General features: G+C 38.5%; 1 protein-coding gene across 4 annotated transcripts; it reads left to right on the forward strand.

Annotated features, from left to right (window-relative positions):
- Positions 1–329: 329 nt before the first annotated feature.
- Positions 330–51,092, forward strand: TRAPPC8 (trafficking protein particle complex subunit 8). Of its 4 annotated transcripts, XM_066182024.1 has the most exons (31): positions 330–664; positions 5,945–6,139; positions 8,727–8,810; positions 11,614–11,703; positions 12,984–13,158; positions 13,547–13,700; positions 14,806–14,887; positions 16,345–16,592; positions 18,156–18,271; positions 18,725–18,875; positions 19,261–19,361; positions 20,744–20,849; positions 22,393–22,524; positions 24,507–24,731; positions 25,765–25,873; positions 26,621–26,815; positions 27,009–27,139; positions 28,218–28,292; positions 28,998–29,124; positions 30,168–30,325; positions 31,136–31,578; positions 33,943–34,090; positions 35,360–35,456; positions 35,911–35,979; positions 36,096–36,136; positions 37,670–37,855; positions 38,355–38,456; positions 45,085–45,132; positions 46,471–46,616; positions 48,108–48,197; positions 50,063–51,092. In XM_066182024.1, the coding sequence occupies exons 1-31, from the start codon at positions 508–510 to the stop codon at positions 50,295–50,297; spliced, it is 4,416 nt and encodes a 1,471-aa protein (XP_066038121.1). In that variant the 5' UTR covers positions 330–507; the 3' UTR covers positions 50,298–51,092. The 4 variants fall into 4 exon arrangements, with proteins under 4 accessions (XP_066038121.1, XP_066038127.1, XP_066038135.1 ...); XM_066182030.1 differs by lacking the exon at positions 45,085–45,132; XM_066182038.1 differs by lacking the exon at positions 8,727–8,810.
- The last annotated feature ends 20,997 nt before the right edge of the window (positions 51,093–72,089 follow it).

Consider the following 72,089-nt stretch of genomic DNA (forward strand, 5'->3'; position numbering starts at 1 on the left):
CCCTTTTTTTTCTTGTTTTGGGGGCATTTCGGCGCTTTTTGTTGTTGTTTTGGGGCTTTTTTTTTTTTTTTTTTTTTCTTACTAAATCCGACAGCAACGCTTTTCCTGCTCGGTGGCCAAACCCGCTTCCCGGCGCCAGGAATCCCCTGGAGCATCCCACGGGCCCGCGCCCCCACCCTGCCGGACCGAACCAACTCTCCGCTGCGAGGGGGGGTGGGGAACACACAACCCAACGCTCCCCCCCCCCGCCTCCGGCCGGCCACCGTCGCCTCCCCCTCCCCGGCCCGGCGCCGCCCCTTTGGCCAATCACATGAGCGGGCGCGGGGGCCGCCGGGAGCGGGCGCTCCCCGAGGGGCTCGGCCGAGGAGGCGCAACATGGCGGCGCTCGGCGGGCGCTGAGCGGGGCCCGGGCGGGAGCCGCGGACAGACGCCGGCCAGGGAGGGAATAATCCGGAGAATTGCGGAGAAAGGTGACGGGGCCGTCTCGGGCGGCCCCGAGCGGCGGCGATGGCGCAGTGCGTGCAGTCGGTGCAGGAGTTCATCCAGGACTCGTTCGTGCCCTTGGTGGCCGCGCTGTGCAGCGAGGAGGCGGAGCGGCTCACCCGCAGGAACAACCTCAGCTTCGCCGAGCTGGTCAGGCCCTTCTGTCGCCTCACCTCGGAAGGTGGGTGCCGGCAGCGGAGCGCGTTGTTTACACGGGGTGTGGGAGGCGGCGCCGCTCCCTTCCGCCCGCGGCCTCCCGGGGTCCCGCAGGGCTCTCCCCGATCCCCTTCCCGGGCGGGCGGCACCTGGAGCCGCGACACGCTGGGGGAGACACGCGTTTGCCGCGATTGTCGCAGGTGACAGCTGTTAAGTCAGTTTAATTACCTTCGGTCTGCGGGACTTGGGAAGTTTGGCTTCTCCTGGGAACATCCCACGGCTGAAGAGGAAGGGGTCTGTAAATTCAGCTCTTCCAGACGGATATTTGTCCTCCATTAAAACCACATTGCTGTTGCCTCTCTAGTACTCCTACCTGACTCTTGCTGTAGACTCTGTCGGATTTCACACTTGTGGTAGCCAGGCGTTGAAAGTACGGCCAGTGTTTCAGAAACATTAATCGTCATTTCAGTTGCAGAGTTTTCCTTTCTCTCGCCTGTAGCTTTATCCTATATGCCTCTCTGTTGACGTATCCGTGAGTAAGATCTGTGCAAAGAAGAAGTGGGAATCGAGCTGACATTGGTAAAATGTCCACGTGAAGCAGCAGGAAAACTGGAGATTGACCACTTAAGAGAAACAATAAGTTTTTTTAGCTGTGATGGTTTAACTTACTATCCGGAATTGGTTGTTTGGTGTTTAATTTAGGTAAGCTGTGTGTTTCAAGCTGCTGCTCATTACAGTAGCATGCAGGACAGCAGCTTGTCAGAATCGTGATGCAATGACATTTGTCAGATTTGCTTTCTGACAGACACGTAGCTCAGACTGCAGCCTCAGCATGTCGTGTGCAGGGGAAAGAGTGCAAGAAAATGAAGCTTGTGCTGTCATTCTCATTACGTTTTTGCATTTCTCTCTTAAAAAATGGCAACAGCTTAAAAGCTGCTTTGTGTTAAAAATCGGCCTTAATTTTCAGGTAATTCTTAGTAACTTATTAATTGTAACTTGTTTATAAATGTTTTTCATTTTGTTTAGCAATGCTCATGAACTATGTGAGAATGCAGCAGGGAGAAAAATAATAAATGCAGATGCTCGCATCTTTAGAGTTCTGAAGTTAATTATCTCTTTCCTTAAGTGAAAGGCTCTCAAAATGCATCTAGCGAAAAAAACAGGCAGAGTATTCAAAATGAAGCGTTCCCTTGGAGGGTTAATTAATTCGCTTGGTTGCAACTATTTTGGTCCAATTATTGTGACAGTTGAGGAACTTGCAAACCTGAATTATCCTCAGTGTTCCCTAAGTGGAACTTGGTACAGTGGGTTTTGTTGCTGCACTACTCTGTGTGTGTTCTGATCCAGCAGGCCACAAGCCTGACTCCAGTTCCTCACTCCAAAAGTGACTTCCTCTTCCTGCTCCGAGGAAAAAATGTTCCTGCATGCTGACTGTAAATTCTTGTGTTAGAAGCGGCATGTGTAAGGGTAAGGACAGAGAGGAAGAAAGGCATGGCTAAATGATCTGATTGTGGTACAGCAGGATGTCTGTACATGACATGCTGTGTGTTTTACTGCTTATGGTTATAATATTATTATTCTCATATTATGTATGATTATGATACTGTGCTGATAAGTGTTCTGGGAATCTGAGGAGCAGTCGCCATAAGCTAAAATACAAGTTCTGTTTCAACATGAGGAAAAACTTCTTTGCATTGTGGGTGGCAGAGTGCTGGAACAGGCTGCCGAGGGAGGTTGTGGAGTTTCCCTCTCAGGAGACATTCCAAACGCACCCGGACAGTTCCTGTTACCTGCTCGTGGTGATCCTCCTGCCTTGGCAGGGAGCTTGGAGTAGATCATCTCCAGTGATCCCTTCCAACCCTAACAATCTTGTGATTCTGTAATTCTGTTTTGGTGTCTTCTTTGCTAAGCACAGTTTTTCTTAAGGGGGTGTGAAATGCTGTCCCTTTTTAATTAAACCATCTCTCCTCACTTAGTGGCTATTTCATTGAATTTGTAACATAACATTGGATTGATTGGTATTTCATCCTGTTAGAGATAAGCTGTCCCTTACTTATGTAGAAACTTAAAAGTACATGCATTGCTTCTTGAATTTTGTAACTTGAAAAGCACAGTCCTGGATTTGCTACTGCACTTTTAGAGTCCTGTTACAATACATATTTTTGTCTGAAATAAGGAATTATGTGGCTTATGAACCAACTGAAGGCTCTGTGCTCATCAGCCTTCTTGCTTAGAGAAGCAGTGTAGTTATGAAATTGATTTACTGATACATGTGCAGAACAATTCTGATAAACAGGAACTTAGCTGAGCTCTCTGCTGTGCACATACCAGTCATCCTTGATGTGCTAACAAAGATGTGAAGGACCAGAACACAGCATGATTCTTCAGGCAGTGTAAGAGCACACACCCTGTTGAGGTTGCTCAATCCAAGGAGGCCATATTCCATCTAACTTCAAGTAGAACCCCACAAAGGTCTGTAATGTAGATGCAGCAGGACCGCCCTTTGCACAAATCAGTGTTTCATCTACTCATCAGCTTTGGCCTGTCAGTGACTTGCTAATGTTGGTGTAGCCAAAAATGTTGCAGTACTCAGCAAACTGCCATGGTAGAGTGTCCTGAGCACAGATTCAGGGTGCTCTGTCCTGTGATTTTTCGCCTCTTGACTTCTGTAAGTCGCCTCCTGTTAGTGAAGGAGAAAAGTTAAAAAAAGTGAAAGGACAGCTTTACTATCCCCAATAAGTCTTGACTTTAGAGGAAAGCAAAACCAAAACCCTCCCCAAACTTTGAACTTCCTTTAATAAAGGAAACTAAAAGGATACTGAGGATTTTACACCTTCATATTTATTCTCAAAGTGGCTTTCCTAACTGTTTTGTTTCTTAGTAACAGCTGATGCCTGATTTAAAAAGTGTATGCATTGTACATACCGGTAGGCATATATTGTGTATACAGGTAGATTTTGTTTAAAATAGGATCCTGTTTTTAAGAGTCTTTAAAAATACTCTATGAACTAATACTGTCTTTGTGGGAGGGAGAATTAGTGTACATGTCAATTAGCAAGTATCACTTTAAGATAGCATTTAAAAGTGGTTGGTTACTCTTAAACCAAAGTGTTTGACCTTAACAAAAAAAGAAGTTCTGATAACTTCATCTGATTCTAAGCCTTAAATATGTGCAGGATATAAGGAAGTATTTTGGGAACACTGTGCTTATTTGAGCTTAGTGTGATGCTAGGAATTCCTTGTTCATGTGTATCTTAGCATCTGATTGTTTCCAGCTTCTGATGAGAAAGATGCTTTTCTAATATTTGCTGCTGCTGCCACTTTTGGCAAAGTACTTTCTGAAATGATCTTATAAACATTTAAAGGAAATGTTTAACACTAGACGTGATGGGTTTTTTGTATTAAGTCAAGCCATTTTTGGGCTTCCAAGTGTGTCTGTTATTTCAGAGATGTCATCTGAATGGAAATGTGGTTGCTCTTCGTTGTTATGGCTGGTATGTCTTAGGACAGACAGCAGGGATTTGTGTTATAGTGTTACAGCTGTGCTGGTAAAGGCAAACTGGTTTCCTAGTTGTTTGTTCTTGCCACTTCCTTTACATTTGATAATTTCAGTAACTGCATGGTAGTAAGGTTGATAATTTACCAATATGATGAGAAAAGCCCCATCCAAAACAACTTCTTCAGCTTTCTTATAGAAATGCTGAGCTGAAATAAGTAAAGTTTAGCCAGCAAAATTGCCCTTTTTGGTGTTGATATAGCCTTTTGACACATGAGTTCGATCAGAAACGTACAGCTGAAAAAATTTTTAGGTTGTTTTTGGCAGGATGAGTTTTCTAACCTGCTTTACTGTGTTTTCCTGTGAGCTTGAGTGCTGGGTAAAGCTTGGGAGTGAACATGTGATTGAAGATGGTAGAACTACACCAGTCAAGACTTGAACAACATTAGAAATCTTTTTTAACATTTCAGATGGATTGTAAACACATCTAGTGTGATCTGACTTTGGCTGTGTACACTTATTACTTCTGAAGAGGCTTGTGGAAAAGGTGTGGAGTGCCTTCCAGGCTGGAGCAGATTGAACACTCAGTTTTAGACCTTCATGCTGTGGATCCTGTAGTTAGTTGAAAGATAAAGAAAACAGCAAAGAAAGAATTTTCCTTTGTGCTAGCTTTTATATGCTATGCAGGAATTTGTGAAAATAACGTGCAGGGGAGTCAAGGGCTGTGCTGCATGTGGTAGCACCAGGTGGCTTAGGCAGCCATCGTCAGTGTGTCCTGCCTGCACTCACAGTCTGCCTTGCTTGGTGGTGGTTGTGGTTTGAAATAGGGTGAAATTACATGAAAATCACAGCAGGCTCAGAATTGTAATGAGTGTTGAAAATGTCATGAATAGTTTTTTAAAAACAGATGGCTTTAGGCAGCAATTTTCACAAAGATTCTACAAAGGAGGCTGTAGTGTTAAAAATCATAGAATGGTTTAGGTTTAAAGGGACCTTCAAGAATATCCAGTGCTAACTTTACCCTGGCATGGTTAGGGTCACTTTTAGAACAGGTTGCTCACATCGCCATCCAGCCAGGCCTTGAACTGTTCCAATGTTGGTGCATCCATAGCTTTTTTGAGCAACCATAATGCCTCACCATCCTCACAGTAAAGAATTTCTTCAAAATATCTGATCTATATCTGCCCTCTTTCAGTTTTAAACTATTCCCCCTTGTCCTGTCACTGCATGCTCCTGGTACCTCTCCAGCTCTCTTGGAAGCCCCCTTCAGGTACTGGAAGGCTGCTCTAAGGTCTTCCCACTTCTCCAGGATGACCAACCCCAACTCTGTCAGCTTGTTTTTTAGGAATGAATACTGTTATCCATGTCAAGTTTCTTAAATGCTGTATATTTGTGTGTGTGGGGTGGTTCTTGGAAACTGGTGATTCTTTGAAATGTGATGTGTTTTGTGAAATCCATACATGGTTCCTGTGGCTTTTCTGTGAAAGTTGATGTGTTCCACAAGGAGGGCAGTGCGTCAGTGTAGGATGTGCACTTACTATGTTAGATGGATTGGATATTCTTACCAGCTAAGATCCTGTGCTGTTCTTTAATCAGTCTGCCTAGATGAGCCTCATGTTGAACATGAAGTAATTTTTTGTTACCACCTTCCCCCCCTCCATTTTTCATAGTCAAGCATTATGGACTGTGATCTAAAACTGATGATGGAGAAGTTCAAAGAAAAAGTGTGTTGGAAAAAGGCTAATTTATGACAACTACTTTAGCTGTCTGTTATGCTCCTCAACAAATCCTCTTCTTTTTCCTTTTCAGTTCACATGAGAGATCCTAATAATCAGCTTCACATCATTAAAAATTTGAAGATCGCTGTCAACAACATCATTACTCACCCACCTCAGCCCGGTGCCATTCGGAAACTTCTGCATGATGTTGTGTCTGTCAGTCAGCCTGCTGAAGGGCTGGTAGCTAATGTGATCACAGCTGGAGATTATGATCTCAACATCAGTGGTATGTCGTGATATTGTGTTTTTTATAATGTCAACTGGAATTGGCCAAGAGGTTTCCAGCCTTCATTTCAGCTTCATGGCAGAGTTCATCAGTTTTGAGACATTGCTTTTACTGAAAATTTGGATTTTTCAAATAGTTTTGCCTTTATATAATGCTGAAAGAGTGGTTAAACTTAATTGATGATATTAATTTTCCTAAACCTGTGTTAAATCATTATTTTAACATAGCAATTACCAATGCTTTGGCTGTGTGATTTTTTTGTTACAAAACTGATACAGTGACTTGTTGCACTTGGCTGAATAAATATCAGAACTTACAGCATTGGTACTAATGTACAGCTTTATCTTGAAGTTAGTTATCCTGGCTTCTTTTATTTGTTATGATCAATTCATAAAAAGTTTAAAGAAAAAAGACTGTGAGGAAAGGTGTGTGTGACTCCTTTGATTCCTTGTCTTTTTATTTTTTTTTCTTCTGTGGAACTTGTGCTTCATACTTCACTGTAAAAATGACTAGAGTATTGTAAAAATGTTTTTTTCTCAGATCTCCAAGGGATGAGACATTGTGAATAATGCTAAATGAGACCTGATCTTAGGAGCTGAGAAGATTAAACTCCTCCCAATTAAGACCCTAATCCATTAAAGCCTCTGAGCATGTGCTTAGGTCAAAGCATTTATGCACTGCCCTATTTAAACATGCATAATTTATTGTATTTAAAGTTCACCCTGCAGTGAAGTGTTCTGCTATAGCAATAGATTGATAAAACTTCATGACAATTAGTAACTGATGTTGCTGTAGTAAATTTTTTTATGTTGATGGTGGAAAAATGGCATAGTTCTTACGTCTTCGATACCTAATTTATGAGGTACATCTTCAACTTGGTGTCCTGTGTTGGTTATAACGCAAACGACCTGAGCCTGGGGACCTCTTGTTTTTGAGATATGTTGTAAATCCCACATCTTTTTCAATTTCTGTGCCCTTGTTTATAGGTCACGTTGGGGAATTGCCATTTTGTTATGAATTTTTTTTTTTTCGGATGGAAAGTTTGCTTCAATTCTGGAGATCGAAATTCCCTAAGAAAGCGGAGTGGTTTCAGTGAGGAAACTTTTCCATAAGGTTTCTAATGACCTTAGTTTAGAAGTGAGGTATTGAAAGAAGGGAAGAAAAATAGTGGCTATATTAAGCAATGCTCTGTAGTTTTAGAAGCAGATGTCTCTCCTTTCATTTTCCGTATTTGCTGCTGGAGCCTCAGATATAGAAATTACCATGTTTGACTATCTTTTGTCTCTCAGTGATTGGGTTCTCATTTCCATTCAGACTGGCTATATGCTTATTTGACAGAGGAGAGGTGTATAAGCTGTTTAAGATCATACAGAAGGACAAATTCATGTAGTAACTTTGTTCAGTGGGACCCCATTTCAGCAGTTTAGCACGTAACACTGGCAGTGCTCTTGATGGAGGAATTTGTATCTCATCACAGTGTAAGAGAACATGAGGAAGTACCAAGTAGAGTTCCTTTATGCTTAGATGAATATGAGTATTTACTAAGACATTTAGGGGGTTTTTTTTTCAATTTTCTTAGAGTATTTTATTCAAAACAAGGGATGCATTCATTCCTGACAGCAGAACATAATGTTTTGGCATGTAAATGGGAAATACTCTCATTCATTGTTTAATTTGTTCTTTTTTGGAAGTGAATTGGTTTTCTAGGAGAAGGATATTAAAAGATATTTCCTTAATTTTAATGATGAACAAGTTTAGTCTGTTTTGAAGAAAGATAAACATGGTTTAAGAAGCTGAGGTATGACTGTTTCTGGCACTAGGGTCATAATCCTGCTCTTTTTTTGAGAAAAGTTTCAGAACTGCTGTGTTGTATTGGTTTAATTGTTTGTAATCCTTCTTTGTTATATTTTTGTTTAATATTCTTGTAGTTCCATAATCCAGTGCTGAGAGACTCATTTGGTTGCTGAAAAGTGACTTCTGGTCAGCCACACCTGCTTCTCCCATGTACTGGTGCATGTAGAAAGTGAAGAAAAATTATCCCACTAAAGAATTAAATTTTTTGAGAGAAGTAAAATTATTTTTCAACTAGATCAGTTCCCTGGCTATGTTTGTTCATGGCTGCATAATGTAAATGCTGGAATGAGGCATTGGAAGCGTGTGATTGAAATGATGGAGAATTTTGGGGCAACCACTTTCAGCAGCTAATGTATCAGTTACTTTTGATTAGTACTGTAGGCTGGGAAATCTCACAAGTTAGTGCCTTAGATTTCAAGTATCTTCCAGCTAGTAAAATAGAAATAACATCTAGATACAACTTAAATCTTTGCTGCTTGTTTCCATTTTTGTTCGAGCCTAGAACTGGGGCTGAACTAGAAATTAATATTGATTTCCATTAAAGTACACTGGCAAATGTTGAGAAGCCTGAAATATTCATCATTAAGGTTAGCTGGAGTCAAATCTCTTCAGTGCCCCTCATGGGCCTGCAAGGTGTAGGTTTTTTCTACTTCACGCTACCAGAGTGTAAAAGGCAAGAGTGTGTTTGCTTCTGACCCTTTTTAGTGTAATAACATCATGTTTTTTCTATCAGATCGCTCAGTTAAAGCTAGTGTTCCTTGGTACAGTAATTGGAAAGAGACACTGATGGAACTGAACACATCCACCTTTTATTCAGGTATTTTTTTGTGGTTGGTGCTGATTTGCCAAATTGCCCTTTATTCCTTTTCCATGTGCCCCATCCACCTTTCCTTACCATCTGCTCCAACTGTTCAGGACTTCTCTGGACGTAGGTGTGTGTTCCTCCATTTTTTCCCCCTAACTGAAAATCGTTGGTGGTGGTTGTTTTAATTTTTCTTTTAATCACATTTCTACACTTGTTAATCAAAATCATTTGGTCTTTCCATACAATCAATAAGGGTGGTGGTGGTGGTGGTAGATTACTTGATGCTGTTAAAAATGCTGTACTGTTTGATCCTGTGGAACTGTATACTATCACTGTGCTGTATTTCAAATGTACTTTCTGCTTCTCCAGGGAGCTACTTTCTAGGAGATAGTAGCACCTTTTAAGTTGGAATTCAAGTGCTGACTGTACTTAGAGCACATATGTCTCTGCTATGTTGACATTCTTTCTGGAGTATGACCCTTAAAAAAAAAAAAGAAAAAGCTTTCTAATACATTTTTATGTAGTTCATGAGACTTACTGCTACCGAACCACGTTGGTTGTTGACCTCTCAAGGCTCTGCATTGTGGTCTGTAAAAGCCAGGTTTTGATACTTTTTGGTTTTATATATTAATATAGTTTATGCCTTAGGTTAATAATAGCTATCCTTTCAGTAGTATCTATTCTGATCCTGCTAAATGCCTGAAGGGTACAAAACTTCATGAGGTAGACTTCCCATTCTTAAGCTGTTATATACAAATATTACTTTTCTTTTTATTAGTAAGTTCAGAACATGTTAACAAGTTTGCCAAAACTTCAGTTCTGTTCCAGCATACTGGAAATGTTTTACTGGAAAAATGCAAAACATATAGGTCTGGATACCTAAATGACAGTGTTGGTCTGCACTGCTGTGACATGTTATGTGATGTTGCAGTTGTGAATTTTTTTTTCAAATACTGCTTTTGTTTTGAATATAGTGTGTGTGTTTATCAAAGTATCTAGGATACATGATTACATCCCTGTAAAATGCTCAAGTGAATCCTGTTCATGTTTTGTGTAGAGGGAATCCAGTTGCCTTTGAGGCTGCTTCCAAGGTTTTTAATGGGCCTAATGAAAAAAGAGGGCAGGGGACCATTCCACAAAACAAAGTAGTACTTCCCTGTTTGTAACTGTTAGATTTTAAAAAGCACATAATTTTTTTCTTTTGCTGTGATTCAGCTGTAAAACAGAAGTGAAAAATCGAAAACAGTGCTTGAAAGTACAATGTAGTTGATAATTTTGCCTTAGGTTGTTTAACAGTGTTTACTTAGGATGTTAAACAGTGTTTACCCGAGTTACTGCACGGCTTGTTATACTTGCGAAAAATGTGTATGAGTCACTTTCTTATGGCTTGTTTTTAATAATAACAGACTGTGTTTTCCTTAATTTAAATAGTTGGCATGTTTGCATGTAGGGCTCAGTAAAGCCAAGAGCTTTTTGTATCCTAGATGAGTGCTCCAAGAGCAGTTTCTAGAAAGGCCATAATCAGAAGCCAGAGGTTTGTCTCCTATTTGGCTTTTTATTTTATGTGGTATGTGCTGACTGCTAGGCTGAATTCAAGTGGAGCTGTAACTGACTTCTGTGTGTCTGAAGCCAATCTAAGATGGCTTGACAGTGTAGGATTAAACAAAATGCTTTAAATGAATGCCCTGCAAGATAATTCCAACATAAAAGTGAACCTATTTCCTAAAGTTAGCTTAAGAAAACAATGTAATGGTTTGGCTTGGCTTTTATGAGGAGGTGCATGAGAGCTTTACAAAGCATTAGAAATTTTTATTTACTTTTATTTTATTTTTATTTACTCAATATGGGGGGTTTAGAGTCATATAAAGAAAATACCTTCAGATTTGCTTAATAATTTTTTTCTCCACTAGTGACTGTTTTCTAGTTTGTAGGTGAGATGACACTGGATTCCAGTTATTCTGTGTGAAATCAGGTTATTGAAAGTGAATTGATTTTGCTGTAGGGTCTGTTTCCCACTCAAGGGAAGGGAGTTAGAGAATGAAGATGTCATTGAACAGGCTTAAAAGAAGAAATTCACTGTTGGACCCATAGCTGGAGTGGAAAGAAATGGATACTACGTTCATATATTTTTTTGATATCCCAGACATCCTTGGTTTCCCTTGATTTGTTACCCTTAGGAAAATGAAATCCCTGTTGTAAAAGGGTATTGAATGTTGCAGGTTAAAATTATTAGGCATTAATGGCACAACTCAGATCTGAGGTTTTATCTTCTTAGATCTTTGCCAGCTGAACTGTTTATTTTAGAAAGGCATGGGAAGGGGACTGCTGTCAACAGTCAACACTTGTAGAAAACAGGCAGCACAGGGTTTTGGTAATCCTTAGCTCCTCTACATACTCAAAGATGAATTTTGTTTCTTAGTCAGTTCTTGCATCCTTAGCCCTGAAATTCAGTGACTGTTAGAAAAATTTACTTCTTTCTTTGCCAAGTGTAAAAGGAGTGTTTAAAGGAGTGGTAAAGAGTAGTTGGTTTAACGAACACTGAACACATGTGAGCCCTTCGGTGGTGAGGAATGTGGGGCTTAAGGTGCTGTTCAGTTTCACGGGATTTGATTCAAGTGTTACTGTTTCTCCTACTTGTGTAACACCTAAAATACTTTCTCCTTGGACTGTTCCCCCTTCTTTACACTGCCATGCAAACCTTGTCGGAGTTTGCAGGCTTCACTTCCAGGTGTAGTCTTTCATACTTCCTTTTCATTAATGGGTAAACAAATTTCACTGAGTAGTCTAATTTGTCCTGTTTTATTGTGTATTTCAGCTACTACTCCTTGGTTTGAGTCTTACAGAGAGTGCTTCCTTCAGTCCATGCCTGCATCTGATCACGAGTTCTTAAACCACTATGTTGCATGTATCCTTTGAATGTTACAGTCTGCTCCAGGGAAGGCTGAATGTAATGTAGGAGACACTGAAAATTTTGCAGTAACTCTTTCACAGCTATGGCTTGAAGCCTGTATATTTTTCCACTATATCTGACTACACAGACTGATTTTGACTGTTTGGCCTGAAGTTTTTTGTGGTATTTGTATTGGGTTTTTTTCCCCCTTCTCCGCACACTTTTTGTGTCAAAGTGAGCTCAAAGCCAATACCTGTCAATGAAACTCCATTATCCTAAGATACTTTCTGCTGTAGCGCTTTAAGTATCTATTGACTGTCCCTTATCTACAACAGAGAAATGTGTGCTTGGGATGCATCTGCTGCTTTTCAATAGCTTTTTGTAAGTAGATGGAGTGGTGGAGGCTGGGGAGGAGATGTTTTGGAAATTTGGTGAACTTTGAGCTATGCTGGACAAAAAGAAGTCTGGAAAGACTGGAACAATGCCTGAATGCTTTCACTTTTTTACCAAAGCTTAGGCCAAATTTGCTTGTCTACAGGGAAATTGAAAATAATCACTGTTTCATGATGTAACTGGTGTTTAGCTTTACAGTAATTATGATGCTGCAGGTTTTGTGACACTATGTTCCTAATTCTGTACTGAACATTATAATTTCAGTGTAGTGGAAGGGTATGTTAATGGTCACACTTGTGTAGAATTAACTTTGCAAAATACTGATTCTGACTTCTGAATTTTAATAACATTTAAAATATAATTTTGCTTTCTGGCTTCTCTGAATTAATGTCTGTTGTTTTGGTGAGTAGGTGTTCCTTATTAATGATTGTGTAGTTGCATTGAGGTAAAAATCTGAACATTTCTGCATTTTACTCAGGTGTTGTTGCTGTGTTTGTGAATGCTGGTCATCACTGCTGTTCAGGTGACAACTTAAAGCCCCAACTCTCCTTGGAAGCTGAAAGCTGAAATACATTGGGGATGAATTTCAGCTACATGTTTGCTATGTGAATATCTGGTCTCTAAAATCTTAAATGAACTATCATGTAGCAGCTTAAACTTAGATTCACTGTCAGAATAGGAGCAAACTCGTGTTGCATCTCATTTTACAAATATTAGTAACTGATTGTTTTTATTGAGACTTAAGGCGAAATTCTAATTGCACATACTTTTGTGATAGCATGTTTTATGTGCTTAAGTATTGTACTCACCTCTTCTTTACATTTTATACACTTGCTAGTTATTTCTATGATCAGTGGTTGTCCCTGTGTTCTTTGGGTGTATGTCCTTAATAATGAATTCAGGTATGCTGGTAGTTTCTTCCAGTGAACCTGACCCTGTGGAGCAGTTTCTGAAGCTGTCCCAAGAGCAACATCGGATTCAGCACAGTAGTGAATACTCATATCCCAAGTGGTTTATACCAAACACACTCAAATATTATGTGTTACTGCACGATGTAAGCACAGGAGAAGAACAAAGGTGGGTCATCTGCCATCAGTGAGCTTACAGATGAGCTCTTTGACTGAAATGTTTGTGTTGATAAATTCTGTTGAGATTAGACATGCAACAGGATCCATTAGACAGTATGCTATGATCAAAACAGATATTCAGAAGTTTTTTTTTTAGATCTTCTTGTGTTCATGTAAAATGAATCAGTCCGAGCTTTTGAGGTAGATGCTTTCTTTGCTACCCTGCTGAACTAATTCTCAAAGATTCTCAATTTTACTCTTACATAACAGATTGTTTGAAAAATAGGAGAATTTTCCTTTTAAGCACTATGGATAATAGTCTAAAAGAGCTTGTTGCAGTACATGCTCTAAAGTGAGTTTGATATCAAGATAGGATAAATGTTGTTTTACTGTTTCAGAGCTGACTCCATTTATGAAGAGATGAAACAGAGGTATGGAACTCAGGGTTGCTATTTGCTGAAAATAAATTCTCGGGTGTCTAATAGAGGAGCAGATGAACAGATACCAGATCCTTGGAGTCAGTACCTTCAGAAGAGCACTATCCAGAACCAGGTACTATAATATTCTGAAAACACTTTTTAAGGGGCATATGAAAATCCATTTTAGTTGCATTAAGTTTCACCTTTGTGTTATATGTATGTGCTTCTACAGAATGAGCTAATGGGCAGTCAAGACACTTCTGACACAGCTGTGACTTTTTGCGAGGGCATAAGATGAGTCCTCAGTAGGAAATGTCCTCTGTGCTGCTTAAGTTGACAGTAACGAACACTGAAATACTGGACTGTCTGAAATAGACTGTCAGGAGCACAGAAATAATAGATTTGTGCCTTAAAAGCTGTAAGAGGAAGTAACCTCAGAAGTGTCCTGTTCCTAGTAACGTTCTACCTGCATTTTTGTTTGTCTTCTTCAGTCTTAAATTTTATTTTTTTTCCTGGGTCTTCTGTACTTCACTGTGTGGGTGTGTTGTTTTGTTGGAGTATGTGTGGTTTTTGTGATAACTTCTTGTGGTCTAGTCTGTTCTGTCATCTGCTAAGATTGCAAGTGATAGTGTGTTTTGAGTTTGCCATAAATAACTATATTTTTGGCTTTAGAACCAAAAATATTCTTTTTTGAGTTTGCTTTTGACTGACCATACAGTTTTATAACTCCGTATGATTAAAAGGTTTCCTGGAATCGTATTTCTTTACCAAATGTAGCTGGTACTGGAAAGTCAAAACGTTTCATGTTCTATAAGCTAAGAGGACCAGAGAGTTTTAGCCCACCATAAACTAATCAGATGTTCTTCTTTTTCCCTGTCCCAGGTCAACTGTGCAATACAGATTTTTGTGTGTGTGAGCTTGTTCAGGAGCTACTTTAGGGAATGTATTTCTGCTGCTCTAGGCACTGCTGTGTAAGAGTTGGAGTTGCTTGGGTTGACAGGGAGGCTAGTTGAGCAAGTCAGAAGGTACTTGCTTCATTTGGTGAATATAATTCTCATCATTAAAATAAGACAGTTTCTTCAAGCCTCAGAAACTGCTTAGAAAAATTAATATATATGAACAAACATGCTGCTGTAGTAATTCAGTTAACTTACTGAAGTTGACAACTACTGTTTACTGACTGTTGTATGGGGTTGAGTAGTAATAAAGTTCTGACTTTTTTTCCCCTTTTCTGGCAGGATTCCTATGAAGATTATACTGTTGTTTCAAACAAGAATACTGATCACTTGATATCAGATGGCATAGACAGTGAAATTAAAGGTATTTATGTCACTATGAAAGCCTTGATGTTATAGCATTTACTCAACTTTCTTATGTCTTGGACAATAATTAATTAGGTGATTTGTTAAGAAACTTACAGTAATGGTTTTCTAAATGCTCTAAATTTCTTCAAAGAAGAATGCTGTGATGCTGACCTACTGGGTTGGTGGCATCTCCTTAATGAGATGACTAATGATGTATTTGGCACATATTTTGTAACTTTAAGCATATTGTCTGTAAACTCTGGTAACTATTAAAAATAACATAGGATTAAATGCTCAGTTTTGGTTTGTGTGCTTTGCTGTAACTTGGAAGCTGAGGGTTTGGAGGTTTTTTGTCCTTGGTTTTGGTATTAAATCTGTAAATGTCAAGGAAGTGCTTGGATTGTAAGCTGTTTGGAAGCACCTGCCTTAGCGCTCAGCTTGTGGATGGGAGAGAGTAGTAAATGAAATTGGGTGCAAATTAAAGCACCCTTAAAAATAATTAAGATAGGATTCAGATGAGAGGCATCATCAAATAGGGTAGAAGTGGGGTACCATACATTGCCTGGCCTGCCTCAGCCCAGATCTTTCATACCTCACCTGAAAGGCAGGTGGAGACTTGCCATATGTGGGAGAGCCTACAGTTGCCGTATTTCTAGGGTCTTGCAGCCCAGATGTGGTTTGGGAGCAGCCAATTGAACTTTGAACTCATTAAATGTGAAGCTGAGTTTGTAGAGTAAAATCCATTAAGGATTTGCTTTCACAGCTCAGCATTGCTCAGTGCCAGATAGGGCAAGCTGATTTTCTTATAAATAAGAGAACTGCTTAGGTCTTAGAGTGAAGCAGTGTCAAAGTCTTATTTTCAGAGAGCTAAATGCAATAGTGGTCAGCAGCCCTTCTCACTGAACAAAAATTATTTTGGAGGAAATTGTTTTACATCATGATTGCTTGGAAGGATATGGAAAATTAGGTTTGTTTTGTGAGGTGTTTTTGTTTGGTTGGTTGTTTGTTTGTTTTTAGGGTTTTATTTTTTTTTTTTAATTTGAAACATAAACAGGAAAAATAAGAATGGACACAATGATCCATTGTTGTAATTGCTGCATTTCCAACTTCCATTAATGTTTTATTTCGATTTTAATGTTTCCATAGTTTTCCTTCAATGTTGTTGATACTAGTCAGCATATTGGAAGATTTTTTGCACTGTAGTTGAGAACCAAAACTGTACATATTTAGCCACATTGTAATTCTTGAGATTCCCTGAGCTTTCTGAGAATTCCAGGAATGATGCAATACTCAGTGCTCTGCTGCTGCCTGCTCAGCATTAATCTGTAGTGCAGAATAGTTGGTGAATTGCTTTGCTTTCCAGAGTTCTAAGCGAGGAAAGCTTTGAAGTAGGTTAATAAAAATGACCTTTAAAACCCAAAATGTTTAGGGAATGTTATACTTACTGGGGTTTTTGTTTCAATCTTTCAACAGATGGCTTGTCAAATAATTTTAAGACTCACCCCCTTCAACTGGATCATCCCAGTGGCAGTTTGGATAGCACTGATTACATGAAGGCTTCTACATCACTGCAAGACTCGAAGAAGTCAAATTCTGGGACACCTCATGGGGCTTGTTTAACTCTCACAGATCATGATCGAATTAGGCAGTTCATACAGGAATTCACATTTAGGGGCCTTTTACCACACATAGAGAAAACGATTCGGCAGCTCAATGATCAGGTCAGTTTACCCTTAAAACCACTTTGTGCTCTAATAAGGAAAAATGGTTGGGGTATAAATCCAGTTATCCAGAAATCTGTTTTGATAGTATGACTTCCTTCTGCATCTAATGATTCAGCGGTCTTGCTGAAAACTGTAAGTAAGTTTAAAAGAAATAACTGAAGTTCTCATTATTGCTCAATTTGTCTTTTAAAAAAGCAAGAACTAATTTGTATGAACAGCTCCAATGCAAGGTGGCTTCTTGGTGGAAGCCTGTCTGAACTGTTTCTAGGGAAACTTGTTCTTGACTCTAAAATCTTACTGTTCTGTGTTCTTGGATGGTTCCAGCATGGGGAACAAAATGGACTTTGTGTTTCAACATCAGAATACACAGCTGAATTTAAGAAATGTATTTAATCTATAATCATCTGTAAAAAAAAGCTGCATCCTTCAGTTTTTACTTGACAGGGAAGAAATGCAGGGACACCCCAAATCTTGTAATTATGTTGATCTCAGCAGTTTTTGCAGGGAACGTGCTGCTCTCAAACTAGGATTTTTTGGAGGCATGATTAATATCATGTCCATATTAAGTTAAGGGCATGCATTACAGTTATTTGCATCACAGTAAAGTCCTTTCTTTTACAAGTGTTTCACTCTTATATGCTCTTAAATAGCTGCAGAGATGGATTGACTTACATTTGTGCAATCAAATTACTGTATTTAACATTAAGTCTTGAACCCAAATATCTCTCTGTTTTCTGAGCTCTGATTTTATTTTGATTGGATTGTCTATTCAAGTTATAGTTTAAGTATGAAGGCTTTTCGTACTAAGGATCATGTTCTGTAAGGAACTCTTACTCCCTGAATTGAGTTGTAGTTGCCGACCATGTTTATGCTTAGCAAGTTTAGTGAAGAAGCATTAAAAAGAAGTGGTTTTATAAAGTGTAGCAAACAGGAATGCAGTGATAACATTCCTAGTCCTGGTAAGAAAAGAGAGATGCTGCACTTTTTAAAGAGCGATACAGTTTGCCTTATGGGATGGGAGTGGTAATTCCCTGCAGAAGTTTCCTTCTAAGTGGAAATTATCTAAAAGAATGAAGTTGTGTAATCTTGATTGCCTTGTTGACACTTGAAACCTTTGACACTTGAAATTGATGTTTGTGGTGTCATAATGCTTTATGTGGATGACAGAAGATTTTTTTCTTGTGGTATGTACTTAGTCTAGGTTTTAGGTTGGACTATAACCCAAAATTAGACATTCCAATTATTTAGAATTTAGTTTTCAAACAGATGTATAAAATGTTCAAGTTCTTAAGATGGATGTTTCACCAGTTTACAGAATGAATAGTGAACCCCAACTGAGATAAAATAAACATATGAATATATGAAAATAAATATATGACCTTCTGTCTCAGTGTCAGAGATTAATTCTAAGAACGTGTGTTAGTTATTTTACTCCTTTTATTTATTTCTGTTTTATGGAAGAAAAATCAATTTACGAAGCCGTAACGAAGCTTGGCTTTTTATATTAGTTTAACTTGCATCTCTTGCAATGTAGTGCTCTAATTTAATGTCTTTCTCCAGTTAATATCTAGGAAGGGTTTGAGCCGATCACTGTTTTCTGCTACTAAGAAATGGTTTAGTGGCAGCAAGGTTCCAGAGAAAAGTATAAATGAACTCAAGAATACTTCTGGTTTGCTGTAAGTAACCTCAGTACTTATTTTTAGGTCTAAACTGCAAATGTACCTTTTCTAGGGGCAGGAGGGAAAGTACGTGCTTGTTTGATGGTGTTCTGCAAAGTGAAGTAAGCCAGCAATGTTGTGAATGACTTCAGTTAGAAAAATCATGAAAAGTACTGTGCCTGAATATGTACAATAAAGCAGTAGCAGAACTTAAGAGGAGGATAAAATAGGCTGTTTGCAGAGTCATCTTCCTGCTCTATTTACAGTGAGGTTTTCTAAGAGAAATGTGGAGAAATAACAACTTAGAGTCAAGTGAACAGTCAAAGTCTTATTTGGAAGCAAAGGAAAGCAAATTCACTTTTCTTAGCTGTTTCTGGGCAAGGCTGCAGCAATGTAGGTTTTATTACGACTTTGTGAATAGATATTAAGATGAGAGAGGATGACTTTGAATTTAAATACTTGTATTTATAGGTATCCACCAGAAGCGCCGGAACTTCAAATTCGGAAAATGGCAGACTTGTGCTTTTTGGTGCAACACTATGAACTTGCATATAGCTGTTACCATACAGCAAAGAAAGACTTCTTAAATGATCAGGCAATGCTTTATGCAGCTGGAGCACTGGTTGGTACTTCACATAATATGAACATTCTCTGAACTTTTTCTAATAATCTCTAATATTTGTCTGAAGGTAACAATGCAGCCTTCAGGAAATTCTTTTGGACTTGTAAAACTGTACTGAGTCAATGCTTCTGCACAATGTTGCGGGTACTGTCAACTGCAAACACTTCTGTGTGTAATTCTCTTGCTAATTAATTATAAGCAGAGCCGTAAACAGGCTGTTGTATTAAACCTTTTATCAGTTACAGTGTATTGGATACTTTCATATCCCCATAACTGATTAGATGATGATCTTGAATCTAGTAGCTATTGAAACATGTTCCTCAATCTTTTGAGGTTTATGATTTCTTGAAAAAACTACAGTGACAGTACTGAATTTCTCTTGTAGGAAATGGCAGCTGTATCAGCTTTTCTTCAGCCTGGAGCTCCTAGGCCATATCCTGCTCATTACATGGAGACAGCAATTCAGACCTATCGAGATATCTGCAAGTACGTTGTTTACTTTTGTACTGATCCAGTGAAAGTTGGAAAATCTGTTGGCTTGACTTTCTTGCCCTGCACAGTAATAGTACCAGATGATCACAGAGTGATGGTAACTTTTTAAGGAGTAAGATAAACTAACCTATCTAGGAGAGCATGAAAGGAGATCTGGGCTGTTCTTAACAGAGTGCTTATTGAACTTGTGTATTGAATTCACATGGTAGATTTTTAGGTAGTGGAGTGGCTGGAAGGAAGGTTTTTTGTGAGAAGACAGCAGGACCTGCCTGTGTCAGAATCAGTTTTCTCTCAGCTCCAAAATGGACCTGCTGCTGCCCAAACTGGCCTTGCTGCTGTTAGCTCTGTGAGAACACGTTTAAGAAAGGGTAAAAATAGCTGTGCAGCAGCTGTGAAAAAGGAGTGAGAAAATGAGAGAAAAGCCCTGTTGATACCACGGTCAGGAGAAGGTAGGGCTTCCCTGCAGCCTGTCCCAATGCCAAGCAGGTGGATGTACCCTGAAGGTGGCTGTAGCCTGTACAGAGTCTATGCCACAGCAGGCTGCTGTCAGGAGCTGTGACCTCTGGGGAAACCACACTGAAACAGTCAGTTCCTGAAGGACTGTACACTGCAGAAAGGATACATGCTGGAGCAATTCTTGAAGAACTGCATCTGTGGGAGGGACCCCACGCTGGAACAGGGGAGGAGGATGTGGAAGAAGAAGCAGCAGAGGAGAAATGTGAAGTGACCACAACTCCTTTTCCCTGTTCCCCTGCTCTGCTGTGTGGAGGAGGAAATAGAAGGGTTGGGAGTGAACTTGAGGCTGGGAAGAAGGATTTGTTAGGAGAAGGTGTTTTATTTCTGTTTATCACTGTGCTATTCAGTTATTAATTGCCAATAAATTAATCTTCCCCCAAAAAAGTCTGTTTTGCTTATGACTAACTGGTGAGTGATCTCCCTGTCCCTTTCTCAGCACATGAGGTTTTTAGTCTGATCTTCCTCTGTGTTGCTGAGCAGGGGGTGTGACAGAGCAGCTTGGTGAACACCTGCTACCCAGGTACAACTTGCCAGTACAACCAGCTTCTAGCTGTTAGACTTCTTGTTTATCAGATCGTTTTAGTTGGTATTTTTATGAATACAGTACTGTTCTCAAAAATGCTCTCCAGCTTTGACTTTCATAAAGTTCCTGTTATAGTAGAATTGGACACTTAATGTGTCAGTCTGTATGTGGTTTTGTGGGGAGTGAACTTTCATATATTTTGCTTTAAGAAGAATAAGCAACAGAACTTCAGTCTGATGCTGCGTGTAGAAAATTAGTAGGATTTGAGATAAAAAGTTTTCTGAGGTTTCTTTCTGGGGTTTATTTATTTATTAATACATATATGTTTTTACTTTAGGAACATGGTTCTGGCTGAACGGTGTGTACTGCTTAGTGCTGAAATCTTAAAAAGTCAAAGCAAATATTCAGAGGCAGCTGCTCTTCTGATTCGTTTAACCAGTGAGGTAAAACTTAGTAGCTTTTTCCATTTCTGCGCTCTCACTATTTGTTTTCTTACCCAAACACTTCTAGGTTACCTTCTGATTCTTGTCCTACAATATTTTCTAACCAAAGGTAGCAAATGAGCAGGTATAGAGCATGAAGTGAAGAAAACTGTTTACACTGTAAGTGAAGGAACTAGTACAGTTATTCTTTTTCTAGTCAAATGACTTGCTTGACTTCCTTAACTATGCTAAATATGTTATCTTTGGCTTTGTAACTAATTTTCTTTGACATCTGCTTAGCTCTTGGATGGTGTAGCTTACAAACTCATGTGTTAAAAGCATTAGCATGGCTTGCCAGAGCCATAATGGATGCTATCCCATATATAATCAGAAGTTCTCTATAGTTTAAGCAACTAAGGCATTACTGTAGCTCAGCTGGTATGAATCATTAGAACCTTACTGTGTAAGTGAAACCCTACACTTCTGTGATATTAATTGGCAGAAATTAAGCATGGAATCAACTTCTAACCCAGGAATTGTTTTGCTTGAAAAGTGAAGAAAAATGTAATTCCAGTAATAGTCTAGCATCTCCTTTAAAGCTTGGAGGGAAGTCTAAACTGGTAGTTCTGACTTCATGGCCAGCAGCTCCAAATGTGATGCTTCTGAAACTTTCTTGGGACAGGTTCAGCATGGAATAAATCTGTTTAATTCTGTAATTTTCTTTCTCAAGTGTCTTTGTAGCTTCATTCTTGCCCTTTCAACTTAAGCCTACTACCAATGTTTACAAGAGCAGCCTAAGATATTTAAGCAAGGAATTTAAATGCTATTAGCCCTGTGTGGTCATTTACAACTTAAAGTTACACATAGTATGCCTGTGGGGCATTTTGGTAGTTGCAAGGAAAGTCTTCACAGGATGCTATGTTGGTGTCTTAGAGTGTATTTGTAGTCAAGATATATACTTGAACATCACTGATAGCATGGAGTTCAGCTTTGGTGAAATCAAGTGGATTCTGTTCTGATTGGTTGAAGTAATATAGCTGTGTCTTGGCAGGAGAAGAGAAGGGTAAAATAGTAAGAAATTTTACATTAAGAAATCAATAGGTTCAGAAGGTTCATGTGATAAAAATTCACCAAGTTTCATTGCTCCCTGTATTTTTCAGTCATCCTGGTAGAGGTCTTATTTTTTGGTTCTAGCCTTAATATCTGCAGGGGGGGGGAGGGGAAAAGGTAGGAGAGTGCTTCAGAGGTAATGGTAGGTGTTTGAAACTGTAGCCTGAGTAACTGAAAATGGAGAAAATATTTCTTTTGTTACTCATACTGAAACAGGTTCATATATTCTTCACTAGAAGCACTAAGAACATGATGGTATTGAACACTATTGAAAAATACTTTTAGTCATATTTTTATGTGCCCAGATATGTATATAATGTTTGCATATAAAAGAATCTTCAACTTCACAGAGCTTTTACAACTTACTGTCCCTCTTAGCATTAAGACAAGGCCACTGTTACCTTTATGGTTTTATACAACTTAGGCTAATTCTTCTTTTTTTCCTTTTAAACAGGATTCAGATCTTCGCAGTGCACTCCTGTTGGAGCAGGCAGCCCATTGTTTTATAAACATGAAAAGTCCCATGGTTAGAAAGTTTGCATTTCATATGATACTGGCTGGACACAGATTTAGTAAAGCAGGCCAGGTAAGTATTATCTTTCCACATGGAAAATATGCCCAGTATTAGATACTTTGAAAAATATTTTAAGTGTGTCCTTAGTTTGTAAAAAGATGCTCAGCTTCTGACACTTTTGTGTTAGTCTGTAGTATTCTGTTCTGTAATCTTCTGAAAATGACTTTTGGATTGATCACCCAGCCTTTTGCTTCTGTTGTTGAACTAATGCTGAAGGTCACTGACTTGAAACTTAAGTGATGTGTGTTTTCATTTCTGAGTCTCACTTTGTACATAGTAATGTTCAAGGTCTTTTTTAGCAAAGGAATATTTTTAGTCTTGAGATAAGAGTGAATTGTGGGAGACAATTATTTATTAAACTCAGTTTCTTAGAATAATAGCAAAATTTAGATTGGTTTTTCCTGGTGCCTTTAATACACATTCTTTATTGGAGGTGAAGGTGCATGAACAGTTACTACACGGCAAACCAAAGCATCTCTGTGGCTGTTAGACTTCAGTGGCAGTTAAACCAATACAGATCAGATGGTTTTTACTCCCATTCATGTTCCTTCACAGTTCTAACTGTGGTAGATAAAGTTTTTTGGATAGAACTTTCATGCTTTTTTTCTGCATTAGCTGTGGGATGCATTTTGTAAAGATAGCTTGTGCTTGATTCCTGCTGAGGTTGTTACTGCAAGACAATAATGCGGAAGAACCAAGGTGTCAAAATTCTGTTTGGAACGAAGCCCTGTGGTCTTGGCTGGGGATTTTTTCCCACCCTACCCAATCTCAGCCTCACTGTCCTGGTAAGGACTAAAATAAGTATTTTTGCATAGTTGGCTTCTATGATGTGAGGAATAGAAGGAGTACTTCTCCCCCTCCTTGGTTTTCTTCATGCAATAGTTTTCTTGTCTGTTGTTATGACAGAATAGTACCAACAGGAAGCTGTTGATCAGTTTTTCATGTATTCATTCTTTTATATCTTGTTCTTTTGTCTGGGAAAGTGAATGCGTTTTGTAAAGTTTCGACTTTGTTTAACAGTTCTCTTCATTATTTGTGTCTAATATTTGTAGGGATTCTGGTTTCCAAGAAATACTTTTTCAGTGTTACAGGAAACGTAGCTGATTTTTTTTCATATCCTTAGAGGTATCAAAATATAAAATGCGACTGAAATGAGCCAGGCTGTTTAGCTGCAGACCATAGTACCATATTTTAAAGTGTCACTAGTATGTGCTGTCATTAAGCACTTGCTGCTTGTACTCTGCTGTCATCACCATACCACTGTGAACATATATTAGATTTTTTTCCCCATTAGTGCTGTAAGTGAGGGATTGCTGTTGCCATTTTTTAGAAGCTGAGACTTAGCTGTACAGTGAATGTCTGTACAGGTGTTCAGTACTTAGACATGGGATTGAATGCCTGGGTCCTGATGTAATGTACAGGAAAGGAACATGGAGCTGACTCTTATCTCCAAGTGGCTGATACGATGATTGGTAATTTTTTTTTGTATGTACTGTAAGGGCTGTGTTTCATTGGTTTTCTTGGCATGGATTTTTGTCCCAGGTATTTATACTGAACAACAGTAGCTGAAAGCAGCACACTGAAAGTTCAGTTTGGGTGGAATGAAATTTGTTAAATCCAGTTTATGTCCTGAGGCTTGGCAGTAGAGCTCTGTAGACTTTAGCAGTCAGTCCTAAATGAACTTCCAACGCTCTTCGAGAAGTAGTCTTTTCTTGTTATTTGCTTTTTTAACTTACTGCCTGTTACTATAGTCTTTGAAAATGTGAACTTAATCTGGAAACCAGGCTCTGTACTATAGGAACAAACACTTCTGTGCTTAGATTAGTATTGACCAGATTCTATGAGGCACAGTTCTGAAACATTACACTCCTCATAGAGGCGTGGATGTAGTAAAAACCACTTTTCTGTTCTGACTTACTATTCAGTCTTTATAATGTTATGATTACGGTCAGTGGATAATGGCATTATTTTAGAAATTACCTTTTTTCTTGCAGAAGAAACATGCCTTACGTTGCTACTGTCAAGCCATGCAGGTTTACAAAGGGAAAGGCTGGTCTCTTGCAGAAGACCACATTAACTTCACCATCGGTCGTCAGTCCTTTACGCTTCGACAGCTGGACAACGCTGTATCTGCCTTCAGGCATATTTTGATCAATGACAGTAAACAACCTCCAGCTCAGCAAGGAGCTTTTTTAAGAGAATATCTTTATGTCTATAAGGTAAATGACTTCCTTGTCTCTGTTGCTTGAGTAATAAGTGATTATATTACCACCAATTTTCTATTAAATCATTAAATGATTTTTTTATTTTACCAGCTTTGTTCTGTTTTGTGGTTGGTTTTTTTTGTTGTTGTTGTTTGTTTTTTTAATCTAGTTGATGCGTTCAATTTTGTACTTCAGACTTCAGAAAGCCCACATATGCTGCATCTCATGTGTGTAGTACTTTCACTGATGGGTATAAGTATGGGTTATTATTACAATAATGTATGTGCTTTATTACAATAAAGTCTTCTTTTTGAGGGTCATGGCTGAATTGCAGTTGTGATAAGTCATAGTTTTTTAGAAGAAATGAATCTGTTCTGTTTTGATCAATTTATAATGATTTTTGGGGGCATTTGATAATAAATGTTTAATAAATTAGACTAGGTAGCTTGGTCATCCTCCATATACTGAATTTCATCCTTGAGTAAGGATAAAATTTGTTGGATCAAGTGACTCACTGAGTTGTGTTTAAGTTCATGGGTGATTCTGGATTGCAGTATACCATATAATATACATGATGAGGTGTTTAGTGCTGATATTGCCACCCAATATGCAGCCATGTAGATACTGTCTTTTAAAGTTTATGGACAGAATTTCTGTGGTGTTTAAGTTATGGCAGACCTTACTCAAAGGCTGGTGTTTGAGTCCACAGCTCAGCTTGATGAGTCTTGTTTAATGGTGGTGGGATAGTGAATGTAATTAATCTAATTCTGAGTTTGAGAGTCAAACTTTGCATCAAATAAAGCTTGTAACAGCAATGCAGCCACGGTAGTGATTAGATTTCAGGATTAAAATTATTCTCCTTTTCCCATAAAGATTTCACAAACTTTTAACTCCTGTTAAAGAAAAAAAAAAGTCAGTTAATTGAAATTATTTATTCCATCTTAAAAGTACTCCCTGTTCAAACATTGGGTGTTTTTAACTTGGCTTCCTTATCATTCAGCCGTTGGTAATGTACACAATGCTCTGTTTTCTTGGTCCTTTGCTGCAGAATGCAACCCAGCTGTCACCTGATGGTCCCTTGCCACAGCTTCCTTTACCATATATTAACAGCTCAGCAACTCGTGTGTTCTTTGGCCATGATCGACGACCAGCAGAAGGTTAGAAAATTTTAAGTAAACAGTTTCATGTCCCTTTCTTTAAGGAACCAAATTACATACAGGAGTTGGTGCCATTTAAAAGAAGTCTGTCATACTGTAAAACTAAAGTGACTGAGTGACTTAAAAATATTTCAGAAGAAAAGCTTGAGCTTAATATCTACTTCCTGGATGTTTTCGGACTTCCTGTGTAAATATGAAATCTGTGTATGTGGTTGTGCTGACTATCACTGTTCACAGCTGGATAGCTTCAATGCAAGTCTGTAATGAACTACATGAAAGAGATTATTATTGCTGTAGCAAATTCTGGATGGTAGTGGCAGTGCTACAAATCAGCTTTGTAGTTAACTTCCTCTAGGATTAAGTATTTGAAACACTTTGATTCCTGAATATAAAGAAAGCTGAGTGAAAATTCTTATATAGACCAGGGCTGTGCTGTGGGGTTGTAGTCTGTTATAAAGTAAAAATGAGCTGTAGCCTGAGTATACCAGCAAAAGGCTGGATACATTGGAATGCCATGGTATCCAAATTGAACTAAATTCAAATTATTCTCAGTGTTGTCTTCCATGTGTTTATTTCAAAATGTCCTGCAATTCACTTTTTAAAACCAATTGTAGCATAAGAATGATAGTGAGTGACCTAGAACTTAAAATACTTTTAAGGATAGTTAGTACACTGGCAATGCAACCCTCTGATGTATCTGTTGTACGTTGCTGTCCTCGCTGTCTAAGACTGACTTTCTCTGTCCAGGTGAAAAGCAGGCAGCTACGCACGTGAGCCTGGATCAGGAGTATGACTCAGAATCATCACAACAGTGGAAGGAGCTCGAGGAGCAGGTTGTGTCTGTGATAAATAAAGGAACAATCCCTTCAAACTTCCAACCAACGCAGTTCTGTTTAAATCGCTACTCAGATAACTCCAAATTTCCGCTTGCTGTGGTAGAAGGTAAAGTCAAGATTTTTACACTTCAGAAATAAACTGAGTTATATAAATTTGTATTAGTATTTCATGGCTTATTATAGATTTGAACTGACATTCTTGTGCAGGTTGTTTGTATGTGAATACTCTGAGATAGGTGAGCCTTCAGGTTGTGATGGGTAAAGCCTGTTGTCATTATTTTCTTGCACTTTTTTAATAGAACCAATAACTGTAGAAGTGTCCTTCCGAAACCCTCTGAAAGTTCCACTTCTTTTGACTGACCTTTCATTGCTGTGGAAGTTTCAACCTAAAGACTTCAATGCAAAGCATGATGGAGAAGCAAAAGGGCAGGTAAGGGAAGCTTCATCCTTTTCCAACCCAAACAGCTGCAGGTATGGAGTATATGTTGAGTATTCAAAATTCTGTAGTATGAAAACATTTAAGTATAAACATTAAGCACAAAGGTTTAAGTGTAAGCTAAGAAAAAAAGGCAAGAGAAAAGTAGCTACTGATATAATTTTTATATTAGCTAGATTTTCTTAGATCTGTAGGGCATGAAGCAGCCAAGTCAACAAACAAATTGTAATGTGTATTGTAAAACTGAATGCGAAACAAAATACTTCCAAGATTTCATTGTATGCGTATTGCATCTGTTTTGAGTCACACTAGCTGTGACCTGCAAATATGAGTGTCAGTAGGTAGATTATCAAATACCCTTTTCTTATTTGAGCTACTGTACGTAGTGAAATGTGTGTTCTGAAAAACTGCTTGTATAACATAGGAATATCTTGGTGTCTTGATTAGAAGAGAAATGAAAATTTATTGCATTACAAATTAATGTTTCAAATAGTTAAGATGAGCTATTGTGCTATTGTTTAACTTAATACTTCAACTAATGCTGTCAAAAGCTCTGATGGACTGCTGTCACATCCAGGTTTTAAAGGTTTTAATATATTCTAATACTGAATAGTACAGTAAATTCCTAAATAATTTGTTTTCCTGGCCAAAATATTGTGAGCACATGATCTCTAAAGGTGCTGTAAGTATTTACCAGAGTTATAAACATGGTTCTACACAGTTTGAGCCTCAAGGCTTACCATACACTTTCCCTACTGTTCTGATCTGAACTGCTACTTAATTGGTGTGATAAATATTTCTGTGAATATCACTGAAGCAGACTCGGAATGGTTCAAATTTATAGTGCTAAATCTTAAGATTCTCTTAAATAAATGCTTACTGAGCTCTTGAGCTCCTTTTTTAATTCATCAATGCTGAGAAGCTGAGCATGCAGAGGTTCTTTTTCCTAATTGTTTGGAAATTTGTGTGATTTTTTCCCTAGAACACTTTAGGAAGGGGATTGGAAATATTATTTATGACACTTTTTCTGCCTAGGAGTAATAGTACCTAAACAACTGTTTCTTCTTTTCAGGGTACATGTGATGAAGATATGGTAGGAACTGAAGCAATAGCAGAATTTTTAATTAATAGTGAGGAGACAAAAGTGGTAAGTACTGTACTTCATTTTGAAAATAGTCTTTTCAGCTTTTCAGTTGAACTTTAGTGTGCATTTCAGACTTGCTGTGATCTGAACTTAATGCTAAATTGACAGAACACATGGCTGAATCTGAAAGTCCAGTACCTCATATATCTTATCACTTCGCATAAATGTGACAGGACCAGAGACAGTGGGCACAAAGAGGCTCCTCCTGAGCAACAGGAAACATTTATACCTTCATTTATAACACTCACTTGTTTTGTAAACGTGATGGTGTTTGAGCACTTGGCACAGGCTGCCCAGAGAGATTGTGGAGTATCCAGCTTTGGAGATGTCAAGAGCCCTTTGGATGTGGTCCTGGGCAACTGCCTCTAGATGGCTGTGCTTGAGCCGGCAGGTTGGGCACAATGACCTCCAGAAGTCCATTCCAGCCTCAATCATTCTGTGATTCTGGCCCTGTTAATCACAGTGAAAGTTAACTTTAAGGAATTTTTTTCTAATGTAATGAGCGTTTCTCAGCTGTGAATTGGTTTGGTGAAGTCTGTGTGTATGAAATTTTGTATCTAGTAAATGATCTGTATTTACTGTTGCAGTTATATTTGACACAGCTATAAAGTAAATATAGCTGTGAGTATGCTTAGCAATTGGACATTTAACTGTAATAATACTTCTTTCTAGTAGCAACAACAACAAAAATTTAACATATCTCCACAGGCAAGACTAAAGCTCTTTCCCCATCAAACAGGGGAGCTACATATTCTGGGAGTCGTTTATAATCTTGGCAGTGTTCAAGGTGCTGTGACATTAGATGGGATAGATCCTTCTGTTGGATTACAGGCAGGTAAGTGTATTATTACCTTAAATTATGTGTTTCTGGAAGGAGGAGAGATGGCTTCTGCAGAGTAGCACTAAATTCTAGTGTTTAGTGTTCGACTACCATGATACAAGGCCTTCCATCAGTTAGGGGTGTAGAACTAAGAGAAACAACTGAAATAGGAAAAGAACAAATTGGCTCCTGTAGGAATCCCACAAGGAAGGATGCCAGATCCATACTTTATTGCTCCTTTTAAATCAAATAAATTGAATTTTTGAGACCAGTAAAAAGTCAAAATGTACATATTCCATCTATGCCATGTTGAATCTATAACAACTGCTATTGACTCTCTTGCTGTTAATTTTTTCTTCTGCATCTTTTTGAGTTAACTTTCAGCTTTTGTCCAAATGTTGCACTGAAGTCCTTTTTATAGATTCCTAAATTTAAATTTGGCTGATACAAGTTTTTTAGCATCTTCAATTCTCTTTTCCTTACATTAGTATATAAATGCAATGGCATGCAATTAATTGCATGCCACTTGATCTGTTTTGTTGAATCATTAATCTGAAATTGTCTTTCGCATGGAGAACTTAGATGAAATGGAGATTAAAATGTATTAAAGTGTCTGAAAGAAACAGAAACTTGTTTATCTGGAGGCTGAAAACCTTTTGAATAAAAACCATTTAGGGAGTGGTGGCTGTCTTTAAAGGAAATAATCCTCTAAGTGACTTTTCCAGCCTGGTAGAAATTGGGAAAGGAAATCAAAGCATCAGCTTCATGCACTATGTCTGCCACTCCGTTCCAGTTGTAGTCAAACTGTTGAAGGGCAGAGTAAGTCCACAACAATGGATAACTGGCTATTGGAACTTGAGCTAGCCATGTGTTATGTGACTGTAAGCTTTGAATAATTCTTTGCTGGTGATGCTGCTTAATCAATGAACACCGCATGTGCCCAGTAACAAAAATTAAAATGACTTTTGAGATTGGATTGGGAGCTTTGGATCATTTCTTAGATAAAAAGTCAGGAATTCAAAAACCCAACTAAACAAAAGTTTTAAAAATTTTTTCAGGAAAGTTTGTTTCCAATGGGTTGTCTGTACGAGGACGACAAGATTTAGAAATCCAAGGACCTCGACTTAATAACACAAAAGAGGAAAAAACATCGATTAAATATGGCCCTGATAGACGTTTAGATCCCATTATTACAGAGGAAATGCCTTTGTTAGAGGTATGTAGCTTTGTAGAGGTATGTAGCAAACTATTGGCAGTTTCGACAAAATGGCTGAATGCAGTTTATAAATGTAATTCTAACAATGACAGCTTGGAATTTGTTAGTGCCTTAATCTTTCCAGGTAATTTCTGATCTGTCAGTGACAAACTTGTGTGGATTTTTTTCAACTGAAACTTGAAACCTCAAAATTAGTATCCTCCTGCAATTGCTATATTCCCTTCCGAATTTTAGTTGGCAACAGCTTTGGTAGCCAGATTTTAAGGTGAATGGGGAACAGGCAAAGAAACATTTTTCTGTTTGCTTGCCATTCATCTAGAAAAGTTTTTCCAAGAGGTTAATTCAAACACAGTGCTTTTCCTTTCTAGGTTATTAAAATGTTCTGGGTAACTGGTTAATGGCAGGGCCCTATGGAGTAGAATGGGTCAGCTAGGAGAGACTACAGTGATCATCCAGTCCAGCTGCCTGACCAAGTTACAGTATGTTAGTGGTTTTGTCCAAATGCCTCTTGGACAGTGACAGGCTTGGGGCATCGTTTGCCTCTCTAGAAAGCCTATTCCAGTGTTTGACCACCCTCTCCATACAGAAATGCATCTTAATGTCCAGTCTAAACCTCCCCTGGTGCAGCTTTGAGCCATTCCCACCTGTCTGATCACTGGACTTCGGGGTGAAGAGATCTGCACCTCCCTCTTCACTTCCCCTCAGGAAGCTCTAGGCAGCAGAATAGTTTGTGTTAATGGTTGTTTTCATAGCATTCCCAACTTGGCTCAGTGTTCCGGTTTTTATTTTCTGCTTTCCTCTCCCATACAGGTGTTCTTTATAAATTTCCCTACAGGGCTTCTCTGTGGAGAAATCAGAAAAGCATATGTAGAATTTGTGAACGTAAGCAAGTGTCCTCTTACTGCACTGAAGGTTGTGTCCAAGCATCCAGAATTTTTCACTTTTGGTGGAAATACTGCTGCTCTAACACCACTGAGTCCTTCAGCCTCTGAGAACTGTAGTGCTTATAAGACTGTTGTGACAGATCCTACCTCTGTGCGAACAGCACTGCTGTCTTCAGCCTCTTCTGCAGACTTTGGGGTTGGCACGGGAGGTTCACCTGAAGTGATACAGGTTCCACTTCCTGATGCTGTTCTTCTTCCTGGGGCTTCAGTGCAGCTGCCAATGTGGTTACGAGGACCAGATGAAGAAGGTGTTCATGAAATAAATTTCTTGTTTTACTACGAAAGTATTAAAAAGCACTCAAAAATGTGGTAAGTTTTTCTAATTTACCTTTTCTGTCATACTTATTAGACACATTAGATTCTGTGATTTTGTGATTGTAATGGTAAAAGTAAATATTACTGAATTTCTCTCAATTGCTGTGATGATGTGCGAGTGGCCTGTTATCTGCTATTCTAAGCGGTATTTTTTCTACTATATGATCTAATTTCCATAGGAATTTGTATAGCCTACACTGCTTTTATTGAAGTAGTAAATACTAAATTATTAAAATAATTTAATAGAAGGAGGGTTAATTGAATTCTGTTAAACTTTGTTTGTATTTAGTTCCTCTGTATCCACATCTTTCTCAGGCATAGAGTGAAAAATCATAACCTAATATGTTTCTACATTTTGTGAAACAGAATCTAGTCTACCTTGAATGAAAGATTTTGTTCTTAGTTAAAATTCGGTTAGTAATTGTATTGTGATGAAATATGTTCTCTTTGGAGGGGTTAAATACCAAGTTTGACTTGGATGCTGTTGTATACTTCCTTTTTGGACCATCTCGAGGGAGTCCACAGTCATGTTTGATACCACAAGCTATAACAACCCCAAGAAATTATTCACCACTTCCTGTGGGCAGGCAGGTTTTCAGAAAAGTCATCGTGTAATGATGACTTGGGAAGACATGTCATCAGGCCCTGCTTCTTCCTCCTCCCTAGTTTTCTTGCTGAGCATACCATTCCATACCATTCCATATGGTATGGAATATCCTGTTGGTCAGTTGGGAGTCAGCTGTCCCAGTGTGTCCCCTCCCACCCTGTTGTGCAACCCCAGCCTGCTTGCTGGTGGGGTAGGGTGAGGAGCATAAAAGGCCTAGATCCTGTGCAGGCCCTTCTCAGCAATAACAAAAACATTCCTGTGTCAGCACTATTTCTAGCACAAATCTAAAACATGACCACTTACCAGCTACTGTGAAGAAAATTAACAATCTCAGCCTAAACCGGCACACTTGGTATCTGTACCAGGGTTACTTCAGATAAGCTTTAGTAAGATGGACTGAATGTCTTCTTGTGGCTGAAGCTTGTTTTCTAGGCTAGTCCAGAGAGAGAAACCAAGTTCATGTGCTATGAGACTGGTTTGCAGTGTTAACTAAAGCGGAATAAGTTGAAGATGGTTGAGAGAGTGGATCAGTAGTATATTCTCAAAACTGAAGTCGTGCAAATGCACCCTTGGTTTAAATTTTTCTGTAGCTTCTGAAATGCTAAATTTAGCATTTCATTTGGCTCTAAGCTAGTCTGTAGGAATAGGGAATTTGTCCCTCTACAACTCATAGTATTCAGAAACAGCAGTGTTGAGAGATGGAAGAGGGTTGTTTGAGTAATGTACTTGTTCCTTACTGTACTGAAGTTTTGAGGGGAGCTTAAGGGAACTGCCCTGGTGTAACAGTGCTCTTTGTAGACTCAGCATAACTTTTAAGTGTTAAAAAAATGATGTAATTTGTCCACTTGAAAGCTATACATGTATCTGTGTATCTGAATATTAACTGCAAAACTTAAAAGTTTCTTCTGTAATTGTGACAGGGTGAAGTAGTGTTTAGGAAGGCACTGATTTTTCCCTCCTAAGACCAAGTGTCACATGAGATTTCAACATATTTAATAGGCAATGTGTATCAAACTTTTACATGCCTCTAAAATGTTGCCAAGTGGAAGTGTTGGTAACTAAAAGCTTTTATGTAGGAAATGCTCATGTGTTTTGATGGTGTCTAAGAATTGTATTCATCTTTAGAGGAGCAGGAAGATAACTTTGACAAAGGGACTGCTGTCCTGGAGGTTGAGCATGCCTGGAAAAAGGCTGGCTAGCAGTGGTTTGGTTCTCTTTTTTTTTAAATTCTCTTTTCAGGAGAATTTATTGAATGCAGTGGTATTCTAAATGCTTTTTAGTAAATATTTATGGCAAGAGATGTGACTCAGTAATGGTCTTTCTCTGGCTTATTAACTCAGAAACTGTTTTTCAGAGCATTTGGGGGCATTAGATAGCTTAATGATATCTGTGTGCCAATACATGTCTGTTTGCTTTCACTCTGCCAGTTGTCTTACATCTGAAATGTTTCTGGAGTATTTTTCCTCATAGTAACACCTGAACCTTTTTCTCCAGTATTTCACACTGGCTGAGACTGTGTGTTTAAAGAGCACCTACCCATGCAGCAAGATGGTTAAAAATGAAGTGGGTTTGTTAGGGTATCTTCAGTGAAAAATGTATCTTTGGTGGTTGAAATGAACAAATTGTCCAATGGCCTTAATATTGACAAACATAAAAGCTAAATTTCTTGATGTCATGTTCTGGGTAGTCCTGATTGTTCAAAATATTGGCTTTTTTTCCTTTTCTCTCCTCCCCTTTCCTCCCTTTCCTAGCCATAGAGTATTAAGGCACACTGCAGTTATTTGTACCAGCCGGTCTCTGCACATTCGGGCTACTGTCTGCAGAAGTAATGCACTTGGGGATGAAGAAGGCAGAGGGGACAACATGTTGCTCTTTGTGGATGTAGAAAATATCAACACTGTAAGTTCTTATTTGTATTAATAGTAATACTGTCTTGAAGCTCAGCAGATATGAACCAAGACTCAAGTTTTTCTACAGTAACTCCAGTAACTTTGCAAACAAACAAACAAAAAAAAAACAAACCTTGAATATTTGATCATTCAGTTACTGTTGGAAAGAGTTTTAATGTGAAATTGTATCTTAACTCTCTGGAAGTCTCCTATACTAATCATATTGCAAGACTATAGTTCATAGTGTTTTTAGGAAGATTTATTCCAAATTGATGAATGTCTTGATCGCACCTTCCAAGGCTGTCTCATTCAGAACTGTCTGTGTCCCCTGCAACCTTTCAGTGAAAACACTGGTAGAATTAGTGGTAATGTCAAAGTCAAAATTTAAGCTCCAATTTGAAGGAAGTTTCTGTGTTTACATTTGTCACCAAACTATAAAGACATTTTTGCTAATATAATCCAAATACAAATGTGTCCATTGTGATCTGTTGACTTACTAAAGTGGGTGAAAACAATCAGTTTTTCCAACCATGCTAATTTAAATTTACTCATTTTTTTTGGTAAAGCTGCTCCCATTTTTTCAGTCACAAAGCAAGGTAACTGAGTTGTCTGTTTGTAGAATTCATAGACGCTTAGTTGGTAATGGAACCACTGAGCTGATTTGTCGTTTCCTTTTAAAGGTGTGTACGCTCTGGTTTTTTTCTTCATTTACTGAATATTGTCCACTCCCTCAAGGAGGGAGGAATGTTTTTATAAAAGACTTACCAAGTTAACAATGTGAGGCTTATTTTTCCACCATCATCTCACTCTGTACAAGAAAGGAAGCCAACTCCAAAAGCTACGTTTTATTATGTATATATGTAAACCCAAAATAGATCTTGAGTTTCTAGGATTTATGATATAGCAATGCTCCTAAAATAATCCTAGAAACTAAGTAGCCTTGTGGACAGTGTTCTGCATTGGAGTTAAAAGCCTAGCTTTTGTTAAAGTTGTTCTTAATCTAAAATACTAGCTTGTGGTCTTTTTCTGGGGGATCCTTTTTTCCTCTTTGTGTGGCCTTGTTTACTGGAATTGTAAGTTGCTGTGATCTGGGACTGATGCTTTACTTTACAGTGGATCTTAAATCTCTCCTTGTCTCTTAAGTACTGTGTGTCATGAGTGGTGTGAATAATGAGTTAAATTAAGATTCTAACAGTGCCACCTTGCAGTGAACACTTACAATGTAGCATGTCATAGTTGTGATTGGTTTTCTTTGACATAACTTTTGTCTGTTCCTTAGAGTGAGACGGGTGTTAAGGAATTTCATATAGTGCAAGTTTCAAGCAATAGCAAGCACTGGAAGCTTCAAAAATCTGTTAACATCTCTGGAGACAAAGGTGTGTATCTTTTTATCACCAAAATGATGGCAAGTCTAGCTTCTGGGTGATAAAAACAATTAAAAGAATCTTACAAGGAGCTGAATTTGACTTTCAGAATAATTAGTTTCCAAAAACTTAGTCCATTTGAAACATACTAAAGCCCTTCTTTTGTTATATTTCAAAAAATGTGTATTTACAGATAACTTATTCAGACTTACTTAATTTTAGAAACAAGCTTAGTTTACAGATAAATTATTTCTGTGTTGTAGAGAAATCCATGTCTGGGGTGGCTGATAACTCCCCTCACAAGAAATATGGTTGTATGGTGTGCCATTGCTATGCCTGATTAGCTGTTTGTTGAGTGTTATCAGTGTGATTCCTGTCTGTGAATGTTCAAGACTTGTGACTTTTGTCTAAGGGACTCTGATTATGTTGAGAGTGAAAAAAAAATCTCACCACCTTTTTCTTTCAGATACTAAACTGGCTAGCAGAGAGAGAGCAAAGTTGTGTTTTAAAGCAGCGAGATGCAAAAACTCGGAAGGTAGGTTCTTTCCTGAATGTGGTAACTTTTTGAAAGAAAATATTCTTTGGGTACTGTATGCTGAAGTTGTGACTTTTCCTGATGCTAAAACAGTGCTTTCTCTTTTTATCCCTTAGAAAATTACACATTTGCAGATATTGTCTTTGGAAATGAACAGGTAGGTGGATGGGTACAACTGCATATTTTGTCTTGTGTAAGCTGTCCCTGTCATGTGTAAGGACAAAAGAGGTGGTAGGGTAAACTAGGCTAGTGTATAGTCAGGAATATTAGGATCCCTGCTCTACAGTTGAACTACTTTGCAATCACGTTACAGAGCTGGCTTTTTTTTGCTAATGCTTTTCCTTCCTTTTCAGCTCTTCAGGGTAGATATTTTAAATATATCCTAGCCCTCTAGTTTTCTAGTAGAGGCCTGCAGTTAGCAGATTCTTGTCCTTAATTATACTTATAATTATACTATGACAGGCTAAAAAGTCTAATTACAGCTTATTTGAAAAACTTGAAAACCTAATGGATGTCCCAGAATTTAAAAACTACTACGGGAGGTTGCAGTGTGTTCAAAGAGTCTGTTGGATTTTTCCAGAAGTTCAGGAGTCTAGACTACCATGCTATTCTAATCTTTTTTAAACATACAGATATTGAACAATCCTTTCAGTAAATGATCTTGGTACTACAAATGCTTTTCCAAAACCTGAGGAAAACAGGCCACTTGCAATATGTCAGAAATCTGCATAGTGGATTTAGTCAGTTGAATGTCAGATTGCTTATTGCTGAGCATACATTTTTCCTGTATGTATTCAGCTTTTAAAGCCAAAGAAAACCTATTCACTGCCATTTCATTTCATAGGCGTATAAATTGAAATTAGGACTAAAAATCTGAGGTAGATGATCCCTCTGCCTTTTTAGAGTTGGAATCTGAGCTACAGGAAGTTTAGCTTTCCTCAAGTGCATTTTATTACAGTGGGAAGATGAGGAAGGTGCAGTTACTCCAGAAGTGGATTTTCTCCCTGGGTATCAGCAGTCTGCTAGTGCAATGGTTAGCAGCTTTGCAATTGCATATTCTGGAAAAGCTAACATTTTTGGAAGGGGGGGGTTGCTAAGCTAAAGGTGCTTGCTTATCCTGTTGTCTCCAACAGGATGCAGTATCAATACTGTTGCTCTTAAAAACCAGTTTCCTTATCAGGGCTTTGGTACACATGACAGCGCAGTGCCTCTGTTTGTGCCATCTATCTCTGGGGATGTGCTGTGCAATCTGTTATCTGCTATTGCTAGCAAAGTGTAAGTTCTTAACTTAGATAAATAATTCTAGTTGAGCTGAGGAAAGTATTAGTAAGCAAAAATGATTTTGCATGACTTAGTTGTATGCTTCAGCTCTCTCTAATAGACTTGATGTATCACAGAAGGCTGCTTTGTGATAATAATCAAAGCTCCCGTTTCCAAGTTTGGTATTTGTAGTTCTAAACTAGCAAGTTATAGCTTTGTTTTCTCTGTATTAACTTCAGCAGCCCTTTAGATAGAGCTGATATCTAACAGGTCAAGCATGGAAGCCAAGGTGTCTGGCGTCCTGTAGTTTTGCAAAGGAAAGCCAACCAGGATAATGGAACTGAACTGCTACAATGATGAGCTATGTTAGAGCAACTTGAGTCCTCTCACATCCTGTTCTGAACACTTTCTTCCTTTCTTTCTCTTGTAGATAATAAGTTCAGCCAGTCCTTGTGCAGACTTCTTTTTCCAAAGCTTATCCTCTGAATTTAAAAGAACGCATGTGCAATCTCATACTCATGCATCTCAAAGGACAGTGAAACAATCATTTGATGAAGCAGTCAGATTGATACAAAGATGCAGTGAAGTTGATTTGAACATTGTGGTACTGTGGAAGGTATGTATGATTGTGGCCTTTGTGGTAATTTGGGCCTGGAACATTGCAGTTAGAAAATAATGTGGCATTCTGAACTTTCAGGCATATGCATATGAAATTCATAGGTGATTTTTTTTCTGAAAACAATCAAAAGAACTATAATGATGCAAGAAGCAAAGATAGTCTTAGTATCTGTTACTGTAATAAGTGTCCTTAAATGGTTTTACATTACTCTGGATGTGCCCAGTCCTTGTAAGTTCTCTTTTAAAAGAGAAAATTATGAAATCTTAAGCTAAGATATTTGTTAATGCTTGATATTACAGAACTGTAGGAGTGACCCACTCTGCCTTGACAAAAAGAGTCTCATTTGAGGCAGTGGAAATTGGTATAAATATGTCATGCTGCCCTCTAAGTTTTGATCAGTGCAGTATGTTCCACCTAAGTTAGCAGTCAGTAATTCTGTGTTGTGAATCTTACCATAGTTTCTGGTCTGCAGATGTTTTTGTATTATGTTCTGTAGGCATATGTTGTGGAAGACAGCAAGCAGCTTATTTTGGAGGGCCAGCATCATGTTGCCCTTAACACAATTGGGAAGGAGGCCTTTTCATTTCCTCAGAAGCAGGTAATCTACTGTGAAATTTTCCTTTAGAATTGCTTCTTTCTCTAAGTGGACTTAATGAATTCTCTAGTATATAAGTGAAAGTTTTTGTACAATCTTATCATTAGATACGTGTTATTACTAAATAATTCGGGCTAACTCCAGGTTTGCTTAGTCTTCTGAACTAGCCAGGTCCAGTTGAAACATAAGAAAAGTAATATGCAGATAAGCATGTTGATGTGCTGTTGTTGAAGTAAACTGCTCTTTGGTGTTTCAGGTAGAACTAGAAACTTGTTCATGGTATGAAAGGTAATGATTATTAGATATTATGAAGTTAATAGTATAATAGTGAAGTTTATAGTTGTTTTTTTGCTTGATGAAAGAAAACAGCATCTGTACGAAACTGGTGGCTGTCTTCTGGTACATGAATTGGTAACAATTATGGAAGTTACAGATAAGGTTCTGTAAAAATCTGTATTAAATTTCATTTATGTGGATGAACAATACTAATGTGCAGAATAAGAGAGAATAAGTCTTGTGCTTGTTTAGTCTTCTCTTGAGCAGCACATTGCTGTTCCTTCTTGTTTTGGTGCTATTCTTAATGTTTTTACCAATATTGCAGACATAATATTTAGCTTTTAGTGAGCTCTTGAAGTTGCAGCAAAGAGTACTATGTGTTAATTTTGTCAAGAAAACAATACAGGACAAATGTTTTCCTATAAATACCATGCCATAATGCATGTAGTGAATTACTCTGAAAGCTGTGCATTTGGCTTTGGTTCATAAGCCTTTAAGTATTTTTACATTGCTAAGATTTTTTTTTTCCATTTAGTTCTTTGTGCTGTGAAATAAATGGGAATTAGCTATGCTGAGCATTACTAGAGGCTGTGTTAATCTAATGACCACTGCCCCCTCAGGTATTACTTTCCCTGTCTTAATGTACATGTAGAACAGTAGATCACACTGTACACATCTAAGGTTAGGAGACAAAATAGTGTGAACTTCTGATCTCATGAAGTTCTGGTTTTCAGAAATGAATAGGAAGAGAAAATAGAAATGAATCACATCTGCATCCTAAAATAAATGACTGAATAGCGTATGGGTAGAAATTTGCATTTCTTGTTGACTGAAATTCTATTTGTATCACAATCAATTTCAAGCTAAAAAAATTAATCCTGCCACCAGTGACAAGGAGGATCTATATGTACTCTCAATTTTTTTTTTTTTTTTTGAGGAATATATGCTACTATATTACCATTCGCTGTCTAAAATCTGTTTCTCATCAGGTTTTATTGCAACTATCTTCATATAGCTTCTACATTGGTTATTGTATTCACTTCTTTGAGCATGAGGAACACACTTCCTTTGAGGCATTCTGTACCTTGGTTGGAAGCAAAAACATATCTGCATTGTCATGCAGCTAAAACCTGCTTTAAGAGTAATTGGTTGTTGGGCTTTTTTAAATAAACATGTAAATTCTGTGTCCTCATGATAACCAAAGTCCAGAGTTAGCATGAATTTTAAGAACCTGTGATCTCAGGACTGCTAAGAATTGATAAGTTGCATATCCTGACATGTACTACTTTTTTAAAAATTGGCTCATGATACCGTGAGGAGTGCAGATAAACTGCTCTGAGGTAGGAGGTGAGGTATAGCAAATTAATTGATTTGAGACTTTGCAGCAGTTTACTTCATTCAGCCCACATTTCAGAATTAAAAGAATCCCCGAAATAGAATTAAATTAGGCTAGATAGAGAAAACAATGTACTTAATCTCTTAAAAATTGCGTATTGTCTTTGAATTATCTTGCTTTTGCGTTGAAGTATCACAAGCAGTGGAAGGCTGGGGAGGAGCAGTGGTATAAAATCCCAAACCCAGACTTTACTTCTGATTTAATATTTTCAGTATATAGTTTTGTCTTTTTGGTATTTATTCCCCTTAGTCATGAACATGGTTGGTAGACTGCCAACAAAAGTATGCTAGACTGTCCTGAGTTGCCTTGTGCTGACAGTATTGAAGTTGGTTGTTTTCTGAGGACTCAACAGCAGAGGGAGACGGAGGTGCATGCTTTTTACCAACAGTGTGGGTTACTGATTCATAGATGATAGAGGGCTGCTCTGACCTGGGGGGGAAAAAAAATTTGCGGATTCTGAACAGGGTGTCACCTAGGATGCAAGAATCCACTCTGCATTTATTGCTGAGTTTTATTTGTTGCTCCTTTACAGTGACTTTCTTCTTGACTTTTTTTGCTTCGTGCTGTTGTATCCAGCAAAGGAGTTTTTGTGTGTCTGGCAGACACAGACAGCTATCCCCAGTCCAAGAACAGTCTCACAATGGCCGTTGAGGAAACATGAACAAAATTTCTCTCTGCATCCCCTGCCCCTTATTTCTTTTAGTCCTCTGAGAAATGGCTCAAATCTTAACCAAATTAATCAAGTGTCGAACAAAATCAGATTGCTTACTTTATATTTTAGTTAAATCCTCTGTACTGGTTGTTTTTTGCTACATTGTCAGTTGTGGTGTATTTCACATTAACTCTTTGCCAGCTTCTAAATATGTGGTTTGGATTCACAGAAGCTTCTACTACTGTTCAGGGAAGCAAGGCTTCAGTAAAGCACTGTAGTGAAGAACAGGAGATTGATATTCTTCAGAACTGTTACGTTTAAGTTGTTCCAGCAGTTGCTGGTAGATTGGTGGTTGGGTGAACTGACATAAATTCATCTTTTTATATGTGTAAGATGTTAGGCTGCTGACTGAGCCACAGGGATGGGTGGTTACTTCTGTTTGGTTCCTTGTGGGACATTTAATGCACAACAGGGATGTGGAACAGACAACAGGGTACAATTATTGCAGTAGCCTAACTTGCTGTAGTATTTGATAAAGTCAAGATACAACCTCTGTTTACAGTGGGGCTTGGGGAAAGGCTAAAACATTTTTCTGGGTGAAATTTCTATATTCACCAACATATTAAAAATGTAAGTAACAGTAAAATTCTATACAAGTTTGTTGTTGCTCAAATTCACGTGGTCTCTTCTCTTCCCATGTTTGTTCAAAATAGAATTAGAAATACTAATCCTTTTTCATTCCAACCACTACAATAACTATGACTTTAAGGCTGGTTTTCTGTCACTGAATACAGATGTTTTTTGTTGTTGTTTACACTAGGGATTTTCTTGTTTAACAAAAAAGCACTGCTTTTGAGCCTAGGCTACTGGACACAGTAGACCTAGCAGAAGATGTGACAATCTACTTACTTACACTTTTATGTTCTAGAAGTATGGAGCCCTAACATGTAATCTGCTGGAGGAACACTTACAGAATATTGACTTTGTCAAAGCATTTATTTGTTTCGTATGGAAATCTCTCTGGATTATATGGAAAACATTTATCTTCTATCCTTCCTTTCATTTGTGTTTTTGAAAAAATGTCCTTTGGCTAAGGGAAGGGGAAAAAATGCTAAATATAGTTTGTTGCCTTGATATGTTAATAGTCACAGGCAACAGTATGTGAAGAAAAAAAATCATATAAGGTGTAAGTAAAGTGAAATGTTTTGAATAGATCCATATCAGGCCAAGTAATAAAAGCCTCACTTATAAATTCAGCTGAGTATTTGTAAGTCATGGCTGGTTTTTTTGACAATGGTACTGCTATAGGTTCTATTTCTCTTCTGAAACATGCTTTTTGGAATCAGGTAGTTTTAACTGAAGGTCAATTTAAGATTGCACCAGAAATACAGCTATTCTGCCTCCTCTTCTTGATCTCTCTACCTTAAATTAGTGAAAGGACATTAACTTCAAATGCATTAAACATCCAGTCACAGTCAGGGCTGTTGATTAATATTCTGTCTTAATGCTCTCTTCCCTGTTTTTCTAATCTGGTGAATTCAATCCAAAAGATTACAGAAGAAAAGCGCATTGTAATATGGTGGGATGGAAATAATAGTGGAAGTAATAGGGCATTTGACACAGTTCTGGTTTGCAAAGACCCCATACCGATGGGAGGTGAGAAGCAGCCTAGAGGTTTGTCATTTGAATGTTGGCATGTTGGGAATAGCATCCATCCTTCCCAGGTGTGCTTCAGGACTGCACATGATGTTCTGGGCTGCACATTTAGCCCTGTGAATTAGACCAGTGTTAGCCCAAAAATCCATAAAATGTATATAGGATGGATGCAGGCGTTTTGGCAGTATTTCACTGCAGAGAGGATAATTTTTGGTAAGACTGCTTCTTAAAATACATGCAGCTTAGTGAGTCAGCAACAGTTTGATTGGAAGCAGGAATTCTTGAAATGTAGGAGAGGGTAGGGTTGAAATAACTATTTTTCCTATTACTGGAAGTGATATCTTTTGCTAGTCCAGGACTTCTTACAGAATATGTGGGAGGAGATGATTGAATAAAACAGATTGTTGGAATGGGTTTAAGACTTTCCTTAAAACACCTCAGTAGAGAAGAGGCAAAGTTCTTAAGGGTAAATCAATATCAAGAACTGAAATACACATTTTTCACTCTGTTGTATCAATTAATGGAGCAGATACAGTAGCAGTTTGGGAGGACTGGCTTATATTATTGTCATGAATGAAATATTCCAAATAGCTGCAACATTTAATCTCCTGCTTTACCCATTGTGGACTGCAGAGCTGATGGTACCTGTTTTCAAATGTATTATTCTTGGTGTCAGTGAAATACTGTTCCTGGAGTAGTCATCTCTGTAGTTGAGAGCTAGAATGAATATAGATGAGTCACATGTTGAAAGAAGCAACTTAAACCTGAGGTTTTAAAATGGAAATTCTCAGATCTAAAATGGGAAAGGGAGAAAAATACATCACTTAGATGTCTCACTATTACTGTACTGCTTTCATATATTCTGTTTTTACTTATGCTTAGCTCCATTCAAGAGTTTTCTGTTAAGGTTTTCTTCTGTGCTGTACATACTGGTCCTTCATTTTTGACTGAGCATGTCAATAATCCTTTTGGCTTTGTGTGACTTGTGGTTTATGGGGTGAATATGCTGATTTTCCATACAACTTGGAAATCAAATTGCAATGCTTACCTTTTTCTGGTGTGCTTAAGAGCACATTGACCCGGTCTCTAAGAATATTGTTTATGAAACTGAAAAAAATTTAATGTTGTGTAATATTAGGTATAAAAATCTTGTAAAGTGACTGTATGTGACGATACCATCGCTTCTGTCCATTTGATGAAAAGGAAGAACTTTTCAATTTGAAAATGCATTCTAAGATATTAAGGAATGTATCATGGGTAGATCTGTCTGTTACATCTATTAAAAGATGCTTTGAATTGTTAAAAATGTTGCTTTTTCAACTTTTAGCTAAGTATACGTGCAGGAGAAATCTGAAAATGGTATGAATGACTAAAGCACCATTTCAGAAGCATATATAGAGATGATTTCTAGATGATATTTCAAAGCAAAATACCAGACTCTAAAGGTTGGGACTTTCTTGTAACACAAATAAGTGAAGATGTTGAGATTATTTTACTTGAATCAGAAATCTTGTGTCTAGATTTGAGTGTATTTTTTTGAAGCTGGCCTTTGTAAATGGCTTTAGGCAACAAGAAGCTGTCTAAAAATAGGAAACAACTTTCCAAGCACCAGCCATGCAGTTTGTAGCTCTTGAAACCTGAGGGTTCCACACTGTCATTCTGATCCTAATACCTGTTGTGTATTTTTAGGCAAAACCAAAAAAGCTTTAAAATGCAGCTATAAAATGTAAAAAAATTACGAAAACACACACCCCTCTTCCAATCTGTTACGAAGTCTCTTCCAGTCAAGCCTCGCTACCTCTACCAGTTTGTATAGATGAGACACTCAAATTACACCATAACTGATTTTTTAAAGGGACAATCTTAACCATTGATGTGGCTTTCTTGTATGCAGTTTATGCTGGTTACTGGAGCTTGTGACACTCTGTAGGCTTTGCAAAGAACCACACTGAGTCAGCAAGCAGGTTTTAGGTGTCAGAATATTTTTTTTCCCTTTTAAAAGGCAATACTTAACTGTGGATGATAATCTAGGAGTTCAGCAACAAAGTATTGCCTCTTCAGTTCTTGATTTTTCTTTTCCTTTGTTTCTAAATATCAGACTGATACTGCTTGGTGTATATTCTTGGAGGGAGGGTACAGGTGCCAAGTAGGTATGGGCTTTTGGTTTGGTTTTTTTAAGCCGTGATCCAATTTCATAAGATCCAGAGTAGGACAGGAGTTTAATGCATCCTTAAACTTAGTATTTATTAGTTGTCTCTGCATAGCTTTCTGATCTTCTTGGTTATCATTTGGAAGTGCTTAATTCTTTCTTGAGCCATTCATTAGATAAGAGAATCATGGGCTAAATGTCATATCTTAGCCCTTGTTTTAGGTACACAATCACAAAAAGCCTAGCGCTTGAGCAGCTAAACTTGGAGAGAGAGACATCTTTTCTGACTCTGACACCCAGAAGCTGGCTGGAATTAAGGTTTAGCTCTTCTGGAAAATGATTAATTTTGCTGTTTTCTAGTCCTTCAACAGAGGTGTAATATTACAACTAAAGAGTTGAAGTATTAACAGCACTATGCACTTTCACCAGTAAATGTTTCTGCTGCATTTCATGATGTACTTGTCTACTTGTAGCGGTAAATATTCGTATTTGTCTTTTGTAGGGTTTAAAAAAAATACTCGGGAATTCTGATTGGGAGGACTTGGAACAGGTAATTGACTCTAGGGCAAACTACAGTATGTAGGATATTGCTGTGTGGTTGAAAGCAGCCTTGAAAATTGGTTGGACTGTTTGAGGGGAGAGAATAATTTAAACAAAAACCTATAACCTCTGCTGTGTTTCATGCTGTTAGTTTGCATTGTTAGAGTAGGATGGAAACCACAAACTCATTCAACACTTAAAATATATTTTATTGTTATTATGGAATATCCTTTTTTCTTCTCAAATTACTTTTTGAGAAAACTACTCTTCCTTCTGAAGGAAGGACTTGAAAGCCTTTTGAAACATTTGGTGTCTTCCTGGTATTATCAGCACAGTGACTAAGGTGTTAATATGAGTTTCTGAACACCCAGTGTTTGAATTTTAAATCAGGTTTCATTGCCTGTAGTGTTTCTTTTCAACTTAGAAGGTACAGTCTATCACCGTTTAATGAAAAGTATTAACTTGATTATACTGTACCAACTTACTGGTGGCTTCAAAATCTTGTTTCATGTGTTTTTAGTAGGCACTCGCATTTACTGCTATAAACTCTTTTTTTCCTTTAAAGATGGATTTTCTGCAGAATAGGTTCATAAGGAAATTCTAAAGGGCAGCCCCTTCCTGGATAAATCCTGCTCACAAACCAGATTAGATGATGTTGGACAGAAATGCTGCACCAAGTGCAGTCTGGTTGCAGCTTTCTGTGTCACTCAATTTCTTCTGCTTCAGAGACTCATTCCACCCAAAGGGTTAGGGGGAATCCCAAGTAGTGTGTTAGAGCTTGTCTTGGGCTTTCAGCTGGGGACAAAAGGTAACTTTCATATGTGCAAGGGCATTTGTTGTGCATTTCAAAGATACTCTGTTATTAAATCCTTCTGTCAGTGTTCACATGTTCCTCTAAATTCGTTTGCTTTACTTTGGATCTGTTCTGGGAGACTCGTGCATTGTCTTTCCTGTTTTGAACTTCCTAGGGCAGGTGATGAATATTTTGTTGTTAGGTACAACTGCTGAACAGGGAACAGTGTAAATGCTGTCCCTTTACCCTGGAAGCCAAATCCAAGGACTAGCAAACCACTGCCAACAATAGCATGCTTTTGTGAAACTTGTACCAATAGGTTTTTTTTGTAAGCAACTGTAAAGTCTTTCTCAAAAGAATGTAATAGGTAAATCATACCAGTTCCTCATCCAGCATGCTTAGATACAAACTGCATTGGAAAAAATGTGTGCTTCATGATGCTGCAAGTTTGTTTCCCTTATGAGCTATAGTTCAAAATGGAAAGTTGTAACTTCTGTAACAAGATATCTTGTACCATATGTTACTATTTTCAGTGTTATTCTGAATTTTTTTCAGGAACTACCAGAAACGGTTCTATTAAAGTTTTTTCGACCAGAAAACACACCAGTACCTGCAAGACCAACACCAGAGCAACTTTCTAATCTTATTAAGACAAGTCTTCATTATCCAGAGTCTTTCAATCATTCTTTTCATCAAAAAAGGTTAGTGGAACATTACCTTTAGAAACTTCAGAAACATTGTTAACTGGGCATAAATCGTTTTGAGAGGTGCTGTGTGGGTTTTGGTATAAAAGCCTGGTATGCAGGTGTGAAATCTTGTTCAATTTTTAAACTCACTGCTTCAGAATTTTATAGGTAAAATGAAAGTTTCATGTAATAAAAAAGAGCTGTAATACCATAGCTCACAGTTTTAATGTTAACAAGTAATGTTATCAAACTTATTGAAAAAAAAATAGTCTACTCCCTTTTTGTTTATTTTTGTTGTCAGAGTAATAGTGTGATTTATTTGAGAAGCCAGACAGAAAGATGTACTTTTAGCTCAAAGGAGCTGTTATGGCTACAGCATCTCACTTGCCAAGATTACCTGCACATGGTTCTGACTTATATCAAAAGGAAAGGTGGTAACTGTTCAGATCAGTGGGGCTTGTCTCCTGCAAGAATATCAGTATTAACCTCTGTCACAAAGCCTGCTGCTTTTTGGAGTGAATTGGTTGGAGCCTGTAAAATCCATGAGTCTTTCTAAGTGATAATGATATGAACAAACCTCCTGGCTTAAGTTCTGAACATTGAATGGGTTGTATTTGAAACATGAAGGTACCTATTCATGTTTGAGTTGTTTTATCTGAAAGCTCTACTGTGTTACAGTTTTTTATAACAGTTAATGTAAGTTGTGAAAAGAAAGGGATTTATTTCTAAAATCTAACATTTAAATGTTTTAAGGCGCTGTATTTTAGTGACACTGATAAAGCATGCATTATCCCTGTAAGACATTCACCTCTTATGGTTATAGTCTAACAGTTCTTCTCTTACAATTCAATTTTAGGATATTTAGACTGTTAAGCAATGGCAGGGAATTCCAATGACACAAATCACTTGCTGAATACATAGAGCTGTTTCAGCTGCAGTAGTTCATGTTCCTGCCTGTCACTATCTTGGGGTCAATATCTTGCTGCAGCATTGTTTATAGAAACAATAATAGTAATTGTGAACAGGCAGAATATCAATTAACTGTTAGTTTTATTGAGGATAAAGGCTTGCATTAAATCCAGATGTGCATGTGCTGTCTGTTCTGTTTGAGCACTGTTAAGGCCCAATGCCAACAATTCCTGTACAGGAGGCAGTGCAGAAGAAAAGTATCCAGTCAAGATGTGCCAACCAGAAATTCAGAAAATAGCATACTGGACCGTGTTACCCCATTCTGAAATGTCTCTGGTCACACAGGCAGATTTCCTGTAAACTGAGGTTTACAGGAAATGAGCCAATGCTGTTTGCCTTAATTGACAACTTTTATTTTAAGTTGCTCTAGTGGTTATATTGCTGCCTACACTGTCTTGACTTTGGCATAATTGACAACTACATATAAATTCTGTGTTACTGGAATTCATTTTAACTATTTAAGAGTATAATTAAGACAATCCAGAATAAGTTTTTTTTTTTTTTTTTCCTTTAATGTGGAACTGTTTCTCTTTGCAGCCTCTGTCTGGTACCTGTGACTCTCCTACTTTCCAATTGTTCCCAGGCTGTTGTAGATGTGATGATTGATTTGAGGCATAAACCAACAAGGTAGTGTGCAAATGTTAATAAAACATTATTTTTTAAGAACCCATCTTAGCCTGGGGAGTCTTGTAATATTTTAACTATATTGAATATCTGGAACAGGATTTTTTTTCAACAGTGGCTTCTTCAAAAGAATGAAAGTTCATAAAGGGTTCATACAGTTAACTGTCTTCAGTCTCTGCTATGACAGGGCTTTTAATTGTGACACTTGAATAGTTAAAACTATGCACATCTTTTCTAGAAAAAGGAAAGTGCTTTTCCATTAGTGAAATAAGAGTTTCACCAACCTTTATTAAACATAAGTTGTTAGGGTTTCATTTTTAAAATACTGAGTAATTAGTAGACAACAACTTCCTCCTGCAATTTGGCTTAGTGTAAAACTTTATAGAACCTTGGATATTTTTAAAACTTCCTCTGGGTTTAGCAGCTGATTCTTGTGACTGCTTTTTTGCTTAGAACTGTAGTAGTATGTGGGAAAATACTCACTTTGAGGAAGTGTTCATTAATTGCTTCTAAAAGTTTTACTGAAGATTTTTTGTGGGTTAGAGAATTCAGTACTGTGGTATCTATACTATTGTAATTCTGCCACTTCTGTTCAAACAAGGCACCTTCAACTCATGGGTGATGCAGGTGACAGCTCCCCTTCCTCCCTTCTGCCCTCTTAGATTCAGTAGTACCTAGTTTGTTTACACCAGGGAGGAGAGAGAGATTGTGAAGATGTTGGGGGGGTGCTTCTTGCTGACAGTCCGTGGAGCCAAGTAAGATATTAAAAGCCCAGAGCCTAATACACAGGTTTAGAAATGGAAGGCTGAAGATTTAAGTGTGGTTTTACTTTTCAGGTACAATTAGGAAGCCTTTCGTGGATCTGTTGTCTTTTCACAAGATGGTCGTGTTGTGTTACATTGTGAGACGTGTCTTTAGAAGGGTGGTGTACTCATGTACCTTGAAACTGCTTAAAAAGAAAGCCCCCAAATACTCTCTTCTAATGTATTAGTGCAATGTCTCTAAAGCAGTGTATATCCATGTTGACTATTCCTGTGTGATGTGCAGTTTGCTTTAACTCTAGCTCATGGGACAAGCCTAAGAATGCCTTAAATAGGACTTCTTTAAACTGTCACAGTTTGGATCGTGTTACTACATTTAGTGTTAGTGTTATGTGCCAGTTGTGTAGAGAGCTGAGAATACACTGAGTTCTTAATTGTACATCAATGTGTAATTAATGTCCTGTGTATTGTGTACAGTACATTAGGAACCAAAGACCCAGAGTTAAATTGAGCTGATGGATGGACATAAGCATCCCTAAATTTGCCTAAGGGTACTCTGAGTCTGCATGTATTTCTGGGAACACGTGTGTGGGTATGGATGTAGGAGGAAAGAAGACAGACACGTGATCTTTTTTTTTTTAAGTTTTATTATAGTATCTTGATAAAATGTTAAGTGGAGTTCTGTGTGTAGCTATGATGGCAACTGTTAATCCTTGCAAAGTTTAGCTTTGTCTTGCTAGATAAACCTAAATCTCTTAAAGATAAGGAGGGTTCTCAGAACAAAGACAGCAAGTATGCATTTGGGGAAGGCAGTGATTTAAGAGTAGTGATTGTAGGCAAGCAGTCAAAAAGACTCGGCAGCTTCAAAGACATCAAAGACAAATGGCAGTAGGCACTCATCCAAGAACAGCCTGAATAGTAACATAAGTTCCCTACTCCTGACTTCTGAAAAGTTTTTAGAAAGTATAAATCTTTGCAAGGGCCTGGTGAGGGGGACACAGTGCATTCTGCAATCTTGGGAAAACTTGAAGTTGGAAGGAGTCCTGTAAATCGGGAATATATGCTTCAAGTGCAGAGAATTAACATTTTAATCTTTTTCTTTTTCAGCTCTGAAGCACTAGAAATACATGGATCTTTTACATGGCTTGGGCAAACACAATACAAGCTTCAACTTAAAGGCCAGGAGGTCTATAGCTTGCAGCTCAAAGCTTGCTTTGTTCATACAGGTGTCTATAACCTTGGAACCCCTAGAGTATTTGCCAAACTCGTGGACCAAGTCACTTTGTTTGAAACAAGTCAGCAGAACTCCATGCCTGCACTGATTATTATCAATAATATCTGACCACTTCCTGAAAAAAAAAGCACTAAAAGACAAAATAAATGGGATTCTTTTCTTACATCGCTGGTTGACATTTTGCTGCAGTTTTTTTGAAATAGCACCTCAAACATCTAACTTGTTACTAAAGATCGTGTAGAAAAGAAAATAACAAAATATTCAGATCACTTGTCAGTTTGTTTCTTGATGCAAGGCACATTGGACTGAAAATACGTTTATCCTTTTATAATGTATTTCTTCTCTGGTAATTAAGATACTCATAAAATACTCTAACTGCAGATCTGAACATACTTGTATGTCCAATCCCCTGTCAAACATGCAGCTTGACTGCTGTTACAACTTCAGCATGGTGTGTTTAATATTTGTGGCTGTATTAGGATATGGTTCAGGAAGAAAACCTCATTGGCTTTTTCCTGGCTGAAGCCATTAGTCATGGTAAATCCCAACCTTACTGTGAAGTTCAATGAGGTCTCTCAAATCCATTTCTGATTCTTGGTTCTTTAGTTTAAAATTTTGGTTTCATATTTATGGAAAATGGTGGCTTTTCAAGGTTTGCATAAAAGTCCACCTAGGGTGTTTAAAAAATAATTTGAACCAGTTTGAGTATTTTCTCATTCATCTCAAAACAGAATGCACTATTTCACAACCATGAGATTGTCATTTAAATTGTCACTTACTTTATTATGTAAGTATAACAACTGATCTGTTAAAAAAAAAATCTACTCAAGATTTTCAAGAAATGTATTATATTTATAACAAATGTACTGTAAATAGAATAAAGCATACACCATATTCACTGTATGGACTGGTGGCCTTTTTGCTTCCCTTTGCATACAGCTGTAGCAATCCACAGGTGCTGCTGCTATCACAGGACAATGCTGGTGTATGAGACAGTGCATCAACCTTCTGATACATTTTACTCTTTTTAGGTGAACTTTGCAATTTTACTCATGTTTGGTACTACTGTATGACTGTCTCCAGGACTTCAGACTTCCTGAAAGTCTTGAAACCCATTCGCAGCACCTAACCTTTCATAGTCGAACTTAATAGGACTGTGGATCATGTTGCTAAATCAATAGAATACTGAAACACTCTCTAACAATGAATATGTTACTTCAGGCTTCAAATCCTTTTCTGCTGGTGTACAGCTTGAAAGAATATTCTAAAAGATTCTCGGCGCTGTAGCCTTAAGCTGTGTCATCATTGCTTTTTCTGTCTCACACCCATTTAGGGAAAGAAAAGTCATTATTGATGCCATTCAGCTGTGCACTGTAGGCCACAATGTTCTAAGTCACAGTTGGTGTATATTTTAAGACAGCTTGTCCAAAGTGGGTTATCAAGAGCATCATGTTTAGAAACTGTGAATGAAAAGAAGAGAGACGCTGTAGAGGGAACTGGACTTACCTGATAGATTTTACAAATGGAAATTCACAGTGAAATCTGGCCATTGAGCAGTGGCTGGCAGGTAAGAAGCAGGTGAGGATTTGAGAATCTCACAACGCCAGAGCAGTGAGATGAGATGATGCAGGACAAAGCAGCTCCTGGAGCTTCTCAGCACTCCAGACCCAAATGTGCAAGCTCTGACCTGCACATCTGAGCAGTCTGTGATTCATCAGGCTGAGACCCAGCAAGAGCTGTGGGTGTTTAGGGGGGAGGAGGGTCCTTGGCAACCTCCTTTTCTGGATTTCAAATTTAACTGTGGGGCTTTTCCTTTCTTGGAATTGCAATAGCAATGGTTTGCTGGAGCCATGCTCTTTTTCTCCCCTGGTGTGTCATTAGAAATTCTAAGTGTGTCTTTAGGAGCTCTAAAAATCAGAATTTTACTGTATTATTGCTTAGGAGAGTAACTAATATGGAAGTAGAGCTAAGCATGCCTCCTTAGTGGATTCTAGTGGGGGAAACTGTCTGACTCTGTATTCCCAGCAATGATGGAAAACAATTCTATTGAAATGAAAATTCATCTTGTCTTGCCATTGAGTGAATATATCTGCAAAGGCAGCTTGTGCTTCTGTCACAGCAATGTTGTGGCTCACAGTAGATCATATCACATCTTACTTCTGAGATGGCTAGAAAAAGCTCTCAAAGACAATGAGATCCAAGGGATCTTTTTTGTACTAAGAATCTGCTGAATTTTCCTTTCTTGCTACCATTGTAACATAAAACCATGAAACTTGCCAAGCTGGAGGTTTCGGTGAGAACTAAAATGCCCTGTTTCAATCTGGGGAATTTGGGAACAGTTTTATCTTGTATTACTTAAAATACAGAAATAATTCCATATACCAATAGACATAAAGTTAGGCTTTTCATTTGAACTGAGTAACAAACACACCTGTTCCTGAGATGAGGTGAATTCTGCCATCCCTTCCATACTTCATGGCATGCATTGCTCTATCATTTGCATGGGGAATTCAGGTAGTTGTAGGCTGCTTTGCTAAAAATTGCTGAAGTGCTGCATTGACAGATTACTGTTTTGTGGGGTGCAAATCTGGAGTTGATAGGGTTTTACAGTCAGTCAGAGTCTGTCAATCCTTTAGGAGATGACTACAATATCATAGCAAGGTCTTGTGCTTTTACTTGTCTCAAGCAGCAATCCCCATCTGCTTCCTCAAAAATAGTAGAAATTGTTCTAAATGGAGTATTCCTCTTATATTTTTAATATTGTGTACTTGTCTTGGCTGAAACTAGGTCAGTATTTTATTCTAAAATTTTTTTGGAAGGAATGGTTATGCTGATAAAGCTGTGGAGTTTTCTGAATTTGTTGCCTTGTCTTGTAAACTATTCTATACCTCAAAACAGGAAAAGCTATCATAACTTTAAATTAATATTTGAACTGCTTATGACAGAAACTCACTTTGTCTCTATTGAAAATACATTATTAAAATCCCATCTAAATATTGAGTAATGGAATAATGACTTAACTAGCAATAAATATCTACAAGTTTGTAGCAAAAGCGCTATTAGTGGCTTACCTTGTAAGCAAAATGGCCATTTACTTACTCTCGTGGTTGGTGTAATTTTAATTTATTATTGCCGTCTTACTAGAAGAGAGTCTGGCAAATTACATAAAAAGTGCATTTGTACCATGGTTTAAGACAGGTAATATTCTCCTGATAACTCAGCATGTCTGAAAACCTGTGCTCTCTGCAGGAGTTTGTTACAGTTCCAGGTTTGGAATTTTGAAGATAAATGTCTTCACCACACAGCCTGACTTGATACCAATTAGTACAAAATCCACTGAAATCCCCTTCATTCAAATACAGTTTTGTAAAGTTTAAAATCTGCCAGGTTTCTGGTATCATTCGCTTGTTCCTGGAAAGACTGTACAGTGAAACAAGTAGGATTGGACACATAGGGTCAGTGGAAAATTTAGAATGAAAAATGAGGGGGGGAAAAGTAAAATTATATTTTTTTATTTCAAAATAATAAAATATGAATTTTCTAAGTAGAAAAAGGGCACTGAACCAGTTTCTCCATTGCATTTTTATAACAAATTTTTCCTAAATAAAAGGGAATTTCTCTTAGATTTCTCAGAGACTTCCAAAAATTCCACTCAAAATAACTTTTTCATCCTATATTTTACAGTGATAAATGAGAGAGGGATTGTGTAAAAAAATCAGAAACACTGACTGTGATGCCCAAAAATGTTGGTAGTTTTTGGGAAAAGCACTATAGACAGGCACTGAGAAGGTTGTGGAAAAATTGCAATAACTGTAAGGTGTACCCACTACAATGGCTTTAAAGACATGGACCATTGCAGGGAGGGAAAATGCATTTATTAATATCTCTATCAAGAACTTCATACTTGGCTGAAGACAAGTTCAGCAGCTCATAACATCCTTTTCGTATCATTCAAAGATTCAGGTAAAAATAGCAGGAGGGGGGAAATAGTGTAAGGAGACGTCAGTTCTGTATTTAGAAACTTCTCAATAGAAAATTTGAAGATCTGTTTCCCTCCTACTGAGTACTTACACAGAAAGCCAAATACTATTCCTTATTATCCCTCATGTCATAGGTCATTAGTAATTATTACTGGCTCTCAGGATCCAAGACTTGAAGCTAACAAAGGAAATGAGCATCAATTCATTTCCAGTTTTGACAGTAACTAGTTTTTTTTCAGATACAAATGCTCTAGTGCCCTGTGCCTTGAAACATCAATTTCCCCTGCAAAAAAAACCCCTTTAGTTTTGTTTACTGAATAACTCTGGACTCCTTCTGGAGTTGTATTTCTACCTTCTGCACAGGGAAAGTACCTAAGTTATTAAGTACAATTTCATGATGTTTTTGAAAAAGTTCTTAGTATTAGGAAATTCTGCTGTTTCTTGAAGCATAGCGTCTGCTGCACTTTAATTTCATTTTGTGATAGGATTTTGCCAAATCCAGTAGCGGAATAGAGAGGTTCAAAGTAACTGTTCTTTGGCAGTCCCTCTAATTGTGTGCTGCTCCAGAAGAAATGCGTAAGGTTCCAAGATGAAAATAGAAGAATTTCATGTTTGGATTCACTGACATAGTGATTTTCAGCAGAAATAATACTTGATACCCATGGCCAGTGTGGGTCCCAGTGCATTGGTTGTATTTGGAGCTGTTACCACATTTCTTTCCATGTGTAACATAAAGACACACATGTATAGCATGTTTGTTATGATAAAAATACAATATAATTAAGTTGTGAGAAAAAATTCTGTCAAAGTGCTAGAGTGACTGGAAAATGCCTATGCCTTGGAAAAGGAGGATAGTGTATAAATAGAATAATGAGAATGAAATAAAAATAAAGGGTTGGTTTTCATTATTTAAACACAAGGTCACAATATCTACACCATGTAAAGAATCTTGGCAGTACACCAAAGCTTTCTTACTGATCTAAAGTTAAATTTTCCCTTGTCTGACTAAACCACAGAATCAACATTTTCATTGTTCTTCAGCTCCAAAGTGTAAGTACAGTTGCCTTACTGAAAAGCCATCACCCTGCCTGTGAGACTGCCTGGAGAATGCAACCGTGCGGTGCAATGACAGCCACAGTCAGCTTAATGGGGGCAGAACTTTTAATATCAAAGGTTGTCTTTTAATTCAGAATCTACTGTGACACTGAGCTGTCTACATCAAAAGTGTCCCCCAGCCCAGGTGGCTCACAAGTCAGGTCGCTCAATTGCAATGAATACAGTAGAGACTCCTGAATGTTTTTCACTTACTTCACTCTTGCTCCAGGGAGATAAGGGATTGTTTCTGAATATACTAAAATATAAAGATGTCTGTAGTAATGGAAATCCACTGAGGGAACTTCAGTCTTTCTTCATATGCCCATTGCCTTTTCTTCAGTCCCTTAAAATCTTAATGTTTGCTGTCTTTTTAAAATTACCCTTGAACAATTTCATGGAGAAAAAGACTCTTACAGAGTAAAATCTAGGCTGGAACAGAAGATAATAATTTTTTCAGCACTTCTGTTTTTAAAACTGTGAATACAGATTAAATTCTGTGTGTTTCCTGATCCTATTTAACTCAAGATTTATTTACTACACATTTCTAGTTTACAGGAGTAAATTATTAATTTGTAAAATGTCACTTGGTTAATGAGTTCTGCTAATTGCTTAGTGGTAGCTGAAGAAGTGGAAAAATGAACGCAGTTTAAAAAGTGTTGCTTATAGACTATGGCAGTGTATAAATCAATTCAGCTGATGTTTGCAAGTATTATTCCTCTGGGCTTTCCTCTTTGTAAGTTAAAATAGATGTGTTGTTCTCCTCCTGATTATTGTGGCATAGTTCCTTACCCTGTTTCCTCCAAGATGATGAAGAAAAATTCTGCTTAAAAAGTAAGAAACAAGAAAACACGACTCTAACTGTAGATTTTTACTTACTGAGGTAAATAACTTAGTGATGATCTTTAAACAGCTGCCCCATGATCCCCAGGTACTTCAAAGTCCTAGGATGAAGCAGGTATTTCTCTATATTGAGTCTGTAGAGGAAGTAAGAACCCCTTCTTACCAATAACAGAAATACTTCTTGAAATTAACAGAAAAAAAAAAAAAAAAAAAAAGAGTTTCCTCCTATCCTCGTGAAGAAAGCATCAGTGATAGACCCAGCTTTCCTCACTCCTCAGTGCAGGTGCCGTTGTTGGGGGCATGCCAGAGGGTGGGACAAAAGTGTGCTCAGGACATGGGCTCCACTTCTTATAGCTGCTGACACCAGGGTTGTATTAGGTGCATTTAGTTTTAGTGGCAGTTAACCCAAAGCTCCTGAACCCAGGCATTGCTTTGAAAAATCAGATTTTTTGTAATATGCACTGATAGCTCTCATGATGTTGGGGAAATACTTGAAAACATCATTCGCTTGTTCCAAGAGTTCTGCGGCCATGAGACAAGTTTAACAAATGGACCAACAAACAAACCCTCCAAAAACACAACCAAGAAACCTTCTATAAATATCCCTCCCAACTGTAATGCCATGGGCAACTGGAGGGAGCTTCCAGAGGCAGGAAAGGGCAGTAACAGTTCAAAGCACTTCTGGCTCGGCTTGGGAGGAGCAGTGGGAGGCCCACAAGAGAAGATAGTCCCAGAAAGTTTTCCTGCTGTGCCAGAAGTGATTGAACATGTCAGTCAGGTTAAGAGGACAAGACTCAGGAATCACAGCTAATGCTGTTTTTCATTTTAGCATCTGTCCTCAAGGATCCACAGCTTTTATTCTCCAGATCACAGAGGGGGGATGTCACTGCCTTAGAGGTTCATGTTCTCTTTCTGGCTGCTTTTCAAATCCACTCTCTTCATCTGTAGGTCACATGAGAGCTAAGAATTCTGGATGAAGTGTATCGTCAGATGTACTAAAAACACCATTAAATTTATTTGTTCTGTTATAGATGGAAATTAGAACAGAGTAGTTAACTTATTGAAATCCCACTTGGAAGTCTATACATTTATAGAGTAATATCTAGAACTTTTTCAATAATGGATCTGTAAAAGATTACAAGGAGATAGGGGATAATTTATTGCTGCTTGTCACCACATTTTTTTCCTACCAGATAAGACTTTTTTTTTACTCTGCAAGGCAGAGTTCAGCAAATATGTGTGGGTGTTGAACATACTCCTGAGAAAACTTCCTTTTGTTCAGTCTTTTACATAACTGGCTATGGGGTAGAATTTCTCAGAAGGCTTGGTAGGTATTTTCAGCATTTTACAATATAATTTCTGAGTGTGTCAAACTTGACATTGATGAAGGTTGCCATGAAAACGCATTCATTTCCTTAGCATGGGGAAATGCCAATTAAAAATAGGATGTTTAAATCCCATTCAGTGGAGGTCTTTGCACAGTGGTATGCCTCTGTTACACAAGGCTAACAAGAATGTGTGCATTGGGATGGCAATGGAAGGGCAGATATGTAGTGGGAACATTCAGTGTGCTAACATCCTCTTCCTCACTTTGACTGGTGTAATTATTGGTGGAAATGAGAAGCAGTTGTGGAGGAGCAGCTTTGTGGCTTTTTTTCCCCCGATTGGAGTCTTTACAATGAAAACTCGTGCATTCAAGTGAGTTGGCTTAAAACTATCATCCTTTCTGTGAGTTAATGCTCTGTCTGAACTGTCAGTGCTCTGTACCTCAAGTGAGAGTGAGGAGAGCATGACAGGAAGGTTCCAGCCATGTGAAATCCCTGCAGTGCTGAGCAGCTCTAGAGAAAGTATATGGAAACAAGAGCTCAAACACCTGCTCTTTGGCTGATCAGATGAACAATCCCAGAGTGAGCTGTGACACCAGCACACCATCATTAGCACCCTTGGGGCAGGTGAGACAGCAATCCAGAAACTCCTTCTTGCAAAAATAGTTTAGGAGGAACTTAGCAACTAAAAGCAAATTGCTAAATTCCAACACTTTGGTGGTAAATGAAATGAGGACTGTGTTACCCATATCCTTAATCAAGGCAGTTAACCAAATAGAATTGCCTGCTGTGAGTATAGTTGGTCCTGCTCATTATGAATGCCCTGCATCAGGTATCTTATTAAAAAACCTGTATGCTGCTGTAGACAAGTTTGTTAAACAGGTAATTATTCCTGTCAGGGGTGTTTAGCCATGTGTGGCAGCTTATCATTGTACAGTCAGGTCTGGTGTTCCTTACACAGTACCTGTATGATAGATGATACATTGATCAATGCAGCATTTCCAAAGACACAGAAATGAGAAATGACAGCACTGACAGCACTGGCTCCTGACTGAGGAGAAAAAAGTCAATGTCTTCATTTCAAAATTGTGCTTTTACACATTAATAATACCAAACCAACTGTTTGACACACTACTGTTGTTTGAAATTGGAAACCATTGATTAATAGAGTCTCTGCGTCTATGAAATTAATTGAAGTTTGCTATATTTCTTTAGGAGCAAGGACAAAACCTCCAAGTCCATATTCTCATTTTAAATCTAAAACACAGCTACTAAGAAAAAATGAACTCTATCCCAGCTGCAAGTAGGACAGTCACTAGGCAACTAAAAAGGGTCAGAGGGGGGAAAAAATCCAAATAAATACTTAATCCAAATTAAATTTGTTCTGTACTTCAGCTAAGACAAACAATAGGGTAAATGAGAACTCTGAGCAGGTGTTGCACCTATGGTCAAGAGAAGGAAGAGGGTATCTGAAAAGTTGTATAAGTTCACCATTTGCAATTGCCTGTTCTCAGTTCATTAGCAGAACGGAGGAAGGAAAGATATAGCCATCATTCCTTATCTTGGATGGGAAAAGGAGATAAGCATAAAATCCGTAGCCTCCTTTTCCCTCAGATTCCTGTAGAAATATCAGGAAACACCAGTAGGGGCAGATATGCTCTGGTGGCTATTTCTGGCAAAACCCAAGGAGTATGCTGATAGAGCTTTTCATTTTTCACATGAGACTTGTGTCCTATAATAGAGAGCTTTTCTTAAGGTGGTTTTTTTTTTTTTTTTTTTTTTTTTTTTTTTTTTTTTTTTTTTTTTTTTTAGATTAAATCTGTATTATCCTTTATACAGCTTTAAAGAACATTAGGCTGGAGGTCAGAAGGCTTCAATGGATCATCACAGACCTCTCTAAAATTGCTGCTCATGACAACTGTCTTCTGCAAAAGCAAATGAAACTGGCAAAACAAACCTAAAAATTACAGAAGGACAGGTATTTGTATTGTGGCCCAGACAGAAATCTGAGGCAGGAAGTTTTTGGGCAGAGCTTCAAAATCCAAAGGAGCAGTGTAAAAACCAGGGGACGTAGTGACTTTCAGGATTCCTGGTATTCTCTCTTTGCATTCCATCAAAGTATTGCTTCATTTTAATCATCAGTGCAAATCAATTCAAATTCCCTGACTGCTAATTTTTCAGGTCAAAAATGACAACAAGGTTATACTGCTTCCTTAGAAACCCACTTATAAAGAAAGTGTTACTTTTTGGGAGGGAAGAGAATGTTTCAGTACATATTGTTACTTCACCTCCTATTCTATGAATTCAGAGACTGGTGATATTTTGGAGGCTTGTTGTTAAAGTCAGAGCAGTTTCCAGGTGGGCATTAGCTTTGAAAACAAGATTGACGTTTTCTGGGAGATGTGCTTATACTGGGAATTGTATACTATGCCATCATTTTGCTTGTACCATCAACAGTCTATGTGACTTCTTGATTTGCGGAACTGGAATAAATCAAAATAAAGGCATATCTCAGGGATATTTAAAGGAGGGAAAATAAAAAATAGCAAGAAGGCTTTGATTTGCATTCCCCTCTGTTTCATTATCATATTTTGATGGGAATAAAATGTGAACTTTAAGAATTTTTTTTTTTTTTTTGGTACAGGAATCAGTATAACAATGGTTTTAACTAGAGGCACTTTTTAATTGGGGGTGTTTTTTTTTTGTTTTTAACTTTTTGGAAAATGATAAAATATGACTATTTAGGAGCTAGAATTTCAACTCAGTGCCTCAGTGTCATGGCTTAGAGAACCCTCAGAAATGCTGCTGTGTGGTTGGTGGTGTTGCTGACATGCCACCCTCCACCCTCTGCCTCACCACCACGTGCTGCTCTTTTGGGGGCAGTTTCTATTTTCAGAGCCGGTTTAGGTTCAGCTTGTGCTGAAAGTGTGACAAACCCGTCTGTGTTTCTCACCAGATGTGGGTGTGGATGTGTGTGTGCTACTTTTACAGCTTTCTTGTATTTGACCCGGTGGCCTCCTGTGGCACCTGGGAAGGGTAGAAGAGGTTGGCTCCAGCAGCCCCTGGGTGCTTGTGGAGACCCGGGTCCCTGCAGAGACCCTGGAGCAGCCCTGGTCCTCTTTGCACCAGCCCTGATGTGATGAGAGCCCCAGAGCCCAGTGTGGCAATAGGGACAGCCTAAGTCTGATTCAAGTTTGCTCTAGAGCAGCTTTGGTTAATCAGATAGGCTGCCCCTTCACCTCTCTGCGTGCAGAAGTACATGTTGAGGCTTTTAAATGGTGAGAACGTACCAGATTTTATGGTGGAGGTAAAGGGTTTGGTTTGGGGTTTGTTTTAGGTTTTTTTTTTTTTTTTTTCACACCGGTGCTGTGGAGTCCGGGGTGGAGAATTTTTCCCGGCGAGACAGGAACAGCTACAGGTCTGTGCTGTGTGCGTCACGGAGTGTGTCACACCTAGGGGACCCGGGGGCCGGGTTGGCTGTCGGAGCGGCCGCCGGCTCCTGGCCGGGATGCTCCGGTGCCGTGCTGGGCCGAGCCGGGCTCGCAGGGCTCAGGTGCTTGCGGGCGGCTGCAGGGCGCAGGGACCGGCTCCCCGTGAGGCTCCATCCCCTCCTCGCTCCGTCCGTGAACGGCTCGCAGACCCACGCATGGCTGACAGCTGCACAGCCGGGGCAGCGCGTCCTTACACCGGCGCTTTGGACGGATGGGATGTTCAAATACGGCCGGCTTTATGCCGGGCTTTGGCTGTCAGAGAGCTTGGGTGTGCGGAGGAGTGGAGCCCCGTCCTTGTCCTCTGTCACCTGCCTGGTGGCAGCTCTGACAGGCGCTCCCCCTGTAGGGATGTCCCGGGACATTGGCTGAAGCACCACGAGAGGCGTTGTATCTGTGATGCAGTTATTGAACAGATATTCACCCCACCGATCTTCCCCATTCACGAATTGTTTGTTCCATGTGGCCTCATTGTCATGGTTGGAATGCCAGTTCTGGGAGCCAGGGAATCACAGGAAAGCTCTAGATTCACAGTAGGCAACTATCCATCGAGCTAAGAGCTTGAAAGCGTTACTTAGTCTCTCAAAACATTAGGCAAAGAGTAGAAACTTGGAATTTACTCTCATAAAATCCCATGATCTATAAAAAATTTAAATGATTCTCTGGAGCCACACTGCATGAATTCAATGCTCCTGAGGTTAATAGAAGGGCCAATATAATTTATTATTCTTGCAGTGTTTTTGCATAGAGATATTTTTAATGTATCATTGCCTGTGACAGCTTAGAAAATTATTTCTCTGGGTCTTCGAATATTTGTTTGAGAAGCTGAGATGTGATTAGTGAAGGTATAGGAGTGGATTTGTTCCTCATTTTTTAGCACCTCATAAACCGGTTGTACTTTGACCCGAAACAAAAAATGTTTCTTAGGTATTAAACACATCTCACCTGTAAGTTTTCTACTGGCTTTCTGTGAATGGTAAATATAAATTCAGTTCTACAGGTTCATATAAAGAGAAATTTAAACACCAGGAAGTGTTGTTTTATTCCTATGTGGTAATAGAAAACTGGATTTGACATTTTTCTGCAGTTCATCTTCAGTTTTTCACTAATAGTCTGTCATATGGTGGAAGGATAACGCCACTTTTTAGAACAACCTTTTCCTACACAGGGAGGCAAGATCTGTTGTGTGAGAGCAGGAAATGTGAGCAGCTGTGTCTGAACACTTGGACAGGTTTTCTCAGAACTCTGAACCAGATGACAGAGAATCAACTGAAAGTGTGTAACCACCATCAGAGGATTTCAAAGACTTTCACTGCCACATGTAGGGTGTGCCTGGCCTCAGCCCTAATTTGTTTTAGGTTCAGGATGCTGCAAGGATGTTCTATAAACAGTATTTTCCCTTTAGGGAGTTGCAAATTATTCATTCTGGGAGACAAACCACCCTGCAAGGCAGAATATGAATGGAAACAAGAAAATTAGCTGAAGTGGTTAAAGAAGTCAGTTGAGGAGCCAAAACTCAAAGTTCAGCTATTCCCTTCTTTACCTCACAATCCTCCTCTTCCTCCAAAACTGAGGAATAGAATTCCATCATCCAGGGAATGAATATCACAGAATCACAGAATATTCTGAGATGGAAGGGACCCACAGGGATCACCAAAGTGCAACTCCTGGGCCTACGCAGGACAGCCCCAAGAACTACACCATGTGCCTGAGAGCATCACATGGAAATTCTTGGAAGATATAATCTAGGTGACATTAATTTTGCTGCAAATGTATTACACAGTTTCACGTAGGTCTATGCCAGGTTCTTTTAGCACTCTGTAATGTTTCTGCACCTGCATGTTTATGGCACCACACCTAGAATCACTGAAGTTTCAAACGCCTCTCAGAACTCCAGAAACTCTCACTTATGAGAAAAACCTTGAAGCAGCTTTCCAAGCATCCATCAAGATTTCAGGGCTTACAGAAATATCATATGAGACATAAGAAATGTTCCTTTAAGTCACAGGGAATTAGACTTCATACAGAAAGGATTCCTCAGGCAGTGAATGACTAACCTTGATGCCATAAAGATGATCTGGGGGCTCAATTACAGCTGTCCTGGCAGAAGGTCATGGAAGGAGAGTTCTTTATAATTTTTTCTTGTGACATGATGCAAGTTCTATAATGTCAAGATACTACAGACAATAAAAATGCTTACAAAGGGATATGAGGAGAAAGGCTAAAAAGATGTGTAATCTACAAACCTGGGTTTAAAGTACAACAAGGTGCCAATTGAAAAAAAAAAAAAAGCAAAATATATTTGCTGTGCAAGAAGGTAGAGTAAGGGACAGCTAAGATTAACAGGCGAGGACAGTAACAAATGCAGAAATGATGCAGTTGGGTGAAAGTATTGTACCTGTCCTTTTGAGAAGCTGGACAAAGTAATCCTTGAATACTTAAGGAAAGGGTTTGAGGGAGAAAACTGAATGTTTTAAGTATTTGGTGTAGAGCAAAGTCATTTGAAGGGCTCATGGGCTTCGTGTGAGAGCAGTTGTTACTCAGTTACAGATGGGGAATTCCACAATATATTGGTATTATCTGTGGCTGTAGCCTCCCCAAAACTATGTAGCAGGATGAGAAAAGGCACAGTGAATATAAAAGGTATAGAAAAGAATTCCTACAAGAAGAAGGAAATTGCTTATAACTGCACTCCATGATTTTATGTCTACCATTACTTTTTGTGGGCAAAAAGCTGAAAAATGAACCCTCTAAAGAGAACCATCCTTTATGATCTGCTGCTTTGAGGTTGTGGACCACTGAACTGGGCCAGTGAGTTAACTGCCCATTGAGACAGGGATTTAAAACAAACCAAACCAAGCCCAAAACCCAAACCCTTGCTGTTCAGAGAAAAAGGGCTTGTTTGGTGGGGCCATAAGCATCTGTTCTCTCTGTTTCCCGAGCCTTGTGGAGCATTTGTCTGTCAAAAGAGTAACTGCTGGGAGGGATGGCAATGTGATCAGGGCATGAGGTACTAACATTTATAACCCACTGTGTTTCTAATGATCTCTGTTACACAGAGAAAAAAGGGGAATAACACTGGGGAAAAAAGCTTCAGATGGAAAAATGGAAAATCTACAAAACTACCCATTTCCAAAGCCACCAGTGACTGCAGAAGGATTCCAGTTTTTATAAACAGAATAAGAAAGTAAGCAGAACTTTTTCCAAATTTGTGCCTGGTTAAGAAGCCACAGATATGTGCCTATGGGTTGTGGAGGTCATAGCAACAGCTTTGAGGCTGTAGACTGAAGGATGAAGTCTGCAGTGCAGAAAAACAATGGTTTGGGAGCTGAAGAAAATACTACCTAAAATGAAAGTATGAAAAATAATGGAAAAGGAATTTAGCTCAGAGAAGGAAGAAATGGGAGGGAAATATAACAGAATTTTATCTATTATTCAAGGCTGCTGCAAAGAGGAAGGGGATAATTTATTTTGAGTAGCCATCCTGGATAGATCAGTAATAGTTAGGACAAACTTTCTAACAGTAACATATTTCTGAGACTTGTAGAACAACAACACTCCCATAAGGGGACCATACAATCTTTCTCGTGTGACACTCTTAAAAATGCTCCACAGAAGTATCTATCAGGAAGAGCAAACTAGAACTGGCCATGTTTTGTCACCCTGTGGATGAGATCCACATTGAACAACCAGAAATTAGGATTGTTTCTACAAAAACCAGGCCAAATCTTAAGGTTTTGTGTGTGGAATGAGGCAGGTGGTGGCTTCCAACTAAAATAAGTGTTCACTGCATTGCACATGGGTTTTAGTTGAGTGTGCAGAAAGACCTTAGTTGCCTGAGCTCATGTTGACCTCCTATCATATTTTTCTGTTTATCTGTTTTCTGTAAAGTGGAAGATCTTTATCTTTGTTTATGTCCAGTGGCAACACTTCAAGGAGTGCTCTTAGCCCTCAAGGAGGTCTCAAAGCTTTTCTGGCTCCTTTGAAAGACTTTCTTACACAGGAGTGAGGGAAGAGCAGAATGGATGCTTAAAAATTGTTATCAGGTGAAGATATCCTCCCTGGGGCATGTATGTATATGATTTTTATATGTGGGTATATCTGAATAAATAAAAAAACCCCCCATGGTAAAGCTGTATTCTCTATTGTGAAAGAATAGCTTTATTTTAGAATGCTTAAAAATAAATGAAGAAAGGAAGTGGGAAAATAGAGTGAGTTTCTTTAGTCCTTGGGAACCTACCCTGCTCACCATGACATTTCAAAAATAAGAGTTTGAACTCTTGCTAACATCTGCCAACTCACTTGGCAGTCACAGTTGTGTCGGATCAGAGGCCACAGGTTTGTGTATGCTCAGTTTGTGTAAATGTTCCTTAACCTGGTCCTGCTCCATGGAGGGCAAGTTTTCCTGTATTCCAATTCTTCCTGCAGCACACAGCCTCAGAGGAGGAATCAGTTGCAGGCTGAGGGCTTGCTGCATGCAAGATGAAAGCTAATTTGGGTGGATGAGCTTTGGCTCCTTACGTCAGCTCTTTGAAAGAAAACATGGGATGTGTTGGATCACCTCTCCCCTGGACACTGATAAATAGAGACAGCCCATCTGCCCTGGCAACTGGGCAGAGGGGCACATGATCTGCCTCTAATCAGACACAGAAGAACAGCAAGTGAGACCTGAGAATCTGCAGTATTCAACATGTTTTGGAAGGACTGAGCTGTGGAGAGCAAACTTTGTTTTTTTCCTCTCTTTTTTATGCCAACTACCAAGTTATTGATCTGGGGATACGTTCAGAGACACGAAGTCTTAGGTGCAGCACAGCACTTGAGCATGTCTTCCCCTGCAGAGAATCCAAGGGGCTGTGAATGTGTGAGATGGTAAGAAGGGAGAGACTGTAAGAGACCGGGGGAGCAGGCACTGGAATGGATTTCATGCTAAGAGCTTTTGTCTTTTTGCTGGAGGTGCTGCTTCTCCAGCTGAGAGGTATTTCTGGCTCGCATAAGAATTGCTGTCAGAGCTGACCAAAGGAGATTCCTTTTAAATTAAACAAGAAACACTTCTTTTAAACAGAAAAAAAAAGATCTTTTTTCCATCAAAAGATAACATTCTGACTAACTGTTATGCAAACATGGGTTTCTGTGTCAGAATGAACTTAAGCTTAAAAAGGAGTGTTATGCAACTGGACTTGTAAATCTTCTGGGCTGCATGCAGAGACTATTATGGCATTCGGGAATGTTTGGCCAGCTTTTAAGATATATCTTCCCAAACTGAAAAGTGTTGCTATTTACAGAGGAATGTTGGAATGAATTGGGGAGGGGTCATCCATACACATCATGATATGGTAGATGTGCCATCTTTTGGAAATGAGTAACAACTGAAACAGTTTGTGTTTCAGAGGACTGCACATAGCTGAATGATGCTGGCATTTTCTATGTTGTCTAATGTTGAAAAGTGAGGTTTTTGCCTTTTGCCCATCAGATTTAAATACAGGAATGCTGTAAATAAGTATTAGGGCTGTCAGGAGCAGTTCTTGTCGGTAGCAATCAGGATTCATGCATGGTACATATACTTTCTGGCATCTTTCAAACCCCAATAGCAAATTCTCGCTGATAGCCAAGATATTTCATGACTGAAATACGCTGTTTTTCTTCAAAAATCCAGCCTTCTGTCAGACACAAAACCTTTATACAACTGGGATTTTCTAAGCAGCTGTAGGTTGTGATCCTGACTGTCATTGGAAGAAAAACCACTTTGTGCTGTTTACCCTTGGCCAAATGGGAGGCAGAAGCTCTGGACTTGATGATGTCAGTGTCTCATGGCAGTGAGACCAAGATTTTTTACCTACATATTCAGCCTGGAAGATGGTTCTGAGATTTGAAGATTGCTTCTGAGCAAGAGGATTCCCTAGTAAAACAGATGCTTGATGTTGATCCAGTGAGTCTTCTCATTTCTTGGTCCAAGGAAAGGATAGTGTTGTGGAGGGGAATAGGCATTATGCTGCCCAGTCTTCTGAATCAAGTGGGAGGGCTGATGGCTTTTTCCTTGTCATTCTTTTCCATTTGAGCTGCTCAGGATTGAAGAAATCTACTTACTATCATCTGCCAGCCCTGGGGGAAGCTACAGACCAGGCAATTCTAAGTTACAATGTGTTTTCTCTTGCTTCCAAAGAGGAGTGATACAGCTTCTTGGTTGGAATTATAGTTGAGCTGGAAGATCATGCCCAGTCCCTAAGGAGAAATCAATTTTAGTTCTCTTTCCTAAAAACGATTTCAGAGTTATGGTCTCATATCCTTCAGGAATGAAGAATCCATTTCACTTGAAGAGCTCCCTCTGCACATTGCTGGGTATTCTCTCCTTCTGGTTACTGGTTGCTTATTCCCCTTTACTGTGTGGTTTCTTTCCCCCAAGGAGTCATTCTAAACACTCACAAGAATTTGGAGCCATAAAAATTCCTGGAAAATACTCCAGCTTTTGTCCTTTGTTATGTGGCAAAATCCATCAGCTATGTAAACTTTCTGAACAGAATTGTGGTATTAAAATAATTTTGGAATTATTGGCATGAGTCAAAAAATCATATCTAGTCTCACCATGTAGTTCTGCAAGTCTTGATATCTATCTACTTTCTGTTTGTGCACTGAATAAATGTATTTTTTATGATTCATATTCCTAGGAAATCTTTCCCCTTTCCTTCAAGCTTGACCAGTGGGTTAGTTTGGAACAGTAATATTTCCTGAACCTTGTGCGTAAACACTAAAAACTCTTCCTCTGACCCAGACTCAGGGTCCCAGTCTCAGACACATGCAGCTTTTCCTAGCTCCTAGAAAAATTCTCTCACCATTTCTAATGTGAGATGCTTCCAAAGTGTTTATAGATATGTAAATCTTACTCCTTCCAATTTAGAAAAACAGCACCTACAAGGTTGCCCTACTCTACTTTAATTTTTCAAGGAAGAAGTTGAAACAATAGTGAGGAGATATTTCCCATTCATTATCCATTGTCAGTTTATCCCTGGCAACTGGGATGATTATGGAAATAAACAGCACTTCTGAAGAAATAGTTTGGATTTATTCTAATAAACTAATTGAGCTTGAGCTAATTCTAATCTGAAAGGACCAAAATCTGTATCAGGGAGCAGGGAGCAGTGTCAGTCTGTAAAGCAGCAGCCAGGAGGAGTGCTCGATCTTTGTGGTGTCAGTGTCAAGGCACTTGCTTACAGAAAGGGTCTTTTTGGTTCAGAGTTGAAAAGCACACCTTTTTCTGGAGCCCCTCATACCAGGATCACATTTGCTCTTTGTTTGTGTGTTTTTCCACTTCAGTCATCACTCTCTTCTCCTTGTTAATTTTCTAGCTGGTCTGGTGTACTTGATCACATCACTTTGACAGTCTAGGATGTAAATCTGAAGTGACACAACTTCTTCCTCACGAGAGAACTGGCAGCAAGACATCAGAGGAGAGATTCCCTCATTACAAACTTTGATTTCTAAAAAATGTTTTTCCACCTCCTGTGAGGATGGATGCACAGTGCACATCGGAGTGAGGTGTAGCTGGGCAGTGTAAGCTGCAAAGTATAAGAAATATAGCATTTTCATGAAGAAAGCAGTGCTTGTGTTATTAACTGGTGGCTTGGAGGACATTTTCAGGCTAGATATCTTTTTTTTTCATTTGGCAATTAACTTCTAATACAGCTGTATTTGTATAGAAATCTTAGTTGAGAATGTTCCATTAGTAATAGACGGACAGGTCTCTCCAAGTGCCAGCTGCGATTCTTAGAGGGTGCTGTGACAGTAGCAGAATAACTTCAGAAGAGCCTGCAGCACAGACAGAAAATGTGAAATTCTTGGTGTATTTATCCTGCTTACAATAAAAAAGGAAATTGAAGCAATAGGTTCCCGCAGGGATAACAAGGCATCGCATTTTCACCTCTTTCTTATTGTTACCTCTGGCATTTAGTCCTTTTCTCAGAACTGACTTCTTCTCACTGAACTTCCTGGCCTCAAGGAGTTTCCTATGGTAGCACCTGGTCCTGACACTGAACTTCATTACTAAATTCTTGTTGAGTGGGAAAACTGCCTTCTCTCAGCTTTTCCTGCAGGCCACAAACCCTACTCTTACTTTGATGTAGGGTTCCATTAAATCTACAGTGTGGAAGTAAATTGTATTTCAAGTCACTCATTATCTGGTTTTGCTTTGGCAAGGATTCTCAAAACCAAACAAGGGCTCTTAAATAGAACTTTTTTTTTTCTTTTTTAAATCAAAGTGAGGAAAATAGTTGTTTCTCAAAGGCATTGTAGCAAACAACTAAATGGAAAGTAGAAAATTTGACTGTCTTTTCCCGCCTTACAAATGACACGGGAAATAGAGTACTTGAGAACACTTAGAGATTTATATAAAATATGGAGTCTCATTAATGTTTCAGTTATTGCAAAAAGTAGAATAGAAGCACAAATACTCCAGCAATTACTCTGGATAAACTGGAAGCCTTGGTAAGAATATTCAGTTAACTAAAGAAACCAGAACTGTGTGATGGAAATGTTCTGTCATTTGCTGGAAGCCTTCTTTCCCATCTCCTCCTGGCCAAAACTACAATATGGACCCAGTGAATAAGACAAGGAGTGATAACCAGCCAAAACAGGCAAACTTTGGCTGTCCAGAGGACAATCTGTCACGTTGCCCTGCCGTGATCAGCTCTGCACCTTTGGGCCCAGATTAGTCTCCGTTCTTACATTCGGCTTTTATTTTCAGAATTCCTGAGAGAATTGCTGTTGAAAAGGAGGGTAATGTAACATGTACTGTAGAAATAAGGGAAATAAAGATGAGGAACGCCTTTTTGAGGAGATATTAGAAGTTAAGGGCAGTGCTGTGATGAGGTGTTCTCAAGATACCCAAATTCCCTTCCAGTACTTCACTTCCCTTGCCGTCAGCACTGCTGTCAGAGTGAGCATGGTACCCTCCTGGAATGCCTGAAAGCACCAATCTGAAATTCAATTCAGCACATTTTTTAGAACCTTTCCACCTTTTATACCTTTTTAAAAGCAGATATAGAATTCTTTTGTGCCAAGAATTTCTACATTCATTTTTCTTTGTTTGTTTTAAAAACTTTTTAATGTAATCCACTCAGAGATGTTGACTTCTAATGTGCAAAATTTATCACTGTACTTAGCTCTAAAACTATTACAAATGTCAGCAAAAGGGGAGGTGCTTGGAAACTGCTTATGTGGCAGGCTTCTGGAGATTTAGCAGCTTGGGATTTCAAGATTAAAATGGCTTTACTAGTCCTGAGAAAGTGAAATTTTAGATAAAAAATTACTGTAAAAGAATAAGAGGAAATATTTACAGAGCTCAGAAGAGTGTGGATTTCCAAACACTGCAAATCAGAACAATTGGAAATGACTGCTCAGGTGATTCTCAAAATGTTGTTTAATGGTCATTTTCTGAGTTTGTTTTTATCAACAAGGATGCAGTTTTATTTACTTGATCTTTAAGATTCCTGTATCTGTTTTTATTTTCTTATTTTGCTATCACACAGAAGGCTGACGCAGCTATTATTACCATTTTTACACAAGATATGGTGCTGGAAATATGACAGAGGGGATCTGAGTAGAGTAGTAGAATTAGAGTTTCCATAACAGAAAGAATTAAATAAGCTACAACAACCTTGAAGTGATTTTCATTTCGAGTGGCAGGTGAAAACTGGGAAAAAGCAGATGAATGTCCTGTCACTATCTTTGTTGCTATCTCTTGCCAGCAGTCACATGCTGCCGCACTGGCCACCAAGAAAGTGCTAGGGCTGAGGCTTTTGATGTGAAGCCTGCTGCATTTGCCTAATGAATGAAACAAATATTGGTAAAATTAAAATGTCAATAATATTATTGGTCTTATGTGCCAGTCTTAAAATTGTCCCTGAATGAACTCCTGGTGAATGAACATGTAGCTTCTTTGGTTTCATTGGAGGTGTCCTGGATAACAGAAACTGAGAGGACTTTATGTAGAACCAAGTGAGGCCACGGTGAGAATAAGCAGCTCATAGGAAGCTGAAGGGAGGATGACAAGCTGCATTTAGATACCCTCTCTTATTACACTGAAAGAAAAAATGCAGCTACAAGGTCCCTATTTAGTGTTGGTACCCGGCAGTGAGTTAAAATGCAGTGCTGTGTGAACTGTGAGCTTTAGCTGTTTCCTGAGATGTCTTAAATTCTCCAGCTGCCTTTTCTTTTAACCTATCCCAGATTTCCCTCTAGTCAAAATGTAAAGTTGTGCTTCCGCTTCATTGTGAGCTGCTGTCAGTGGAGCAAGAGCAAGCTGCAGTTCACAGTGATCAAGCAGGAAACAAGAGATTTCCCTCTGCAAAAAAACCTCAATGGAAGTAATGAGAAAGTGAGAATTGATCAACAATGGAAATGCATAATCTCAAACAAGGGCCTGAGAATCTATCTGGAGGATTTTGCTGAGTTTTCATCATTGCGTTTTTGTGGTAAGTTCCATTTGCCAAGAACAGCTTCAGATGATCTCTCTAATACTGGTTAAGACAATAGCTCTGTGAGAGAAGAAAAACCAAACAAATAAAAGGATTGTCCTCTTCTAGACTTCTTCCTTTTTTCTGACTATGGTAGAAGAAAGCTGCACCTGAGGTCAATGCCCTTAAATTGTGTGATGTACCAAACCCTGTGTGGGGGAGATTTTACATCTCTGCTCTAGCAGCTATGTTAACATTTTTTTTCACATGTCAGTGTTGTCACTTTGCTCCTGCACTCACATGCATGGCAGTGAGGTCTCAGGGAGGTGTCCGCATAGCAGGAAAGCAAGTGGTAACACTGGCATTTTTTGGAGTTGTGCCACTGTGTATTTCAGACTAACATGAAGACAGCTGACAGAAGCTCTTTTTCATTACTTTAACTCTATTCACAACAGATTTTTCTAGGAAAAGTGGAGCAATATCCCTCTTGCCTTCACTTTATACTAGCACCTGTAGTTATGTTCGAAGCTGACACATAGAATAAATGAAATACAGACTCTCCTAAATTTAATAACCCCCTTCCTGATATTTGAGAGAGTTCAATCTCTTGTAGTTTAAGGGGACATTAAGTCCCCCCCTTAATGTCCAAGCTTTATATTCTTAGCTAAAGTCAGAAAATGACTTGGGCACTTAAAATGGGACTTTTACAATTGTGACTAAGCCCAGA

This window comes from Chamaea fasciata, unplaced genomic scaffold (assembly GCF_029207755.1).
Source record: "Chamaea fasciata isolate MVZ Bird 193981 ecotype frontalis unplaced genomic scaffold, bChaFas1.0.hap1 SCAF_1, whole genome shotgun sequence".
Taxonomy (NCBI): Eukaryota; Metazoa; Chordata; class Aves; order Passeriformes; family Sylviidae; genus Chamaea; species Chamaea fasciata.

Bases quoted from the DNA above. Each gene is read 5' to 3' on its own strand.
- TRAPPC8 (XM_066182024.1), top strand. From the start codon at position 508: ATGGCGCAGTGCGTGCAGTCGGTGCAGGAGTTCATCCAGGACTCGTTC. The intron at 24,732-25,764 runs GTAAATGACTTC...CCTTTGCTGCAG, and splicing joins AATATCTTTATGTCTATAAG to AATGCAACCCAGCTGTCACC. The intron at 38,457-45,084 runs GTAATCTACTGT...TGTCTTTTGTAG, and splicing joins TTTCATTTCCTCAGAAGCAG to GGTTTAAAAAAAATACTCGG.